At 40.4% G+C, this 54,872-nt stretch overlaps 2 protein-coding genes and 1 long non-coding RNA gene across 3 annotated transcripts; 1 reads left to right on the top strand and 2 right to left on the bottom strand.

Annotated features, from left to right (window-relative positions):
• Positions 1–8,213: 8,213 nt before the first annotated feature.
• LOC141911252 (uncharacterized) lies at positions 8,214–13,157 on the bottom strand. Its single transcript, XM_074802240.1, has 7 exons — positions 13,040–13,157; positions 12,783–12,847; positions 10,256–12,323; positions 9,783–9,974; positions 9,213–9,311; positions 9,023–9,082; positions 8,214–8,719 (listed from the first exon to the last, which is right to left on the bottom strand). Exons 3-7 carry the CDS (start codon positions 11,021–11,023, stop codon positions 8,558–8,560), a joined length of 1,281 nt encoding a protein of 426 aa, XP_074658341.1. The 5' UTR covers positions 11,024–12,323; positions 12,783–12,847; positions 13,040–13,157; the 3' UTR covers positions 8,214–8,557.
• A 1,238-nt stretch (positions 13,158–14,395) lies between these two features.
• On the top strand, positions 14,396–15,335 carry LOC141911126 (uncharacterized). The gene is made up of 3 exons (XR_012619978.1): positions 14,396–14,479; positions 14,826–14,893; positions 15,124–15,335. It is a non-coding gene; the product is annotated as an uncharacterized LOC141911126 (long non-coding RNA).
• Positions 15,336–25,044: 9,709 nt separating this feature from the next.
• On the bottom strand, positions 25,045–43,710 carry LOC141910792 (acetylcholinesterase-like). Its single transcript, XM_074801600.1, has 5 exons — positions 43,615–43,710; positions 28,032–28,943; positions 27,306–27,991; positions 26,742–26,935; positions 25,045–25,320 (listed from the first exon to the last, which is right to left on the bottom strand). The coding sequence occupies exons 2-5, from the start codon at positions 28,914–28,916 to the stop codon at positions 25,124–25,126; spliced, it is 1,962 nt and encodes a 653-aa protein (XP_074657701.1). The 5' UTR covers positions 28,917–28,943; positions 43,615–43,710; the 3' UTR covers positions 25,045–25,123.
• Between the last annotated feature and the right edge of the window lie 11,162 nt (positions 43,711–54,872).

The raw sequence follows: 54,872 nt of genomic DNA, 5'->3' as shown, positions 1-54,872 counted from the left end.
GGCGGTCTAGATTTGACACAACACTGGTGGCACTGAACTTTTGAAAATTTCGCAATTACTGAAAAACAGTACCGACATTATACATGGACAATACAGCCGTAAATAAAAAGTGAATTCGTGATATTTTCTGCTAATAAGAGTTTATTATTTTCTATAAAGATCTACAGACAGCCGGTAGAGGCTTGCTTCCCGCCGCGGGCCTTGCTATAGGTAGAGATCTCAAATAGACACCTGCACTACTTTGTAAACAGGAGTGTTTGGTAGTGGAGCAGCTCGGCATTGCGCTAATCGATTCAAATTTTGCAATGACATCATTTAATCAGTATCGGATGCAAGTTATTACGTACAATTTTACATATTTTAATACATAGAATTGAAATACTAGATCAAAGTATACTAAATATATCGTCGATAAGTTGATACTTAAAAACTTAAACAGACTTAAAAAACCAAACACCGTGAACAATTAGGAGCCTCAACTACAAGCGTGGTATGAATTCTTACTTTAAACCAAGATGCAAGTTATTTTTCTTGCCTGACCTTAAAGACTGAATCATTTGATGATGGACTTTTTTCGTCCCCAAAAACCCGTTAAATGTCTTTATTTTTTGACCCCCGTTGTGCGCCGAGGCCCATTCGCTAGATTTACCGCTCTTGTGCCCTAATTTGTAATTACTCGAATACGTCTTGTGCGCTCGTGAACCAGCGGCACCAGTTCCTTGACTGAAGGTTTCCAGTTTACCTAACTGATTTGACGTTCTGCCCACTGATTGACTACCCATATTCAAATAATTTGCCCAATTGGCATTTCCGAGACCCGATAAAGCCTTTCCAGTGGCCATACCTTGTATTGTGTTCCCTCCGCCACTTGTTGAGCCACTGCTCGACAATCCAAATTTACCACTTTGACCAAGTGCTACCATGTTTCCTAACGCCTTATGCCTCCAGCCGTGACTAGAGCCATGTCCTTTAACAATTTTTGCGGCCACCCGTGACGTTTTTCCGTTTCCACCAGCGCCATTTCCACCACCACCTATCAACTGCGGAGGTGCTACGTGGAATCGTTGAGTTTCAGTTCGATGCGACGCCATTTTCTGAGCAGACACTTTTCTGAGCTGACTCCCCGTACCAAAAGCCTTGCTTCCCGAAACTAACCCAGTCCCGTCTTTACCCGCAGATATACCATGCGCGGTATTACCTCCATTCTTGACCAGACTAGCTATTCCGTGACTACCAATTCCGATTTTACCAAACTTACTTGAGGTTCCGCTCAATGATTGGCTGCCACCAATATTTTGACCGGTGATAAAGCTGTTTCCCAAGCTCGCAATATTAGTTTTTCCACCACTTGTGGTGCCCTCTGGCGCCGTGCTCTCACTAGACTGCCCATCTACCGCACTTGATACCGTCGCTGCAGCTTCCATTTTCCCCAACCCCTCCAGTTTGCCACCCGAATTTGAATCCGCATGCCCGTTTCCTTGTCCTTCTACAATTTTCGCACCCACCCTTCTTGTCGTTTCGCCGCCGCCCGATCCAATCGACTGGACCACTTGGGCGTTGTCACCGCTGCTCGTAGCGCCCCCACGCAGTAATAGTGGAGGTGGTACATTGAATCGCTGAAGACTGGTTTGTTGACCAACTGATGCTTCCTGAGCAGACGTTTTGGGCCCCCCGAAGCCCATACTTAAACCCCCAGTTAACCCATTCCTAGCTATACCCGCAACAAAACCTTGCACAGCTTTACCCCCATGTCTTATACCACTGGCGACTTTTTCCGTTATCGCTTTTAAACTGCCCAAAATATTCATATTTGAAGTTATTCGCGGAACGCAGTAAGCTGAATTACCCTTACCGATATTCAGTGTCACTTGCCAATAGCCGGGCTTACAACCGCCTGAACTATCCACCGATCTCAAATCTTTCTGATTAATCTCCTTGCCGCACTTCAGTTCGTCGACCGGTATATAACCCCTTTCACACTTTCCTTTTATCTTAGTTTTCTTCTCGGAAAGATCGACGATTGTATATTCTATTTTGGCACAGACCGAGCGACGTTTTTTCGTGATTTTTCGATAGTTCACGTCGCACGTGCCGTCAACTTTCAGCGGCTTCGTCTTTGACTTCGTGTCGACCCGCTCTAAAACCTGAGAACAGAATTTATGTCAAAGACTATCGAATCAACCGCCTCAACAGTGAGTGCTTATAACGGTAGAGTCAACCCATCGGCCACGAGAATGGTTTGTTCATAAAATACCCAGTTGCTGGCATAGTGACAGTTGAAGAGTGGTCCAATAAGAACTACGGTACTCTACCCACTCCCATAACAGCAAAGGGTGGAATACAATACCCAAGGCCCTCGATACCTTAATAACTGTCATTCACCCGACCATGCGGTTCCGAATTATCTTAGTGGCAGCTCATCGTCACAAACAAGGGAATTAAAGCTCTTTTTTGCCGAATTGCATCGGAGATGGTCAGGGCTGTGTCCGTTTAAGTTTATGGAGCACTTCTTGTAGCGGACACAGATTCGGATCAAGCTAAAACGAATGACTACTTACTTTTATGTGTGATGGTTGCGGTTTAGTGGACAGTAGCAATAACTTCATCAGTTTGTACAAACTGAGACAGACGAGTTTCTTGTCGTATTGTATCATGGCGTAATCGTCCGCGCAGATACGATCCGCGGGAGCCGGCCTCGCGTACGGTTTGACGATGTCCCAAACCTCTTTACTCACTGACGGTACGTTCAACGTCTTTTTCATCACTGAAATGAGAATTGTATATATGTATACTTTGGCGATGAGTCTTAGGAGCCGTGCTCGACATTAGATCGACATAAAGACACAAACGTTCGGGAGAGTTAAGTTTAATCGACAACAACACCATGGAGTTGTCATTTCCAAATGCCCGGTAATCAGTGTATGCCACGGGTCAGTCAAACAGAACTGACCACTGTCAGTGGCTATAGTGTGAAAACTTGCAGTGCTCAACAGAGATGCGAACTGTTACCCGTGGAAATGCGATCTGGTAACCGCAAACGATGCCAAATATCATACCTGTTTGGTCCTTTTCATTCGCAATCTTTTGAATAGCGACTCCGAAGCCTCCGACTTTCACTGGATCAATTACTTTTTCGGAGCCTAGAGTTGATATCATCAGTTTACGGGCCTGCACGTTACCGCTACCCACGTAGTACGTGTTGCTTAGATCCGCCAATTTTTTCAAACGCCCATAAGCGTTATCTTTCGCTTTTGCGGGCTGAAATCCGCCCATTAGGACGACCTTACCAGCCACTCCCGGTCGGAAACAACCATCATCAACTTGCTGAAATAAACAAATAATCATTATTGGACTAGATATAACTTCGTTTAGGGGCCAGTTTTTCCAGTGGATAGTTGGGTGACAAGGTGATAATTGAAACTACACTGTGACTATTGTATTAAATAAAAATTTGAGAAACCTCCGCTCCCAGTTGCACAGTCTAAAAGTAGTAAAAATTCGTAAGATCGGACTAAAGTTGTTAGATTGTGTATAAACCCATAATAAGGTTTCAGACTGGTCATGACTGCGCAACTAGCCCTGGAGATTTGGACCAATACGCCTGAACCTACTTTGATCGCATCTTCGAGAATGTCTCCGACTCGCGGTTGTTCGGCGCAGTATTTCATAGCTTTGATCTTCTGTACGAATTCCTCTACCAAACTGTTCCCCTCGATAACAACTTCGAATTTTTTACTCCCACACCGGGACACCACCTGAAATCATGATACATACGTACATGATTGAGTCTACAAAAGGCGGATCTAAAGGAAAATTGGAAGGCCGGGGTCCAGGAGAAAAGAAAAGGCGTTTCTCGGATAAAGCAACAATCTCAAAGCCACTAGTGGAGTCTCAACCCCAGTATTAGCTTTGAAGGATACATCCGAAAGGACGAGTGTCAAATGATTTGCAGGCATTAACCACCTCTGTCTTGGCGAAAAGGGTAACTAACCTCAGGGGAAGGCAGGCCGGATCCGGACGACCCCCGAAACCACCTCCTAAATCCACCCCTAAAGAAACGGATGCAATTGAAAATTTTGATACCGTAATTTTATCGTCTTCGGTGAAGTCTGGATTTTTGACGAGGTTCGTAAGAGCTTTTCTCATCGCGGCGACTGGCTTCTTACCGGTGTTTATCGAATTGTCAATAACGAACATCAACGACCGAGGCCTTTTACCTAAAATAATGATTTAAATTCATCAAAATGTGTACCATCGCACTGGGAGATAATGTACAAGGAATTGCTCCGAGAAAGACGACACTCCTAAGCAGAGAAACACGGAAACAAGAGACAGAAACATGCCTCCGAGCGTTTCACTGTATTTTCAAAAAAATAGATGTTTCCGAGATGTTTGATCTCGTGTTTCTGTGTTTGCGTGTTTCGCCGTGTGTCGTGGGCTTTACCTGAAGGATCACTCGATTTTTCGGCAGATTCATCAGGTTCTAATAAATAGATGATATTGTCATTGATTCAAATTCATTCAGATTCAATTAAGGATAAATTCAATTCGAAATAAGATATTTTGCCACGGAAAAATAGCCTGACCTTTAGTGGGGATCGGTTCGTTGCAAACTTGCACCTCGAGAGGCAATTCGGTTGAGACGAGTTGCTTGAAGTCGCTGGCACTTGTCAAGTCAGACGGATCACTGGACACAAATTTAGACAGATCTTCCGCCGTTGCCGAACCTCCCACGTTCACCAGCGAAATGTCATAGTTTTCGTCTAGTTTTCCCTGCAGATGGTGAATTTTAAAACTGTCAATTCGAATAACTAAAGCTTACATTCACTTTAACCTCTACATGTCTTTATGATTACACTAAAGAAATGTTTCATACAATTAGAAAAGAAAATGTGTTTGTTAGGTTTTCGAAATGAATGCTAGAAATGTATATTCGGACATCCTTTCCTGACAGATCTTCGAATCTGATGGTAATGGCAAGATCGACTCATTCGGAAGGAGAGGGTGAACTCTTGGCACGTTTCTAATAGTTACCAGCCTTAGTCGTGGAGTGAATTTCCCGATGAAAACGATTCGTTTCTTTTCGACGCCTCGGCGAAAAATGAGTTCTGCGTGACGCGAAATGTATCTGACTGCATCGGACACTCGAGCGGTACCGCCCAGAAATGGTAAGCGCCAGACTGCTTTTGCGACGTCAGTTTTGCATAGAACCCACCGTGGATAGATGTAAGTAGATGTTTTCCGGGAATCTGAGTAAACTATCGCTCCGATCTGAAATTAGAAGTGATGAATGCATTGGATGGCACATCGATCTGGTACGCGTTAGTCTTCCCTCGTTCCGGAGAGATACTGGACCCATATGCAGAAGGCTCTTCTCCATAGAACAGGGAGAGGCGAATTCAAATAAAAAGGAATTTGTGTCACCGAAATCCAAAGGGTGTCCCCAGAAAATTGAGAAACATCGATGCTTTTGTGGAATTTCCTGCATTTCTTGCATATGCAAGTTTCCTCAGGATTTTGATGTCGACTGCTATGGATGATACAAACTCGATCCTCTTTGTAAACCTTATGCCGCAGGCCTTTAATCAAAACATTTTTCCGTTTCCTAAAATCAGGAAACGTCTATGAAATGCGGCGCTGGATTTGAGCGACTTACTTGGACATTTTTTGGTCTGATCTTCAAGTATTTCAATGAATTGATGACGAACTGTTTTTGCAACTGGAAATTTTCGTAACCGCTTTCGACGGAACCGTCCAAAACGTAAACAACATCCATAAACTGATCGTTCACCGCACAAGAGGTGGGAAGTTCTAAAAATTTCAAATTACAATATTGACTTCCATAAGATGCAATGACGTTATTCTTAAGAAGTGAGTGGGTAGCAATAACATAATGCGTAGTATAAGTGTGAAAGTTTGTTCTTATTTGGATATTCACCCTGGATGTATGGTTGCGCCAATACCGGTCTACAAGCGTAAGGTCGCAGTTGCGCCGTAACGTCATCGGTCAAATCTTTCGCTGTATCGACGGTGACCACCTGCATTCCAAACGTATCCTTCAGCGAACTGAGCGTCGTAACGAATTTGATTTCGACGAACTGTTTTCGAATTTTTCGGAGCAGTTTATCGAAACCGTCGTTCAACACGTGCGCACCGCCGTTCGTTACGAACACGACCACGTGACCGTAACCGGAAGTGCGCCGATAACCCGGGTCGGTAGCGGCGGCGAGCAGTAGTTGTTGGGTAGTGTATTTTATATCACCCATGCTATCAGGCTCTCGTATTTTTGAAATTTCGCCGGAGAAATTCTCGTTGCAGTAGAACTGATTGTCGGTGAACACAGAAGGCGATGGCTCTTCTGAATACGGTAGACTAGGTATGACAGCCACCTGTTGGATGTTAAAATCATAGTTAGAAATTTTATTTCACCATCTGTGGCCCTCGTAGTTTATTTACTGTAAACCTGTTCAAAATAATCTTTAGCCAACTGCGCGAATGAACTGCGTGCTTGCCCACCCGACTAAACTATACTTACCATCACATTTGACCAACCGAGATAAAAGTTGTCCGCGACAAATCCTGCGATGATACCTTTCGCTTTTTCGAAGTCGAAGCTTTGTCGATCGACAATGAAAGTAACGTCCAATTTTCTGGAACATTTTCCGCCGCATTCGACCCGCTGCAGTAAACCGCAACAGACAGTCATAATGATCATAGATGCAACACTCGACCGCAGCATTTTTACCTGTTTGTAAAAACACGATTAGGGCTTCCGTTTACGTAACGTTTGTTGTATGCTGAAGAGGTAGAAATTCGCATTGTGACGAAGACAATAACTAGACAAACCCACAATCAAACTACTGAAAAGTTATTCGAAACATTTAAAACAAGTTCAAATCTATTACGAGATCTTTCTCAAAAACCTGTCGTCGCGGTTTCACTGTTTTCTCAACAATTTGATTTCCCAAAATTCTCCTTTCAAATTTTGTTATTTCCTGAACTCAATTAGATCTCACAAAAACAACTTTCGCAATTCAAGGAGAAATCATTTCCACAATAGGAAAAAAATCTTCCTCAATTCTCGTTCCTAGACTTTATCTCAACTGTGACGTCATCTCCACGAGAGAAATGTCTAAAAAGATGTCGACTTACGTTTTCGTTTTCCTCTGGGCGCGTGCGGGAATCCGTCAACTACATTCGAGTCGTTCCTCGAAACAAGACCGAAAAGTGAATCGAATTAATTAAAAGCATCTATTACCCATATTCGTCAACGAATCACAGTCACGGGCAAAGCACCGATTCAAATTACCCTTTGTTTCTAAACTGGATCGAACATGTGCCTTCGGTTCATTCGATATGGAGTACATTGTTTGGAGAAAAGCACTTGTTCCACTTTTGCAACTGTTAATGAAGCTAACGCTCATTATTAGAGCGAGTGAGAGTGAGGGCGTGGAATTCATGGAAAGGCTGATTTTACTGTTGCAGGTGTTGTCGAGGAGTCTTGAAGTGTATTTGAAAATACTACACGAATGAAAAAAAGGTTGTTTGGAAAGCGATGAACTCTATCTCTCTATCGTCTCAGGTGCGGATCCTGGTTCTTCCAAGGGGCGGCTCCCCTAATATAAGAAGATAGATGGAAATATTCCTTGCATTGCAAATAGCCTTATATTCATTCTCGTAGTTTTTTCAAACACATTTCAAGACATGTGAAACTTGTATAAGTAGTAAGGCGAAACTAGTCATTCCATGAAAATCACAAAAAAACAGGCACCGCATTTCATTTTGGGATCTGTTTTGTCTAAAGCTAATCCCTCGAGTATTCCTGGCGTCTAAAAATGATGTGGAAAAGATACGCGTCAAAAAGCGGCGACATCATGCCAGGCGCGGATACTCAATCGGGAAGGCATTCTCAGAAAATAACTGGCATAAGGAGGGCTGGCGCTAATTGAGGGGGCGTTCTATCAAGGGTTGACTGAAATGCGTACGGGACATAGCAAGTCTGTATACCAGTCGTTGTTACCGGCTAGGTACTAGACTAGGGACATAGCAAGATACGGAATCAATGAATTTGTCTCCGCGAGATGGAACAATCCTCCTCCGCCATGAGATGCAGCCTCAATGTACGTGTATCATCAGCCGCACAAATAACAAGCGTCCACCGATTGAAAAAAAACCAAAACTTTCCGAATTTTATTTAGATATAATTTATTGGGGTCTTTAGGAACGAAACTCCTGGGGTCTAACCGAGCCCCGAATTATCAAAATACAACGTCTTCCTTCCGTCGTCGACTTCCTTACCTGGGCAAACACTATTTCGGAAACTCATTAACCAGACCATTTGGAAACATGAAATTCTTCAAGTTCTATTAGAAATCCATTTTCAGTCCGTAGCCTACACATACGTGCATTTTCAAATAGACAATGTCCTAGCCAGTAACCTGCTGTCAGTGGTTTAGTATTAAGTCCGGTAACAATATCCCCGAGCATTTTGGCTATAAGGTGCCACATATCACATCAAACAATTCTGAATATCAGAATCAATGGCACCAATCAACTTTCATATAAATTTCCCCGTCGTTCCTCCGTGACTGAATCGATTGTTCAAATCTTGCGATTTTTTTATCAAAGCTTTACGTTTCGCGTCGTCGAAGCGGTTGATTTGTAAATCGTCCTCGCGACTGAACGGCCGTCGCGATTTCGGTTCATTACTGTCTGCTTTCTGTTAAAATGAGAAAAAACATGCGTTTTGGTCATGATCGATTTTGAGTGGTTTCGAAAATTAAGTAAAGAATTCACATAAAAACAATAAGATTTAAGGTTACACTGCAAGATATCGAAGCTACATGGGGATTATGATACAATTGAATCATAAGATTAGGCAACACAGAAAATCACAGGGGCTCGTATGATAGTTGCAGGTACATATACTGATGTATTTGATGACCAATGTCAAGGTAACATACGTTTTACTTAGAGCTGAAAGTAAATTCAAGGTCAAACATTAAGTTAGCCTACTACGTACCTTTGCTTTCTTCAACTTTTTCTGATGCATATCGACCAAACTTTCTTTCCTTTTCAGATTCTGAATAATAGAAAGCATGATCATTTTATCTAACTGCTAATCAATAAAAATTCATTCTCAAAATCGGTAATTCTTTCATTCATGGAAAACGAGAAAATTCGATTCGTGATTTTGCGAAATAGCGTCTTACATTATAGTCATCGACTTGCTGTGAAATTTCCGCGTCGCGAGCCTTCGAACGTTGCTTTTGATCATCGTGTTTGTTATCTACGCGACTAACATGACCCTCCTGAAAAATGTGTAAGTTTTCAATGAGGGACGGTTTCGAGGAATCGATGTCCAGTTGCTTGAAAGTTAGTTCAGATGATTACTCGGAGGTAATCACCATTATTATCATAAGTTTAACCCTTTTAGTGCTGACTAATTAATACCCTATAGTGCTGGAGATAATTTGAAAATTCTAAAAAATTCAACCCTAGTGTGTTGAACAACGGGAATACCACTATAGTGTGTCTACACTGCGGCGCGGTGTAACGTCAGTTACTAATATTTCACTATGTTTGACACGTGCTGCCATTTTTCAAGAATTACTATTTACATCAATACACCGCAGTGCGGTGTACTAGCAAAATCTATCACTGATTTATACACTGCACTGCGGTGTAGATGCACTGAAAGGGTTAACCTTAACAAACTTTTGAGCGACCCTAATCATTAGCGTATTGTAATGAAACATAAAAACATTCGATTATTTGCTTACTCGAGCTTTGCGTTCTCGGTCAGCCGGAGTGTCCGTCCATCCGGACCGATCCGAATTTTTGCTGGAACTCGATTTCGTGCTGAACTGGCGAGAAACCAAACCGAGGCCGACGCTCAGGTGATCGGACGGTAGTTCGGTCATCCACGATTCGCGTTTGGAATAATCCGACGACGTCGTCGTGGTCGCATCGTCCTACAAATTAATACATCCTCCATTATTTCATGTATTCAAAATCATGGCTATTTATGTTTTCAGTACTGACACCTGCTGGAGAAAATTCAAACAATTTTCAGAATTCCATACTTTGACGCAAAAATTGCATCTACCCTGTGATACGATGTAAAATGGATGTACTGCTAAAAAAGGATCCCTACAGATCAGGGGTTTTCAAGCAGAAAATTTCAAATTTTTTATCCCATATTAGCCTACCCTAAAACCTCTTCCACACACATATTTCATTGAGACGTATTTACCTTCCCTTCTAGTTTATCTTTCATTTTTTTGGATCTTCTTTCGAAGTCACTGGCAACGGAAACTTCATTATGGCGACCGCCTCCTGTGCTCGGCATTGGTCCGATTTCATCCTCGTCATCATCATCATCATCATCGATATCATTATTGATAATAAATCCTGGAGGTAGAGCAGGTCCAATAGAACTGGATCTCTCATCCTTGGAGCTTTCAACATTGAACCCTGGAGGTAGAGAGGGCCCATTAGAACTGGATCTCTCATCTTCAGAGCCTTTCATATTGAACCCTGGAGGTAGAGCTGGCCCAATAGAACTGGATCTCTCATCTTCAGCACCTTTCATATTGAATCCTGGAGGTAGAGCTGGCCCAATAGAACTGGATCTCTGATCCTTGGAGGCTTCCACAGTAAACCCTGGTGGTAGAGCGGGCCCAATAGAACTGGATTGCTTATCTTCAGAGCCTTCCATATTGAAGCCTGGAGGTAGAGCCGGTCCAATAGAACTGGATCTCTCATTCTTCGAGCCTTCCACAGTAAACCCTGGTGGTAGAGCGGGCCCAATAGAACTGGATCTCTCATCTTCAGAGCCTTTCATATTGAAGCCTGGAGGTAGAGCAGGTCCAATAGAACTGGATCTCTCATCCTTGGAGCCTTCCACATTGAACCCTGGAGGTAGAGCAGGCCCAATAGAACTGGATCTCTCATCCTTGGAGCCTTCCACATTGAACCCTGGAGGGAGAGTCGGCCCAGCAGCACAGACATTTTCTTCCATTTTTTTGCAAAACACAGCAATCAATAATAAGTCTACAAATCTTGTGTATCGTTGACGTTGTTATTCCTGCGGTAACTCGTAGGACAACAATCGTGTTGTTGTCTGACTATATGAATCTCATGAAGATTTATGAATCGAATGGCGATGTTCTTTCGATACTCACACTGACTTTAGACGACTAAAATAGAACAACACACGAACAACGCTTTTACAACAACAACGTCAACGAACGGAGTGACACACCACAAGATCAAGGAAGGCCTTTTTTTCAGTTTATTTAACTTGGTTGCAGCTTATTCATTTCTTATTGGTAAAACTCGGGCGGGTTCCACTCTCTAACACAAGCACTGCAATCAGACACTGACTGATCGTCAATTGGTCTGATTGTCAACTCCTCAGTTTCCGATCTAATTGAATAAAATTTTTTTGAATTTTCATTTCCGGGTTGCTCGACGTGACCTTGACATCGCACCGAGCAAAAAGTGCCTCATGCACCAATTTAAATTCAATTTAAATCATCATTTATTGCTCGTATTGTTTATGTTGCGAGTGGATCGTGTCATATTAGATGTTAGCCCCGGATGTCAGCATCTAAATAATTTCATAGAATCTGAGGTGCATAGCTGGAATGCGTGAATATGTTGTCTGGGATCTTTTGGTGGCATATACGGTGTTCCTGAAGGTGACACCTCATGAGCTACGTGGCCGCGCCGCATGGAATGTCCAGGGATTCTTTCGTCACCAGTTGGCTCTTGCCCCGGCTGGAAGAAAAGGTCTTTAGTTGATCTTTATTGAATTTTATGTCTAAGGCATCAGCTCAAGTCTTCTTGCAGTGTATTCATCGTATGATTTCAACCCTACCGATTAATTCCAAAACTACTTGGTCAACTTTTCTAGTCTTCGGCAACTTATTCCGGGCCGACCGGCTCGATTGGAACTTGATCTTACGTTGAACGTTTTTTTCGCGTCACGTGCGGTGGTCAGCAACAAGTCACTGCCATTGACGCGGAACGTGAACCAAATACCTAATCCGATCCGCTATCCGAAAAAAGCTAAATACCGGTACATAGGATATATTTCGTTAGATCATCTTTTTTATTCCAACTGGTATAAATGCGAATTATACGCAATTCAGCTAAAAAAATGTCGATGACGCGTCGATGTTTATTGGGAGATTAATTTGGACAGCATCTGCCCATCAATCGTGAGCAACATCCGCTGCTAGGTCCACCGATCAACCAGTAGGTTCCGTGTTTACCGTTGCAGAAACATGGAAGTCCTCTCTCTTCAATCTCTACTTCTGTAAATCATAATCTATACATAATGATATGAACCGGTGTATGTGGCTTAAACAAATGCGACGATTTACATTTTCAGTTTGCAGTTGGCTGATGACAACGTCTATCTGTGTTTTCGAGTAGAACCGCCATTTTGGTTAAATTGAACTCAACCTTGAACGGTTTCGGTTTGACTCATAAACTCTAATACGAATCATCGTCTAAAGGCCCCCGCAAACGAGCCTTAAGAGTCTGGGGTTCGCTCAAACCGTGTAGGTTAGATGGCAATACGAATGTGTTTTTCTTTTAGTAAACCTAATCGTTTTGCTCAAATACACGTTTGGATCATGCGGTTCCCCAGAGATGTGAATACAGCACCGGTATCTCATTTCGGTGAAGTTTAAGTCGACATTTAGAATTATCGATACAAAAATTAAACGTTAGGTTTGTGTACTGAACAGATTGAATGTACATGTAGTTACCTTCTGCAGCAATGGCTCCGATGACCATAAACAAGGCCAAGGCAATAAACAGAGTTTTGTACATTCTGAAATGTGAATGAATATCTAATTAGACTGAATTACCATATACAAGTATATATATCCGGCATATTTGCCTCGGAACTATATAAAAAATTTTATGATTGACTCTTAAACAACGACATGAATAAACAAATTTTAATCGACTTTGAATTCAGAATCAACGATTTATACGAACAAGCTCCTGTCACGTCACTTACCTGGTTTTTTCGGCTTGTAGACGATTCCCAACAGTTGACAAAGCTAGAAACTATCGGTTATTTATACAATCAAGCAAGATTTAATACTATGTTAAACCGCTTATGAGAGAAAACAATAAGCGGCTTACAAAATAATAATCTGCGCCGTCATTTCAAGTTTTATTAGCGCATTCTGATTTTTGTTTTAGATAACATTCTATAGTTTGAATTTTATTTTTTCTAAATTCTACAAAATATAGACGTTGCATCATCCATTTCGATGGATGCGAATGTCGCAAAAATCTTGCAATTTTATAGTGAGAATTCGTTCCCGATATACTGCCACTCGCCATACTCGCCATACCACCAAAAACCTTAATCGCCTATAGCGGGCACGCGATAGCATGGCTTGTTTGTCAACCAAGTTGAGTGCTGGAGTGTTGCCATTGATAATCATTGGCGTTTACAAATTTTCAGAGTCTATCATGTTAATAATGCCGTCTATTCTAGATCAGGAAGCGCACAAAGTGTTTCGTAGAAATCAGTCTTCAGTTCATGAAATGCTTGTTTGTTTGTCTGTTTTTTTTTTGCTTCACGTCGTCCAGATCTTGGTTTCCCAAGACTAACCTTATTGCATTTTTCATTTCACCTCACGACGGGACGGCCTTGGAGTTTTTTTTGCCCGCACACCGTAAGCAGACAGCAGGACTCGAGCCCACTTGTCGCTCAGCACTGATAGTTGATGCAACAGCATCATGCCTTATCTCACTGAGCTTCCGCGGCTATTCTTAGCAGCGCCACCGAGGGGTCATAGCGGCTGACACATTAGATATGTGGATCAATATGGGCTGCTTCAGTACTGATTTACCAGTCGAAATAGCTTGAATCGCTTATTGTGCCAACGAAACTGTATTCAATTCGAAAGAGCATACGACTGCAAACCATTCGTGGTGTTGACTGCGAGGTTTTCCTTATATGTAGAAACATGACGACAACAAAGCCGAATTTGACAGTAAACCTCCGATATACCCCGGGCCCACATCGGTTCAGAACGATTTTGGCGGTATATCGGGTGTGTTTTACAATGTATTTGTATAGAGATGTACATTGAGAAAACCTGGCGGCAGGCGGGGCGGGGTGGTGGTAAATGGGAAGGGCAGTTTATCGGGGGTTGACTGTACATATAACCATGGACTCTAAAACCTACGTAGACTCTAACGTTTTAGTGTCCATGATAGAACCCATCGAACTCATACACGTCTCGCAAGCGGCTTATAGTCATATATAACTGTGTCTGTTCGCAGCAATAAAACTGTAGTTAAATATTTGACGTTTATGACATTTTTTTTCTCCCCATAAGCGGTTTTTCAACATACGGCAGGTATGAAATACTGAGTATATATTTTCAATTTTGTTTGTTCACTGTCTACAGCGAATTGTCTACAGCAAGTTGAAAGTCAGGTACGTACGTAGATGTAGCAGTGTCGATCGCCGAAAACAGTTTCTGGTCCGTAACTGATTATTTGATCCCTTCATATCCTTCATTTTTCAGATATTATCCTTATTTTCCACACTAATACATTGGAACCTCTGTAATACGAATCTTGTGGGCAAAAGTGAAATTGTGGGTTACGTTTTATCCAAACCTTGTTTAATATAGATATTTTGGCTGGGACATGCTGGAAATCATCGTGATTGACTGGTTTCGTCTTATTCAGAATCACATTAACGAGGATCAACTGTATAAGCCGGTTTACGTTATCCAAAACAGATTCTGATTTCCGATTGATGTCCATTCACTTTTCAGAATGTTTACCAAAATCCTGTTTGTTGCCTTGACCTTGTTAGTGGTCATCGGAACTATCACTGCTGAAGGTAATTCATCATTCATCTCTTAAAGTTACATTTAGCGCTTATATTTCAAGGCACAAAATCTGGGGCTTATATTCTAAATGGGGAATTCGTAATGACGATAACGAATGCAACGATAAGGACAGCGGGCTACATTTGCCGACAAAGTATATCTTCGCGTTCCTCAGGTACCCCTGGTAACTTAATGCCTTAACTGTGCTATGCGAAAGTCAATCACGAATCTATTCTTGTAGAAGTTGAAATTGAAAAGAGAGGACTTCCATGTTTCTGTAACGGTAATCATGGAACCTACTGGTTGATCGGTGGACCAAGCAGCGGATGTTGCACAAGACTCATGGGCAGATGTTGTCCAAATCCTGTTTCGCAATAAGTTCGATGCGTCATCGACATTTGATGACCCACCACATACATTATGTATGCCTCGAATAAAAATAAATGATCAAAAGGCGTTGTTTGTTTTTAGAATTTTGCTTTTTGAGAATAAAAAGGCCATCTACAATGATCGTCGGTTTGAGTTTTGATTTTGTCGCCACTAGCTTATGCCCTCACTACCGTATAAGTGACAAAGACAATTTAAGGCAAGTTAAAGATAATTTAGCATAGGAAGAGGCAAGAATTATGATATAATTTATTTGTGTTTTATAATTATGATGATTGTCGTTTCATCGCACCGACTAAACCGACTGGGAACGTGCATACTTACCGATAGTTGCCGTGAATACCACGTTGACAACATCCCCGTAGGTTTGCGAGAATACGTACAGGTCAGGTTTCTCACGGTTCCATTACTGTTCTTATGGCGCATTTCTGTTGATGATACAGTCGTTTTTTCGTTAACCATGAACCAACAAAATCAGTAAGCAAAGTTTATTACGAACGTTTTCGGGAATATTTCCCCTCATCCGGCTGAATTACAAGCGATTAAGATGGATAACAAATTGGTATTTATCTATACATCGATTTGGCTAAATGATGTCAGGTTATGTTGTCCAATTTTCTGTATGTTCGTAGTTTCGGTGGGTGGAACATTCAGAACTTGGGAGAAATTCGTATAGTTCTGTGCATCATTGAAAAATATGAAATACCCGATACCCACAATTCCGGAAATCTTTTACATATACAACATTTCTCCTTTTCGCACAAATGTATATAGTTGAGTTAGCTAAATCTGCAGTCGTTTCTCCATAGGATTTAGGTAGACTGGTTGCCGGTCTCTACCTTCAGTTCTATTCTGACTGCGAATGCAGGTGGCGCAGAATTCGACAGGCAACCAGTCTAAGGATTTAGCTATTGACCGCCCGGACATTCATCCATGACGATGACCTTCTAAGCATTTCAAACCAATGCCTCGATATTGACCAAACGAAAGAACCGATCACAAACACGATCAGGGTATAATATGGTGGAGATTTTATTGATAATTTTACACCAACGTATATATAATATATATATGTATATATATATATATATATAGTATATAATTACAGAATTCCATATAATTCAAACTGAACGCATGGGCAGTACGCCGTATATAACGCTTGTTTCTTTATGATAACAATATAATAGGCTAATTTTAACAGACGAAACGATAACGACTTACGACTTACGACATGAGACTATCTATTTAACAACTATATGATGCTCGGGTAGTTCATATATATAGTTATCGGCATGATGGATGATGATAAACAAAGCAAAATAGATATTTTGACTCGTTGTAGGGGTGGATTAAGGTAAATTAGAAGGCCGGGGTCCATGAGAAAAGGAAATTCATTTTCCAGTTAAAAGAGCCATGTCAAAGGCCACTAGCCGGGTCCCATCGTCGGTGTTAGATATTTTTGAAGAAAATAATCCGAAAATATGCATTTCCACAAGCATGAGTGTCATTTGCATGTTTCAACGATTTTTGTCTTGGCGAAAAGGGTAACCTCAATGGGAAGGCGGGGTCCGGATCCCCGAGACCATCCCCTCAACCCGCGCCCGCCGGAACTATTTTTTCTTTTTTAGTTTAATCACCTCGGGGGCCCCACGGGGAAATTCTTCAATTACGCACGTTATAAATCTATGATACTTATTACGAATCACGGTAGCCATGAATCAAAACGACTTCGTGATCAATGTCTCGGTTATTGCCGAAATGTTGCGTCGATACAAGAAATACAAGTAAAAGATATATTTCTAAGTCAAGTATAAAAAAACGATACAATAAAATGACGTCGTTAATTCATCATTACGTACCTACGTGTGGCTTACTGGTGAAAAATAAAAGCTGATCTTTTAAAATATGTAAGCTAAAAGTCGTTATATAAATATGTATGTATCAAGAAATCTCTTTCGGTAATTCTTCAATTGATTCTATGATTAAATTTCAAATTATAAGAATAAAAAGTTAGTGATGCATATTAAACTCAATCTATTTTTTTCTATATATATATAGCAGATTTCATGTGCCCTGGTTTGGAAAAGCTGGCACAGTTTCATTTCACCGTATTGGAGTGCTTCAGGCGTACGGGGGCTCACCCAGCCACTGCGGGAAACCCTATTCGTCGGAGGTGTATAGACCCCCCTCCCTCAGTATGAGCAGCGAGACCTTTGATGTCGGCAGGTTCGAATCCTGCCGAGGTAGGACGAGTAAGCATACTAGCTACTATCTGTGTTTCAATTTAGCCAATCTGAAAATCAGGTTTTCTTGTCGCGGATTATGGTATAGGGTGTAATTAGTTTAATGATCAATCGGCAGTGGTTCGTACCGTACATGGTAGTCTCGAGAGACCGTGTCAAGAAATTGATTATAATTCCTCTCCATTCTCATCGATATACCAGGCAGATCATGAAGTTTTCTGTTATAAACTTGAAGAGAAGATGAAACGAGAAGAAATATAATGGTCAATATCATACGCGTAAATATGCACTACACATCGCGATAAACCGTATTATTACCACTATTGTTATTAGTATCGTTAAGATTATATTGATTTAGATTATTCGATTATCATGTAAAAATGTACAAAATTACAAATATGAGTATATATTAGGGTTTATGTATAATATGTAACATAGATATAGATATAGTATGATATATAGCATAATATATTGAATATGATATAACATTGAATATCGTGAAGTTTAGATTCCGTGCTAACGTTTCGTATTTCGCATTGCCCAATTTTTGCCGAGCTGAGAATCAGAATTTAGTGTAGTGCCTGTATAGTCATTCAGTAAGCGATGATTATATCGCTTAGGTCAAACCAAATTTGACGGTCCAAAAGCATCGCTCGGTAAGCGAGAGTCCACCGCGCATGTGTAGAAGCACTAACACTTAATTCTGCGCTAGTTATCTCAGGAAGTGTGTATCATTTAGATGTATCAAAATATCTAGATACTGACTATCGAATCGGTGACGTGGTCATTACTGCCAAAATCGAGCTAGAAACGTCGAAAGTTACGTCAAAGGACGAGCGTAGAGGTGCCACGTGACTATACGCCATATCAGTTGGCAAGTTAGTTAGGGGTTCCCCATATCTGCGAGCTGATTGGGTTACACGTGTTTCCCGCTTGCGCGGAACAATCACAATCGCTGATGCGCAGGTGTTTCACGATAAAGCTATCAGACCTAGAAGGATTGAGACAAGAGTGCCACATTACCCGATGCAACATGCATATATCGTCTACCATCGAGTGAACCTTTGGAGTAGAAAACGTTTGCTCCTAGGTGAACCTAACCTACGAGCAATTATCTATTAGATAATTGCGCGTAGACCTAACGGATAATCGGTTTTTCGCCGAATGAATATTAGATCTTTGTGCGGTATTCATACTATACGTACTCTATACGTACATTAGGTGCTGATCGACTCAAGTCGAGTTTATACTAGTGTCTATATAATTCTGCTGCCAGATTATGGGAGCGCTTCTTTTTTCGATTTTTTGCCAGTTGATTTTAAAGATTGTCTTCTTCACATTGTGCGTGTTGGTACTTTCCTATATTGGATCGCGCAAATGCTTCGTTACAGCCATTGAATTGAATTCGTGTATATTACCAATATATCTATGAGTTTCGGAGTAGCCGTCGGATCGGTAACATATAGTACTTAAAAGGTTAACTAGAGCTTTATTTGAAGTGCGAGCTTTAGCTACTAGTGCATCGGATAAATTGAAGCACTCATTTACCCGATGAAGCTACTCGATGCACTAGTAGCGAAAGCGAAAAATCTAGTTAACCTTCGAAGTACTATTTATATTCCCGTTTATCAATATAAGTATGTATATATAAAATGCGCCTTGGAGAAACTTTGCAAGTCTTTTTTTTCTGATATTCTATTTAGATGTTCGATACTTTACCGATGCTCAAAAACTTTATTTTAGCGCCTTCTATAATTTCTCCGGCCTTACGTCAAACGTTGCTACGAATTTAAGAAATTCATTCATATGTAGTGATTATAATCATAGGTTGATCGCTATTGAATTCTATACGATAATCTCTAAAACACTATATTTATCGATATAACGGTGAAACATTTAAATTCACGATCAAATACATCGCTATCGCAATCGACCGACAACACGAAAATAGCTTCACTAGTATGACTTCGTAATTACCTCAACATATGCATTATAAACTGTCGCAAGCTGTATATATTTAAGTTACACGTTTATCGTATAAATCAATGCCTTACATGCGCGTAAATGTATATATTCAACCTGAAAATGCAAAACTAAGCGCTTCGGTGTCCTATCGATAACATATACGTAATAATCGCAGAAAAATATGATCGCATTACTCCAACCTATTTCGCGGAAAATTTCTAACAGTTTAGAACGCAACAGGGACTTCATCCGATCACGGATTCATAGCCCCAGATGTAAAATGTCCAACTGTTTTTTTTCCTGCAAATTAGTCCACGGTTTAGAAATTGGCGCCATATAGGCCTGGCTCAAATACTGATCTTAACGATGCCTTTTCGACCCAATGGAATCAATTCAGTATGGGCCGATTCTATCATCACGTCCGGATTAATATCCGGATGATCCGGTGATTTCGGTGAATAAGAGTACAATCGGAGAACGACTGTACTATCACTTAACAGACTGGTTGCTGAATCTAGACTGGTTGCCTGTTAATGCTATGCTGAACGTGTATCTTCTTTACCGCACGGCTCCACTCGGCAAACTAAACCACCACGCCAGAATGGAGAGTCCGGAGACCACCGGATGATCACGTGAACGATGAAACCGTGAAATTGGAGACACCCGGACGTGTCCGGATTGATAATAGAGTCGGTCCTATCCATCCGATCCACTAACTTAATTAGAATTTGAATAGTCTATAAAGCTTTCAACAAGGTACACGTCCTGACAAGGAGAGGTACATATATTATCTTACGCTTATATATATATTTGTATATGAAAATGTTTCTTAGTAGTATTCATATTAATCACTTTGCATATATGGAGTGACCCAACATTAATTATCTACTAGTATCATTATATTATTAATGTTTTTTTTTTACTAAGTTTTACAAGTAATAAGATTTAAATACACGTTTTATATACGATCACGTTTAAATAGTTAAATAGCATAATCCATTATTTACAAGTAGTCCGTAATGTTCCGATCTTATACAAGTGTGTGTGTGTGTTTGTGTTTATAAGAATTACGTTTATAGTTTCTAAACGTTTAAAGCGTTTAGCAGACGATATACATACGTTATACGTTCATTTTCGTCGATGACGTAAAGAAGCGTGAAATCAGACCTTGGCATCTAATACAAGTGTAGTACAGATAAACGATAGGGCATGTACGTCATTATAGATATTTTTATATAATTATGTTAATATTACACGTTAATGCCATGCAACCTTGTTTCACGTTTATGCCATGCAGACGCCTTGCGACAGGGGCGGATCTAAGAAAATTGAAAGGTCCAAAAGAATAGGATAGGCAGTCCTCGAACGAAGCTGAAGTGCCAAAGGTTACGAGCAGCGGAAGAAGGCGCCCCTGAATTTGAGGATATTCTGTAAAATATGAATCCGCAAATATGCTAATTCTGGGAGTCGAATGTTTACATTGCAGGAGTCGTCCAGACTCCCGAGTTCCCGTCTAGTAAGATCCGCCCATGTGCAACGTCAAATAGTCAGTCAAACATCTGGGCTTTTTCATTTTGTAACGCAAAGCGCTTGACCTCAACGACCAATAGAACTATTCACGTTTTAAACAATTATTACAATGATTTCATCACATGGGCTTGACGGACAGGAGGCCCAAATATCAACTCTAGCAATATTGAGGCGTAAGTTATAATTGATACCTAGTTAGCGACGAGCCCCTGTGGTTTCGTAGTTACATATCATTTATTTACAAATAATCCACGTTGACATCGTTGAGAATAACGTGGAGGAAGATGCCCCGTGAAAATGGCCGACGTATGTTAGACAAAGGAAATGCCAAAGATGCCTAACCCAGGTTTGCGACCCGGTCTTATGCGACCTGAGTTAGGCTAAACGTTTCTTTATGTCATTCTGTTTCTTTTCGTGGTAAATTTCATTTCGATTATTGTTATTTTGTTTACTTCAGATCCTATCTTTGTTATTTTCAATTGTTCACAGATCTATCGAAACACATTTTTAGTCAAATAACAAATCATCAACTCTTTTAGCTGATGAAGTTTGCTACCGTTTGGACTCCATTATGGTCTAACGCCATAACCTATCATTTAGTTTTCAGTAAGAAATCACAGTTTTTAAAACATCCTTTTCAATTATTACATTTAACATTTCGATTTTGCTACACATATCGCGCGCGTGCGCAAACATCTGCCTTCGACATCTCAGTTCGAGCATCGAATAGGAACCACCCGAAATATTTCTAGCATTTCTAAATAAACATTTAAAGTCAATCAACAATTTTGGGATTTTTAATTAGTTGTATCATCACTGATATTGCGATCTGCACATTCATTGAATAGATTTGCATCGTGAGTGTCAGATCTCGATCAGATCTTGATCAAATCTTGGCCAGTGCAGTAGCCTAACCTATTATCCGCCATAAATTCGGATAATGCCGTGCATTGTTTTTCTTTCTTCTATTCTATGTCCAAGGAACTCTGCCCAGGAATATCGCAAAGTCGCCTATCATCATATTATACCAACATTCGACGACGAATTATACATATACATTTACAATATAATACACAATATCCAATCATCATCGCGGTGACTGACACGTGACACGTTGTGTTGTTCCCCAAATGAGTGGAGGGAGAGAAATGAGAACAATACATCATTTTAATATATATATATATATATATATATATATATATATATATATATATATATATATATATATATATATATATATATATATATATATATATATATATATATATATATATATATATATATATATATATATATATATATATATATATGCATCGTTATGATATCAGTAAATTCAGTATAAATACTTTAAATAGGCAATAAACTATCTACATTGTGATAATATGTGTACAGTTCTAATCTTACTGTTTAAACCGTTCCATTCGTATTCGTTCCGTTCCATTTATTTCTTTTTATATCTTGTCTTCTTTCCGAACAGTGATCTAACGTTATTATCAATATTATCATTATCATCATTATTATCATTATCATTATTATCATTATTATTATTATCAATATATTGAAAACATCCCTGATGTTTGTACGAGTTTCTACATATCATATTCATACGTATTTTACAAATGTTTTTTTCTATACCCGTTTCTCAATGTCACCACTGGCACTGAACGCAACTCTGGCCAATAATGCGATGTAAGTACTCACTACGTACACCAACGGAAGAAACATTCCATTTTAACCGACGCATTCCTTTTCAAAGCCTACTGCTAATCTAAGTTACAATTTTTACAACGTGTATTCATTTTGTTTTATATTTTTTTCATGTTTTTAGAAGCCACGATCGTAACTTCGACGAACCTTCTGCAGGCAAACTTGCTTCTTCTAAAGGCAAACCTGGTTCCGTTGTCGGTCTGTACCTGGCGTGCGCCTAAACTGGGATTCCTCTTTTTCACCGATGGTCGTCATTCTGTCTCCTAGTGATCGGTGTCCCGTGACGCCGATACGACGACCAGCGAAGTGACGATCAAAACAGCAACCGAAATGGAAAGCACCAGAGCAACGCTCGTCCGCAATGACGTACTGTTACTCCTCGAACAGCCTGGACTACGCGGGTCGTGGTATTTAGCTAGAAGAAAATAACGAAGAACAAATTCAGTTTTCACTGGATAATAAACTGACGCATCTTACATCGCGGATTATCGACTTATGCATTGTTTAGATGGCAATACCGATCCAGCGAGGTGAGGAGGTCGATGGAACTAGAGGGGTATAGTCTATAAGCGTCCCTGTGTCGGGTGCCTCAATGTTTTTGTGTTTGTCTATAGGGCATGTGCATGTGTTTATGAGGTTATAGTTACGTGGGACTTTGTGAGGGGCCCAGACTCGTAGAAGTCAATTTTTGACCTCTCTTGGGTCTCCTGTATTTGATTATTGCACTATCTTGTACGAAAAAGCCTTTCTTCGCCGATCATTCATTCATAATTGAATTGAGGAACTATAGAGAATATTGTCCGGAATTTATCAATTTTTTCCATCGACTGGGATTCGATCCGGAAGTCATGGCGAGACTCGTACACCTCACCTCAGTATGGCTAACGGATCCAAAAATCGTCTTTCAACTTACAGGAAACCGAGTTGAGGGCCGCTGTATATAGAAAAAACTGAATGAAAATTAAGAAAAAAAGATGAATAAAATGAATGTCTAATTGTTGATTCGGTAATAAAACTTTATTCAGCACTTTTAGAAAACATTCTTCAGAAAATTTACAAAAATACGCCAAACTGGGATCGAGCGCTTTACGATGTTTTACATCCGCCGGTGTCAGTGAACCAGGGCACGGCGATCTGACCAGCCCCTACTCGATCAGACCAGCCCCTACTCCACAACGGATCTCACATCAACCAAAAAATGCCAACGCTGCAACGATGACACTTCGGCCGCAAAAGCTATTATCGGAAGAAGTTTGGAGACGGGGTACACCTGCACTGACACTCCCCTTCCGAAGTCAAGATTATATCTGTGATATGTGTACATTATACACTTAATGTTCTTTTGCATTAGTCCGGCCTCCTGTATCACAGTCTAAACCAAAGGGGCTAAAGGAAAAGTGCATGCTCTCTTTCGGGTAAGGCACGACAAAATGTCCGTCCATGGATCGACCCCTTGTTCGTGTATGCCTTTTTATTGCCAACACTACCTACCGGTAATCCGGAAAACGGTTTATTTACATAATATGCACATTAACTGTCAAATTATCGTTTTGAAAATAACCATGAAGAACTAAGTTACTATTTTACACGGGAACACTCATGGTTATATCAATATCAAAGAAAGAAAGAATAGTTCCTTGTCAAATGATTGATCAATTTACATTATGAGCACCATTGAAAAGTATTAACTGTTCATGAGATTATATGCATCATGGTTTACGAAAATTAAAAAAAAAATCATCTCACAAGAGGCATTTGTTTATCGTTATGTATATATATATATATATATATATATATATATATATATATATATATATATATATATATATATATATATATATATATATATATATATATATATATATATATATATATATATATATATATATATATATATATATATATATATATATATATACATACATACATACATACATACATACATACATACATACATACATACATACATACATACATACATACATACATACATACATACATACATACATACATACATACATACATACATACATACATACATACATACATACATACATACATACATACATACATACATACATACATACATACATACATACATACATACATACATACATACATACATACATACATACATACATACATACATACATACATACATACATACATACATACATACATACATACATACATACATACATACATACATACATACATACATACATACATATATATATATATATATATATATATATATATATATATATATATATATATATATACATACATATATATATATATATATATATATATATATATATATATCTCAGAGGAAAGATCTAACCCTGAGGAGGACGAAATTCAGAAATAAATATCTTATTAGAAATGTTCGGGCGGCGAAATGTTGCGTCATGTGCCTTCGGTGGTGTTGTCGATAAAATCGTCCGCCGAACTCCGCTCAATATCGAGAACTGGAAAATTGTGACGACAGAATTTCAATTGATCGTTGATGAAATTGTCGTACTGACGTTTCCATTCGACGATATACCGAGTGCTCCATTCGTTGAACTGAAGCTTCCAACGGCGTTCGGCGAGGCTGATTGGCTCTGAAAAATAAACAGAAGCGAGACTAAACCGTTGAATTCGAATTCAAAAATCTAACCGGAATTCGTCATCTGCGACTGAATCAACGGTCGTCGTTTTCGATACGTTTGTACATAGTTAGTAAACATTGGTTAATATAATGAGAATCAAAAGTGCTCAAATGCATGAGACATTGAGTGAAAGTGTGTCCAGATGCCAAAACAGGAATGCGATGATAACGATATTTTTGCAGATTTTGCATTCCTTTCTGTCTCTTATCATACTTTACTAATAAACTACGATTTGATGAAATCATGTTAGTAGTAGTTACCTGTTAGTGTCGAAAAATATCCGATATCATCCTCAGCCGCTAGGTGGCGTGCATACGTGTTAGGCGAAAGAATAGAGACTCGTATAGGATTTTTAAAGGTGGGTAGAGTAAGAAATAGTTAGCAATTAGCATCGATATCCCTTCACCAGATTAAACAGTAGATACCTAATCACCATATCAAGTGCCGATTGATAAATCATGTTCATGTTTGCTGCACGTACGCTCCATTCATCCATATGGATACCTTACCAGAAAAGATGGCTGCCTCCATGTATATGGTATCAATAATCTTTTTTTATGTAATCCATTCATTTAATATAGAAAATTATGAATAAGATTTTGATTTTGAAAGACGGTTACGAGGGACTGTCGAATCATTCAGGGTAGAAGATTAGTCATAGGTTGGAATGAGGGATGCTGTCATAGGATGCGTTTGAGGCGGCCATTTTTTCATCGATGGGTCTTCGTTTGTCCTCCTGGTGGAATAGAACGATAAAAACTTGCGGAATTGGCTTTAATTTCTAATTTGGCTTCGGAATACCGACTTGTGTCGCCCTTTCGATTGCAGATAAAAAAACACTCCGTGCAGCAAACTGACCCACCACCTATATCGACCCATCTTCGGATAAAACCTCAACCCATTGTGCAATACTCGATGATCCAACTACAAACAGAATTTGTTATTAGAAAATGTCGATGCGATTCGGGATAAATGTAGAGTTTCGAACTTTCTTTGTCCATCTATTCGACACTGCTATGACGTTGATTTCCCGAAGGTGGAAACATATCCAATCAATTTTCCTGGCAGTTTGGGATATCACCATTATTATTATCAGTATTATTATCATCGCGATTAAGCCGTGTGCGCCGAGTATACCTCGTTGTCACTGCTCTGCCACATGTCTCAAAGATCAAACCAAGATTAGTGAGACATTGCACCAAAAAGATGAAAACCATTCTATCTAAATTTGATAAGCCTCAAGATTGCATGCAAATTCATAGCTATGGCTACGATGAAAAGGTTTTAGTATCTAAAGGTCCACATAAGGCAGGTATTGCTCGTCTAATAAATCGGAGCCTCATCGTCTGCCGGACACTGTATGTATCGCTTACCTGTTGCCGCGTGCAGATTTGGTAAATAGTCGTTCCAGAATGCGCACGCGCGAGACCTCGGACCGTGGCCGATATTTTTCGATTTGTCCGGCGAATCGAGGGTATCTGTGTTGAGAGTGAGGTATTCCCTGCCGCGCAGACTGTGAATGGGCCACTCGTTGAGCAGCCCATAGCGGGGCGAATTGTTCGGATCTCTGAAAATCAAAGAAACAAACGTTAAGCGACGCGAAGATTTTGCCAAAATTTTGTCCAAATGTTCAATATTTATTTCTATTATCAACTTATAATCGAAGTGAGTCCAAGAACCAGTGATCAGTGCTAAAATTCAGCTCAGGCTCAGGTTTAGCTCGTCGGGTCCGGTCCGACTTTTCGGATCATGCCAAGTGTTACACCCGTGTGAACGGGTTGGCCCTGGCCAAGAACGCTCGTGTAACCGTGGCTATAGTCCCTGCCAGTAAAGGATAACTGATAACGGTCAATCGGTGGCTCACATAAAGGATAACATCAAAGCAAGGAACTATGAGCTTATAGAACAGTCGCGTATATAGTAATAAATGTACCTACCCAGTCTTACCGAAGTTCACCCAGTACGACATCATCTTGCGACTGAGTTCGCGTTCTTTCGGCGTATACTTCAGATTCATGTTCAAAGGTTCGCCGAACACGTACGGTATCTCATCGGCGTGCATGACTCCCGTCCATCGAGGCCACGGATTCATCGATGAACGATGCGTGAAATAATAGTAATACACCGGCAAATTAAACTTCGCGTAGGCTTCCGCCCATTTGTTTACTTTGCAAACGAAATGATAGTCACCGACGGCGTCGTCGATGTTATCGCGACTTTTTATTCCGTCGTGCACGTTTTTCCAAGGCGTATACTGAAACATGAGTGCGTCGAAGCCGAATCGATTCATCTCCTTCGGATATTGCGGATAGTAGAAAAAGAATCGCTCCATGCTGTTGATGAATTTATCCCTGGTCATATAAGCGTCCTCGTTTTCTCGATTGAAGTAGTCCGGCAGATCGTACAACATGAAGTAGGTCGCTTCGTCGCTATTGCTGCCCAGAAGTATCGGGCACTTTTTGAAGTTTCCGCGCTCTAACGACAACGTCGGCGGTTCGATGAAAAATGTGCCGTCAATGACCGGTACGAAAGGCCACTGCATGATGCCTCGTACGATGCTATACTCATGTTCAGGGAATTCCATGGGCGGTATTTTGTGCAAGCACTCTACTAGGGAATTCCATGGGCGGTATTTTGTGCAAGCACTCTACTAGTGCTTCGTAGCTATTTCTAGTGCAATTTACCAGCTTCGACAGTTGTATAGTCCGACGTTTTGCCTCCTCCATCGTCGTAGTGGCCCAATCGCCGATAGCCACGCCACTTTGCATGATCGCGCGGGCGAATTTATCCCGACTTAACGGCGATAACAAATGCATGCTTACGCTGACGGAGCCGGCACTTTCACCGAATAGCGTAACGTTATTCGAGTCACCGCCGAAATAATTGATATTGTTTTTAACCCATTGCAGCGCCATCAACTGGTCAAACATACCGGCATTACCGGGAGCATCCGGTATACCGAGCGCCATATATCCCAGAAAGCCGAGTCGATACTGCATCGAAACGACGATAACTTCCCTTTCCGCCGCTATAACGCGCCCGTCGTACACATCCAAGGTGGCGCTACCTGTCGTGAACCCGCCGCCGAATATCCACACTAACACGGCAGATCGTTTGAGTCTCGGGGTAGTCCTAGGCACCCATACGTTTAGATACAGGCAATCCTCTTGCGTTACAGTGTTTGGGTTCCACATTGTGGCACCTGAGAAATTTCCGAAGGATAAATCTGGTGCTTGTACGCACGTCGGAGGTAGTTTAGTTGCATCGAGGGTGCCTTCCCAGCGGTCATTTGGCTGCGGATGTTTAAAACGCAAATTTCCAACCGGCGGTTTGGCGAAGGGAATCCCAAGGAATGCGTCGACCGTTTTACCATTGAAATTGAACGATGTCCCGCGCACGCGACCTTTGTGCGTGTACCTGTCCGTCGGGTCGCGCCGCCTGGCGGTCGGGTCCGACTCGTATGTATATCCACCGGTCACGTGTATCGTAACGCATAGCAACAGGAGCCCGAATAGCTCAATCCGGTATGATGGTATCCTGACATCCATGGTCACATCGCTGACAAGCTTACTACCCTACAATCAGATAGAAAAAAAAAGAAACATCAACCGAGGAACTAATTGATGATTTCACAATTCATCTTTTGGATTTTACAATTCATCTTTTGATTCAATTCTAAAAGCATTTTAGATCGACGAAATATGACACATTTTCCCTCGGCAGGAATTCGAGCCTTATAAAGCGGCCACTGAGCCAGTAGGTTCGAATCCCTGCTGAGAGAACTCAAAAAAACAATAAATTGTATCAGTATCAATGGTTCCCCCTCCCCTTACTCGTGAACTTCGCATAGCGAGCGATAATAGACAATCACGTTCGTAGAGAAATGCAATTGGGATGGTTCCATAGACATGGCTTAAATCTAAGACCAGTCTAAGGGGAGATATGCTAATGGGACAACTCGTTTCGATCTTAAGGGCAGTAGTGCCTAGAACGGCCACATGGGTATCCAGAACCAACGAAATGAGGCACCCGAATCGACAGCAATGATCTTATTGATCATGGTTTTTTTTCTACAGCGCAACCGATGCATGATATCAACTGTATACAAGTATATATTGCTGTCCGCGATCTCGTGTCTGTCTCAATGTCCGTCTCATTCTCGTTACATCGCTGCGGTTTTCGCTAATAACGTTATTCCTCGGGATCGGAAAAAAACGAAATAGTTCCGAGTAGTAAGACGGGTGACGAAGACAATTCTCGGTAGCGTAGACGTATTAGCAGAAACGATGAGTCAGATTTAAGGTCGGTGGCATGGTATTCAATTCTCTTCTTCTGATGCCGCCAATATTCGCCTGTTTTATGCATTTCGCTGATAACTACTCGTAAAAGCGTTATCGCGAGTCAAAAATAGACGAGCGAATGCTTCATTAAATCGCACCCGACCAACATAAAACCAGGACATATCGCCGGTTCGTCGACGAACGGAATGGGTTTCCGCTTTAGTGAAACCGTGTCCCGGGAGACGAGTAATGATGAATGAAAGTAAAACTAAGTACCGCAGAGCACCAACTTTAATCACACGCCAATTCGGACGAACTATTTTTTTACGATAAGAAAGATCGCCGAGTCTACAGTGACGATTGTATATCATGCACACTTTACTGAGATGTATATCCAGTTTACACCAAATGGCTTTACACAAGGTAGTCATCTTAAATCGACAGGGTGACATAATCTAGCGAGAAGACAGTAGCCTCAGGGTCACACGTATCCGCTATCATTATTTCGGGTCTAAATTGATTCTTTAGCTTAATACTTATGTCTTGAAGCCAATAAAGACTTGGAAAGTCGAGTTCATTTTTGGTCTAATGCCAAACGCAACCTGAGACTTAAGTACATGTAGTAGAAGGAATTCAAAACTACCAGGATTGTTTTGCTCCACAGTGACCAGTCTTAGACTATCTTATTGGTATAACGAATTGGACAACCAGTATTAAGATTTAAGACAAATTTTGGACTTAAAGCCTAGCGCACATCGACACTGCGATTGGAGACAACTAGTTGCAAGGCAGTTTTCGGCGCATGAGAGCAACTGGCTGGATACGATCAGTTGCTTGAATGTGTCGATGTGAGCGAGCTTACGATTGGTAAGCGTCGATCTATCTCCAGTTCCAGCCAGTTGCCCATGTTCTACTTTTGAGCAACTGGTTGTACTCAATCGCAGTCATATCCGTCGATGTGCGCGCTCTGGATTTCGACGATCGACACGCGCCATGCAGTTGCTGCAACTGACCGGTTGTAACTAGATTTCGATGTGCGCGGGGTAATCGTTCGGTAGCAACTAGTTGTCTCCAATCGCAGTGTCGATGTGCGCTAGGCTTAAAGTTTCGATTATTGGAAGCAGCCCCTGTGCCTTGAGTGATTGAAATGTATTCTTCACACAAGATGAGAAAGTAACAAGGATACGTTGATCGCTATCGTCAGTACCTGGCGGGCTCTTTAACGAGACGAAACGACAAATGATATCATAATTAGACCGTCGTATAGTGAACGTTCTCTCTCTCCCTCTTCTCTACTACGATGGGTATTTTGGTGTGTAGAACAGTTGGCAATGTCTTTCAAATCGGAGCTAACTGCGTCTATCTTTAGCAAGGTGTTTACTAATAGCATATTTATAAACCACGAATAGCATATATATATAACGCGTACTAGTGATATAAATTCGCATTCACATGTATTCATACGTGCAAGTTCATATTCATTTTTTACGTGACGTATCAGCAAAAAGCACGTTTCGCAAGCCAGGTACTATCGGTGTGCTATATAGATATGCGCGGGAATTTTCGGAAACGAAATGCATTTTGAAAGATGCGTTTTTATTGAGTAAAGAAATTGATTTTAGGTAGAATGTCGGTCGGGTCGACTAATCGATAAAATTTGCGAATATACATATCACATTATAATTTGACGTTTTGTGACTTAAGATGTTAGGATATTCGAAAATGAACTTATTTGAAAATTCGTCGGATAGTTGTGGGTTGATACTCAAAGTGATTGAAAATGAACTATATCTCAGTCTATAGCTCCAGTTAAATTCGAGTCCCCTACAGCTCGTAATTCTTCGAGTTTTAACTAAACTTTATTCAGCGTAAAAAATCAAAATTCAAAAGAATCATATGTTGAATTAGATATATCAACTACGGTATAGTTTAAAAGCATAAGAAAGTTTACACAATACATTGGTACTTAAAAGCATAAGGCTCTTCTTTCGAGGCGCAGACATCTAAGTGGTAAAATTGATCGGGTTCCTTTTACATCAATGCGATGTTTTCGATTAACGGCCAACCTTTGACATTTCACTCTAAACGAAGTGAGTAAGATCCTTTAAACTTTACTCGAAAGTAATTATACAGATTCGTTACTGCATCTTAAGCGAACCGGTCGGATCCAACGCGCAAGTTGAAGTCACCGGCATGCATACGCGTACGAGATAATGAATCAACCAGGTGAGGAGGAAATAACCACCAGTCGATCGGGTTAGTATGAACGTTTTGTAATTACCTGAAAACTAAATACGCACCGAGCTTCGAGCTACTTCAGACTAATTATAAATCCCAGCACGCGAAACAAGGCTACCCGCGTATGCAAAGCGAGGAACAAGAACTTCGATTTTTGATTCGAAATAGTTTGAAGTGTAGCGAATGTAAAATGATACACTTCTAGCGATGTGTTGCAAAGGGGCACGTTATTGACTGGAGTCTTTAGACGTATTTCGAAAATGATTTGAAGTTCATGAAGCTATTAAACAAAATCATACATAAAAGATATACAAGTTAACTGTACTTACATATTAGAGAAATATGAATTAAATTTGTTCATACATCTGGACGTTATAAAATCTCATGTAAAATGTTTGCTTTTTCGACATTTTTATACCACGCGATGTCAAAACATACTTCTTTAATTCCATCAGTAACTAATTCAAATGAAATCTATGCGGCATTGTTCAACTCCTAACGAAATAGTCAACACGTGCAGCTACCAAGTCGGACGAAGCCTTGAAGTATTATCGAAGGAGACTCTAGAAGGAAGCACCGACTATATGTGTGTGTGTGTGTGTGCGTTGCAGGTAGTATCTACAGCAACTGATGACGTCACAGATTGAGACTTGATTGACCTCGAGAATCTCAACCTTGAGATGAAGAGACACATTATTTACACAATAGCGTGCCTCTGTTTTAATTGATAATGTAAGCAGTCCTGGCGCAGTAAGGATACACCGATAACTGACGTCTTAAAGACGAAGCGTGAACCCTACAAAATCAATTCGGTTTTGTAGAAAGTATTAGAAATAAATCTCTGAAGATGGCCGTAAAAGCATAAACCGGAACGCATGATTTCGACGTACGACTGCGTCCTTCTTAAAAAAGTAAATATACAATATTCAAGTACGTCGGGGCAACATCTTCTACCATTAATGTCTCAATCGCTTAGCAGGCGTATGACGAATAACTACATTTTCAGAATATCGATCTTATGCGCGTGTTTAAGTGTTTGTGCGGAAAAAAATGATGAAAGTTAATGGGTTTTTATTTCGGGAAAAGCAAACTGTTACCGAAAAACGAAGCCATCATCGGTGTCGAGTTTCAATATACGTATATATTATTTACTTTTATATATCGGCGACTGCCATCGACAGGAGTGTAACGATCCCGCGGCGAGTGTAACCGCGACGAGAGGCAAACACGCGTAGGAAAGCACTCTTCACCGAAACAATAGCTACTTCATTCAAACGCTAGTACAATATATGACTTACTACTTGTAATGAATTTTTTATATCCACACGAATGTAATTGATATGTACACCTATGCGAGGTTTGTTATTAGTGAACGTGCAGATACGGGTAAATAAATCGGTCTAACCGACCGTACTGCTTTCCAGAACGTAACCGGTAAGCAGGCCAGTGAAAATAAAACAAGATATGCGAAGATGATACGTTCGAAAATAAGAACAAGGCCAATGATATCGTATCACACACGAATAATAATGATGACGTAAGTGTCCTACTGACAATACGACGCTTTGGTGATTAGCATAGCTTTTAGCAAAATGTAGCTAAAAACATATATCGTTCAAACATCAAAAGGTCTTAAGGGAAACCACCAAAAATGGAAAAATAGAATAGAAATTAAAATAGAAGAGAATCGGCTGTTTCGAATCAATTCTATCAAACGTCAGATTCCCTTATAGTTTTTTTTTAAATTGTATTATATTGTTGGTTTTCACTAAGTTACTGATGCCAGTCACTCGTTTATGGAAACCTTCGAAAGGTCTATCGTGTTTTATGGCGCAGAGAAAAGATACGTACATATTACGTACGTACTTGATACATGCCGAACCCGATATATTTCAGAGCGACTCCTTGCAGGTCATCAAGCCCCAAAGAAATTAGCAGAACAGTCGTTGAAATTACGGCTGTTGTAGTTAACAGCCAACGAGCACAATGCTAATGATACCGTGGATAAGAAACGAACTGTTCGACGGAGTAATTAGATTTTATTTTGTACGATGCCGCGGCATGTACGAGCCACATGGCACGTGCTCTGAAAAGGTTGCTGCTACTCAATATAGTGAAACTGTTGCATCTAAGATCCACCCATTTTGCTTACAGTTGATATTCGTGGTTGTAATTAATCTTCACCAAAACTAGGGACCGCCGTGAAAGCAGAATTGGTAGAAAAAGGTTAGCGCTGTTTAACTATGGATTTTTTTGGTTGGACAATATTGCCCTTTTTCACACACGTTCAACTACCAGGTCAGTGGAGTGTGCAAACATACAGTCCGACAGGCCATCGATCTGGTGTGATAGCAGATCTAGCATTGTCGACAACATACACCATCAAATCATTACGTAGATCAATAGACCCGATATCAGACCAATAAACATATATATTGTAACGTATGCCTCGACGCATGATGCACTAACCGCACAGCGTATGGCAGATATTGTTGAGATTGTTCTTACGTTTAAAAACGAAGAACCTCTTTATACCGCAGTGAACGAAAAGCTAAAAAACCTACCTCTAATCTTGACACGGTTTGCGTTCGAAATGAGTTCGAGGCATCAGTGCAAAAAATATCTATAAGCGCAAAGGATTGAACGAATCATTAGATACGATGTTTGTGTATGTACTAACGATATATGGGCGGCACAAAAAGCATCCCTTCGTCAATCCAATAATAGTAGTTTGCTCGAGGCAATTGTTTTCATGGCAAACTCGTAATATAACAATTATTGGCATCGTTGTCAAAACATTTCCTCAAACAACACAGATAAAAATAAACCAATACATCGAACACATTGCTTCAACTGTTAGATACGTTCATTTCGGAAATATTCTTCTGTTGCTAAATGAAGTACTGAGTAGGGTACGAATACCTTTCGGTTCCTTACCAAATACTTAGGACATGTAGCACGAAACTCGGTGTACCCGTTCGAAATGTTCACCCACATTGATAGTTGCATCCTTGGTGCAGACCTTCATTTCAGGCTCCCCTGATGTTATTTTTGTGATGGTGATGCTGGAGAGTGTGATGGTGATGCTGGAGAATGTGATGACGGTGATGCTGGAGAATGTGATGGTGATGCTGGAGAATGTGATGACGGAGATGTTGGAAATGGTGGTAAAAGTGATGCTGGAAAAGGCGGTGGTGGATGGCGGTGATGGTGATGCTGAGGGTTATTCAGTGAAAGGTGCAGAAAACCCGTTATCGCAGCTTGGCAGCTATGTTTGCCAAATCTATCGCATCCAAATATTCATGCATTAAATTTTCATTTAGATAAGGCAGTCACGTGCGGTTACGGTATAATTGCACTTATGGACACTTATAAGAAATAAAGCGAGCAGACATCGACGTTTGTGGACATTTCCGCGTAAAAATTCCGGAGTATAAACGCGGTAAGTTATGGGGAACTGTTGAATGTTGGTCATTAGTCATTGCCAAGAAGGCAGGCCAAGGTTCTATTAATGATTACCGTATACTGTTAATTGGTCCGCCGAGACGGGGCACAAGTTGCATAATGAAACTTGTCAGTGCCCAGGAGATGGGATGAAGTGATTACTGAGTGACAATATAACGGCTATATGCCGACATTAAACCGCCCGATAGAATCTTAATCATAGTCTCTCAGTATGCCACGATTACATCGGTAACACCATCTACAGCTTCCAGGCGATAATCTCTCGCGTCCGATCTCGAAGAGGCTTGCCATTCGGGGATGGGCTTGATGGTCATGCTAAAAGCATTTAAACCCCTAATCAGTGGCCGAATGAATGCGCAACCGTCTTTGGATTTACTAAACAGCCTTTATCTTTATTCGGTGGCATGCCGTGTATTTTTGTTGGTATAATTTTTTTTGTACCGTACTCGTCTTTTGTACATAAGACCAGGGATCAGTCACGTAGCCATGACTTAGACTAACACCAAACAACTTAAGACCAATTTCAAGACATAAGACCACTTAGGGGCTTAAGTTCCGTCTATGCAGTTGGCCAATGGGGTTTGTGAGGTGAAGTCAATAATTTTCGTCCAACACTCCACAGGGACCTTCGGAGATTTCTGTCCAGTCGGTTTTCATAATCTAGTTTTGAACCTTTTCGTGTTAGACGCACGTAAATATCTTCATTTCACCATAGACACGTGTTACTTCAAATTAATCGTTTGAATTCGATTTTACCAGCGCGAATTTTCATTACGACAAAAAGTTCAATGCAGTTATACAGTTACAGGAAATGGATCGACGGAATTGCCCTGCAGTTACACGAATATCAAATATACCTCCTTTATCCGGAAATACATTTGGCAAGTTCAGTTAGTTTTATGTTTCTGTTTTTTCTTAACGCTTACAAATGATCAATAAAACTCTTCTAGCTATAATTGATGTACTGTTTAAACAATGCCAAAACAACTGATACGTTCCATTTTCCAAAACATAATACTCTTAGTACACGTCGTACATAATTTCAGCCACATTAATAGTTGCATTCTTACCGACCTTCATTTCAAGCTCTCATCCGACATTACTATTATATATTGTTATTCTCGTGATTATCGTCATATTCATTCCCTAGTGATGGTTATGATGGGGGCGATGTTGGAAATGGCGGTGATGGCGATGCTGAAAGTCGTGATGCTGATGCTGCTGTAGTTTCCCGTGGTGATGCTGATGCTGTAGTTTGTTTTTTTCGGTATGGTTCGTTTAACCGCCGACGCGATTAAGATGCCACGGCGATTCCAAGGCTTTAAGAACGCGCGCGCACAGGTGGATTAGACGATATTAAAAACAGCGAATATCAATCCGCGTGCAGATGTTGTATTCATGCGTCCGCGAATTGAAATCCACTCGACATTGATTTCCACTTAAGACGAAAGACCGAAGACGAATCGACTTTTATGAGCCACACAAGACAGCAAGGCTACGTATACATGCATTTCAAGTAGTTCTCGTGCATAATGTCAGGCGATACATAAACGAATAGCCAACACTAACGCCGTATTTGCCCAGAAAACGAGTTTAATTAAATTTATTGAACCTTAAATGGAGACTGATCGTTTGAAAATAACTTTACTTCCAATGTCGGCACTCGTGCATAGTTAGATTATCACACGTCCTAGATCGACCAGAACAAACGTTGGAAAGGCCTAGAAATGCCAGAAGCTAGAAATCTAATAATAATAATCATCATAAAAAATGATACAGAGCGCACGAATAATATTCAATACAGTTCAAACGCGTTCATTCTTTGTTTTACGGTTTTATTATCCCAGCTATAAGTCAACTTTCCCGGGGGGAGATGTAACACAAGAACTGCTTTCGAGCGCCCAGAAGTCATCTACCAGACTTGGTAATCATATACCACTGAATGGAGAGAGACAAAGTTAAGCGTCTTGCCCGGGGACACTACAGTGTACGGGGTTCGAACACACACGACCAGGCATCCCAGAGCCGAATGCTCTAACCTACTCAGTCACGCCAATCAACGCTAAGTTTACTATGTTACGTCTATAAATGATAAAAGACTATGTAAAACAATACAAAAAACGATAGTTTTACTTTCAATCCTAACCTGGATGATCACGGGACTCGCTCGTCGTCACCGGATACGAGAGCTCAGTAACGCGAGTTACGCGTCTGCCTAGAGGTGCACTGTACCCTGGAAGGAGCTGCCCCACTACGCCTTCTTATGATACGAATTCTTAGAAACATAATCGAAGGTTTTGCATTACGCTTTTTCGGGAAATGCGTCTTCACTGCGAGAATTTCTTAAATACGTGTACAAGCGAACTAGGTTAAGTCATCATTTTACTCTTCAATCTAAGACTAATTCAACATGATTTTCGCCCACGACTTAAGCAAGTACACACATATTTACCGTGCATGCATATTTCCAAGGAAGCCACTCTTGGTCAAACCATCGAGAAAAATAGTCGAAGTCCTTTCCAATGTCAAATCTCGCTTTGAAGCCGACGTTTTTCTGCATTACAAATCTGCCCAAGCTATCAAGAATAGTAAAAGTTCCTTTATATGCCACTGTTCGCTTATCGTCAGCATTTCTGCGCTATCTAGTTATCTTTATAACTAAAAGACAATAATCTACGTCTTCCTCGGTCCTTTTAATGGCGTAATGTATGCCGATATGCATGTCGAACTTTAATCAAAACGCATTACGCAACTCTGGTAACCATTCGACTTTTGCAGACAAAAAATTCAAAAGACACTGGCACTTCCTCAAAAGTAAAATCCTACTGGGGAATGTGTCTTATGACGATTGGGTCTCTTAGTTTACATGGCTAGACCGGCGTTTGCAGGCGTTCAGACGATTATTCAAATGAAATTTCTTCCCGAGACAAATTAGGCTCTACTTGTTTTAAAGTCTGGCTGTTTATCAACTCCTCAAAGCGCTAAACCCCGAGGGGAATGGCAGTCAAACCAATGGTATAGCGTCATGTAACGTCGATGTATCTCTGCTATAATGGGCGATGGGACATACGTTACGATACATCCGGCCATTTCTAACAAACAAATCATAGCAGTATAGCTGTCACTGTCATTCTCCTGCAATGTTGAACAGATATTTTTGACGATATTTTCTTAAACCATTACAATAATGTTCTTATATTCATTGACACTATGCTTTATATAAGGGGTACTATGTGAGTCGATGTGCACTACGTCATCAAAATTGGCGTATCAGGATAACAATTACGATTGTGAATTTTGGCGATTATTCTATTATTGAATATATTTAATGATTCTTATTTACTATTTAATAAATATAAATAATAAATAATTTTGCTAATGAATTTTGAGTTGATGTTTCCATACCCCTTCAATATTGGAGTCAGCCTGGTTAGACTGGTTGCCGGTAAATTCAATTCAATTGTTGATCAAATTTAAAATAACTATATTGATCCTTAATTGTCGATAGTTAGTTTTCTAGTTACGTTAATAACGTATAAGGACAGGCGTTCTTCTTTTACTAAGCGAAACAATGATACGAATTGCTTTCGAAACCGGAGCTTCTGCAAAATTCGCGTTTGCCTCAGCGAATTCCCCGTTATCCGGCGGCAGTTTAGGAGCCACTGATAAATCACATTACAACTAGAAATGAAGCGAGAATTTCGCGCACGATAAATCCGAATCTATTATCATTCCCAGAGAGGATTAGAAGCGTTAAAATAATCGACGGAACATTATAACCGCCATTGTGCGGTTACTTAACGCCCGCGTTATTAATGACTGCTACACCAAATCAGTGCCGTACATACCTCGTGATTTACTGTGTATCGCGCGGCGCGGTAACGTGCAACGACGCTCTGAAATAATTCTAGGCATCGTGAATATATCTCAATCGCGTGAGTAAAACCTTACCGTAACTCGCCTACTTTAGCGCCCACCTATCGGGTATCCTTGTTCTCACGCAGCAATCAATCTGCTGTCACCCACCTCCTCACACGATGACCTTTTGAGTGGCAAAATCTGGACGAACACACATTATTCGCGAATGGTGAATGTCCGTCCAAACATGATGGTTCAGACATCACAACCTAATTCGTGTTAATCGAAAATAATGTTCGGGTACTGTCGTCACGACCTTATACTCTACGGATTATGCGGAGAATTGGAAGACGAACTCGAAGACATCGACACAAGCTAGAAAATGTTAAACAAACGCTAACTCAAACCAGAAGTAAATACATATTTAAATATTATCAATGATCTAATAAATAATTGACAATCTTTCTAGTGAATAGTATGTTTACTCTGCACGAGTTCCGTCGTCTCGGTCAACTCGAAACGCCCTGACTTGAAATACCAATCAGACCGTAAAGAATATGCCTGGTAGGAAGTACAGGTTCTGAGAGAGAGACAGAGATATTTATAAATGATATGTCCATACATTTTGCTCAATACGTACTGCATATAGAGAGTTTCTATACACGGAGGCAGTTATCGACTTATCTTGGCAGGAAAAAGACGCGGCACTGAGCCTGCAAATTAGATTTCTTCGCCGACATCGACAAATATAATGCGTTTCCATAAATTTACTATAATCTTGCATGTGGAACTCTGTAGCCATATGTGCTTTCGCGTAGGGATACACAATATTACCGTCAACCGATCCCTACTTTTCAATCAATAAACATGAATAATATACATATATAGCATATATAATATATATTCATATCTGCAAGGATAGAGGTTTTTTAGAATTCGCTGAACGTGTATTTCAGGATTACCTATTCGCCATACATTACGCAGCTCGCACTACGGTACATGCACGACGTCTTCGTCCAGACCCCCTGATTAATATTAATGAAGGACATGACCGTGGCCGTCTGCGAAGTGGTCTTTTTATCGTATATATTCAACAGCACGATGCCGAGTATAAACGAGCAATCCTCAACTGGATTCAGATCGATTGTATTCCAGGCGCGAGCCGGGAAGTTGTTCGTTTTCTGTGTGTGAATTAGTTCCCCTGATCATTTCATCGGTCTCGCGTGGCACATTTCGTTAGCTACGTGCGGTGTGTCGCCATCGCTACTGCTACTCATTAGTCATTAGCTACCATCTCCCATGCCGGATGTGGTCGACAAACAGTCTTAAGACGGCGGCTACGATTAGACAAACGCCGAAATTTCCAAAAAGTTAGTTCAGTGGCCTTTCAGGATCCCTGCCAAAACAGTTTGGCGCGGTGGTTGTTGCCGCATTAAGACCCCTGTCGAAATCCACATAAGCTCGATGTCTTCAGGTTGCATACAAAATAAACCCCAACCAGTCGCTTACCGGTCCAGGCTGGTTGGAAGATTGTCTGAACGAACCGTAATGGGAATTTCCAATAATGAACTTCGATTTAAACAAAAAAATGCTGTAAATTCGTCTGCCGATCACACTTCTATATCTGTACTCTGATATCCGATTGTTCCCGGCAGATGTGGTAGGTTTTGAAAAAGGTACAGAACTCAAAATGAATTCAAAATTAACCAACCAATCAATCAACCAAATGAATAAGAGTAACCACTGTTAAAAGAATCCTAAGCTGTCTACTAACCCAGAGCAGATTAAGATAAATTCCAACGGATTTAAGATTAAGTACATTGTGTACATCTTTTCGATTGAGCGTATGAATAAAGGAATTTCCTTTTTTTGAAATCTTGCTATTGGAAATATTATAAACGGTCTATGATCTCATCTCGATACTGAAATAGATCTAAAACGCAATCGCGTTCGATGACGACATTTTGAAGTCAATCAATATTTCAAAGGACGCCTGAATATATTAGCAATTACCGAGTCAAACGTTACAGAAAATATCAATATGGAGGTGATATATATATATATATATATATATATATATATATATATATATATATTTTTATATATATATATATATATATATATATATATATATATATATTTTTATATATATATATATATATATATATATATATATATATATATATATATATATATATATATATATATATATATATATATATATATATATATATATATATACATTGTTCCATACGAATGGGGAACCTACGACACCTCCTGTGGCAATCGAGGATTCTACTAATGGCAGGCGAGGATCCATCGAGTTCATTTGTAGTAACTTGGTCTTCCACATTCGATTTCTTCTACATTTCAATGAAGGCTGAATGAACTTTTCTCTTAAAAAGATCATCGTTATTGGCAATTATACCAATATCTGAGTAGAAAAAAATTAATTTAATGTACATTTGGTGGGTGCTGTGAGAGCTATGGATTCGGAAGCCTAAGAATTCACTTCAAAGTTCATTGAAAAAGAACTAATTTTGGCAGCGTAACAAAACTCGTTGGAGCTACATCTAAAACTACATGTACTATGATTAATGACCGAGTGCTCGTCACGCCGTTTTGTGGGATAGTGGGATAACGAATAAATGAATTGTTGTTTCGATCGGAAAGTTATTACGACGCTAATTTATCGCTTTGAAGTCTTCGAGGCCGACTCGCAACCGGCCGAACATCATGTTGATTTACTCGTTCGGATAATGCAAATCGGATTTAAGCAACAAATCGAGCCTCGATACCGGAGAATAAACACCGGAAATCCCCGACAATGTTCGGCATAATCCGAGAATTTTCGGAAACGCTTTCCGGAAATCCGAGCGCGGCCGACAATGACGCCACATCCGGGTTCGACTTGTTAAATGATTTACACGACGGGCGTCGAATAAACGGTTGCCTTTGTAAGTCGGTGTACCCGGATTTATTTTGCCTCTCCGCTATTATTCAATGCCAATACTGTCAATATGGAGAGGGTACTTTGTAGACTAGAGCTTATGCTTTTTGTTGAAACGCTACCGATGCTTATTTCCACAATACTAACGGCCCTCAATGCATGTGAAAAAATCCATAGCCGTTGGCAATTTTAATGACGAGAGATTAATGCTAACAGCAGTTCCGCCTGTTTGTGTCGGAATTCTTGAAGCTTTCAAGCAAAACGCTCTTATATAGAAGACGCACTAAAATGCCGACCGACTATCCGTCGCGTCGCAGCGTTAGAAGGGTCAATTTCTCTTTAGGGAGAAAAATCATTTACTGGGAAAAAGAAAGAAGTCAAGACTTTGTCTAATTGATGATATCAGTGACCAGCCACGCCAGCTGGAGTGGTTACCACGGAATTCGATAAGTAGTCTTTATTTTTCAAGTGATCTCGCGATGAATATGTCGCCATTTTCCGAGGCTGGTGACGTATATGTGCATGCAGTCACGAAAATCATACACCACGGATCTGAGCTAACATACCAACTTCACGGACGGTCCGGAATTACGTCGTCAATTTGGACCGGTAGAATTCCCACACTCTCGACGATGTAATCACACAAACAACGTTGACCCGAATCTTACCTTGAACTGACGTGAAAGAAAGGTTTCCTATCGTTGTGTTACCTATAATCTGATTGTTACTGACCGATGTTTGACTTGACGTGTGTGTTGTTGCATTTGTGATATAGGTAATCATCTTATACGCATATATCGACTACAAAGCCTGCTAATAACAGAGCCCGGAACGGCACTTTCTCGATAAACATATACATACATGTATAAATGCACGGAAATTGAAACAAACACATCCATAACGATATATACATCGTTCACAAGTAACTGAGAATATTTCTAACACAGTTTCCGTTATAACGCTGCGATACCTGATAGCGAATTACCCGACGTTTCAATCGCCTTAAGCGGTGGAAACCGTAAACTGCAATCTCTAGGGCTCGAACGACACAATGACATACTTCTTCTGTATTATTTGTCGCTTGATTTTTTCAAAAATCAAAATTAAGCCCGCAGGTACATAGCGTGACTAAGATAATGATGCATACAATGTACATATATATTGCCTTATAATGTTTGTAACGAAATATGTATATATCATATCGTATATAGGCAACCTATCTATATCGAGTACCAGTACATTAATGCATTACATTCAGCATTTAAACCATAACTTACAGTAATAAGACTAAGTAATAGGACTGCCCACTTCGAATACTCATTCAATTCAAATTGATAAGTAGAGGCTGCTCGATTTCGTTTCGCCGCTTACTTGAGAATGCGGGAGACAACAGGTAGACCAACTGTAGGGTACTTGGTAACATTACGGTAATTGCTATAACTAAAACGTTCGTACCTTCCATGCAACGGGTAATAGATATTCCGCTTAAAGGCTCGTATTCTTGTGTTTGTTGCGCTGTTATACATATATACGCGTGCATAATAACATTCATACATATACAGTACTGTTTTAATAGTGACAGCTTGACGTCGTCCCGTGACCGTCCCAGATTAGCGGGAATTACAAAACTATATATAGGCCTACCTATTATTTATCATTAATTTGAAATGAGCGCTTTTTACAATATCATTAAACAGTCGTTTGCCTAGTATGACTACCAGTCGTTGTTTGTGGAACGACGGCTAGGTACTAGACTATCGTTTGCCCAACACGCGTCGGTCATTTCCATTGCTAGGATTCGAACCCAAGTGAACGTATGCAAATTTTATGCAAACTAGCTAGCGCAGAAAATTCCAGTTGGTATATTCAGAAAGATAACCTAGATCGCATCGCAGAATATAACGATATATCTGCATATCGCTATATTCAGGAATAAATGGATAAGTACGAACAATTCCCTGCAAACTGGAGACATATAAAGAAGACATTACATGGAAAATGGCGTATTTGAATATCTTACCAAGTTGACGATCTACTATCTGTATTGCGTAACGGATATGTTGAAATATATATCTCATATTATAGCCAGTAATATCCGGAAATTAACGGCTTGTTTCCGGAGATAGGTATTTTCACGGCACTATATAGCAGCCAGTACGTAACAACACTTCAGCGTCAGTGGAAGGTGCTGTGTAGATACTACTGTGTGTGTGTGTGTGTAGTGCGGTGGATATATGAGCGGAGAGCGCGAACGAAGCGACGACTGAAGCCGCTAATGAACGAACTAACAGTCAATTACCTTCGGGCAACAATCGTAGAAAAAAAAAACAGTACGAGTGATAAGCAAACCGATATCGGACATGAATATCGAAATACGAAGTCGACTATACAGAATGTAGACTGGTTGCCGGTCTCTACCTTCAGTTAGACTATTCTGACTGGGAATGCAGGTGGCGCAGAATTGGACAGGCGACCAGTCTATACAGAAGGCGCACTATATCAATGCTTCTATAGTCTCCAACCGAGTTCTGCAGACGAACTGGTGATGGGGGGTGTTTCGATCACGTGTTCACAACAGAATAGACGTTTTGGAGTTCCAAAAACGATCACGTTGCTAATAAAGGAGCGCGATCAGATGCCTGTAGATATACGCAATTGATAATAGAGTTCACCCAAAGCACCGAATTCAATTGATAAGTTTTTTCCTTACTCACTTATCATAACAGTCTGTCTGAAGAAGTGATTAAATGGTTAAGATGGTCGCAAGATATGTTTGCATAACGACTTCGAACGTAAGGAAATGGCGACGAGTCGACGCGTCATTCTAAACGTTTTTCTCGACCAGCTTAGGCGTTGCTCATACGACGTGTGTTTTACAGTTAATACTTGGAAGTCGTCAAATCCCAACGGACATCAATTGCTCGATCAATACGCGTTATATAGTTTTTTTTTTGTCCTATCCAATCAATATGCAGTAAAGATACAAGTCGATACAGTTGATGCCATGATTACCACGGGGAGTAATATCGGTTTTTCATCTCTTGTCAACTCTATATGGTCTGACGGGTTTTAATGAAATCAAAAACATACGGCGCTCGCCAATTGGTAATTGCCAACTTCGTACGTTCAGTATAACAGTTTTGACAAGCGTTTCTAGAAGCAAACGTTTCAAGTGAAAACACGAATCAACGAAAGGCGTTGGTATAACCAGGGAGGTGAGACTAGAAAAACAACGGTCGATTTTGTCCCTTATTTTGGATACTTTTGTCGTTGGATACCCGTGATTTGATAGATCGATATGAAATAAGCAGGCCCGTATAGCCAGCCATATATGGATGAGGGTCGATTTAATTTAAACGTGGCAAAGGTGGGTAGCTTTAGTCGGAGATCCTGTGGACGAAATGCTCCTGCAGAGAATCTTTGGAAATACGACGCAAATAGGAGCATATTCCGGTATATCGGGGTGAAAGCGGAAAGGAATCTTGCTTAGTTGATGTTAATATGAAAGAAAAATTAACAAGGTAACATGAGAAAATTGTATCTGAAATATAACCCGAGGAATGAACATTTCATAGATCAATAAGTGATATATTATTACAGCGACAGAGGCCAGCGATCCGCGTCGATAAGGAACAACTGCGGGGACAAACAAATATAGATTTACAAAGATGTAATCTGATCTAACGTTTTCCTGGATCAGCTACCCTGGGCTCGTGTGTGTCATCGTTATACGTCTTATTCAATCCGGCAAATCAGACCAACTATAACATTTAAAATCAAAATGAGAAAATTAGATAACAGAAATATTCTTAGGTTATATTTTATACAAGTTCCTGCAGTAAACGGTGCTCTCAAGACGGATGAAACCTCTCTACTTACAATGCCATTCCGCTATTGGATAAACCACTCGCGTGTTCCGTGACGTCAAACAGATTATCTATAGTGTTACAGAATACCTGCAGTCTCCTTACGTAGTTTACGTGACAATTCAATCAACTCTATTGCTTCCAGTGGAAAGCGTCTCCTAAAAATGTCTTTCGCACCGAGTCGAGCGACATCGCGTCTCCGCTTTACGCCATTGTCCGTTCGTACGGGGCGTGAAATTAACAATCGCCAGACTCTGACGGATGTACAATACTGTAGCTAACGTCTCATACAGGAAACGGTTTACTGGTGTAACGTTAATTGATTAAATTCTGAGTATCGTGAACGGACACAACGGTGTCCATACAGAAACCCTCAATTATCGACAATCTTGTGTCTGATAGTTAGCATGCACTGCTAAATGACACCAATTGCTTCATGCATATGTACATACGTCTCTCTCTCGCCGTTTGCCATCTATGATGGATATTTATTTCGAAGCCGGCGTGTGTGCACAGATATTTACCAATCATCGGACTGTTCTGGATTGTTCGGTTGAATTGACGCCCGTCTGCTGCGAGCGGTTTCAAATATTGCCACGGACTGTCTGTCTGACGTCTGGTTGAATTTGATTAACATGAATTTTCGACCTTTCTCGCGTCGTCATAATATGCGTGTCCAAGATATCCCGATTGCTGGTTTCAGGATTCAATTCCTCATTCATCAGATGCAAATGTTGAAGTTTGGAAGAAGCGACGACTCTGGAGCCCAGCAAATAATTATATATTCTCCATCGTTTCTTCGCAGCAAAGCTATTGTTGTCGTACTCGACCTTTCAGGTGTTGATACCGAACTAGCAGTCACCTTTTACCATGCGCGTAGGTGCGACATTTAACTTTCGAATTAAAACCTTATGGCTGCCGAGAGACTCTTCAACGGTCGGAAGTCAAGCAAGTAAACCAGTGTACAGTTAGTTATCCCAGCAGCATCGCCGCATAAGAAATATATCCGGTTATAAATCTTTTTTTTTTTATTTCAATCATTTTTTCGTATATGCGATTTCTTGGTAGGCTGATAATCATGACATATCCCTATGCGCCTTCTAGGGAACCGTGTCAAAAATTCGATATTATCAGGTTAGGATCCGTGTCGAGGTTTAGGTATACTATAGGTAGATATTTGCTGTCAGGTAAGCGGATTAATCTGCCATACAGGGGTCCAGTTCCACAGTTCCGAATTAAGATTTATCTCTGAGTTAACTCATTGAAAATGAACTAACGTTAACTCAGAGTTAATTCTAACTCACGACTGTGGAACTGGGTTCAGGTCTATTACTTTAAAAGGCACATTCAAAGCCTGGCCAGATCGTGCCAGTGGTAGGTTTGGCAAACGTCGCTTTCGCATAGTCCAGAATGGTTACCGTTCAGATTGGATCGCTAGCGATACATTTATTCGTAAATTAACAGTTTCATTGCATAGCACACGTAGGCACCTGTCAGCATGCGGGCGACGGAAGGTTGGTAGCAATTGGCAGCGCGGTAAAGGTCGAATGGTAACGCCCACGATCGCAAGCGCAAAGGTCGTTTGTCATCTTATGCATATAGATAATATTTCGCCATATTACGTGAACCATACCGAAGAGCCATCGCAGATATTGTTCACAGATAAGTCTTTCAATTTGACGTTTTGATCAATTGCCAGCCGGATATTGCTATTTTCTGCGTGAAACGGTTTTCTACGTGCCCGTTCGAATCAGATGATAACCGGCTGTCAGTTGTCTTCTGTCGATACAGCTGAGACAACCACCCACCACAAGCTACTAGCCCCAGCTGAGAAAACCACCCACCACAAGCTACTGGCCCCAGCTGAGACAACCACCCACCACAAGCTACTGGCCCCAGCTGAGACAACCACCCACCAAAAGCTACTGGCCCCAGCTGAGACAACCACCCACCACAAGCTACTGGCCCCAACTGAGACAACCACCCACCACAAGATACTAGCCCCATCTGAGACACCCACCCACCACAAGCTACTGGCCCCAGCTGAGACAACCACCCACCACAAGCTACTGGCCCCAGCTGAGACAACCACCCACCACAAGCTACTGGCTCCAGCTGAGACAACCACCCACCACAAGCTACTGGCCCCAGCTGAGACAACCAACTACCACAAGCTACTGGCCCCAGCTGAGACAACCAACTACCACAAGCTACTGGCCCCAGCTGAGAGATAACCACCCACCACAAGCTACTGGCCCTAGCTGAAACATCCACCCACCGCAAGCTACTGGCCCCAGTAATGTTAACTAAACATACGGACGTTAAATTGCCTTTGCATGAAAATTAGACTTTTTAACAAAATAGATTTCATATCCTACTTAAATCAAACACGTCACTACCTGTCGATTTGTGAATTATAAGTGCAATATTTCAAAGATATTGCAACTAAAAAATGTACGAATACCTTTCAAAATCCGAATTGACCATACGATCGTTAGTTTCATCTCCAAGCGAACTGGATTCCCCTACATGAACAATTCATCGTTTGTGTTAAAATATTTCTCATCACGAATACACATCGTGTGCCCTTGTGGATAAAGGCTATAATGAATTATTGGTCACGTTTCGGACGGGTATCAGTCACTCCTGCAAATATTTCAGAACTGCTCGCTACATTTGGAAGCAACGGAGGTCTCAAATTTTCAGCTCCACATCGGCATCCAAGTGCACATTATATGTGCTTGAAAGATTATCATGTATTCTATACAAATGGATATAGTTGTATTCCATTGCTTTACATAGCATCATATTTGGAAAGACATATTCCCATTGTATATTTCTAGCAAATTTAGAAAAATATTTCCCTATTTCGGTTTTCTTTTATCTCATATAGTAGACTATAGTTTATGACATAAAATTTGTTTAGTTTCTGTTTGTTTCTACTTTCGAAAAATATAATTGCTAGTGCACGGTACGTATGTGATGTGTCTTGTATATGATGAATTAAGTCTACGCCGAACACACATCGCGCATGACGTTGTCGTGATTGGCATAGAATCGATGAAAGATCTCGAACCGCTGTATTTTCTCTGTCTTCGTCTCCGAGGAATTACGTTTTAATTGTGTTTAATCGAGTACACACGATTCACTACGTTGTGAGGGTTGTTTTGAATTGCTTCGATTTGTTTTAGAAATCGATGTTAAACACAGTTAAGTGCGCCCGTAACACGTGAAGAATTCGTGTACACGATCTGTTGTACCCACGGCCTACCAGATCTTCGATAAAACAAACTACGGTGAAACCTCGTTATGCAACAAACTTCATGGGACCAGAAAATCTGTTTGTTATAACCGATAGTTCGTTATATCAAAGTATGAAATCGAAATTTTCCTATTTTCGGCGATATTCATTGTTTTTACGGTGGACCTCGTTAAAACCTCGTTACAACCGCATTCACGGGGTCAGAAAATATGTTCGTTATAACCGATACTTCGTTAAATCTATGAAATCAATCAAATTGTCTTATTCGGGACAGAATTCTATATTTGTAATATCCGATGAATCGTTGCATCCGAGTTCGTTGTAACGAGGTTCCACTGTTAAAACCGATGAATCGATATCAGAGGTCGTTGAAACGAGGTTCCGCAGTAACTGGGTTACCTTCTATTTCATGGAAACAATGATGCGGTTCCGTATGCTTGTCAGTACGCACGTTATTCCGTGATGGTTTACCGAAGTGAACTTGCCGATTGTCGACAACGCCCATTGATACGCGATATGTTTCTACAAGACTGCATCATTCAATTCTTTTCTCCATAATTTCAATAATCTCGTTTCTTTGCTTCTATTCGTGGATTTTAATCAGCCATCAATTTAGGTTTTTTCGTCCGTCTTATTTTTTCCGCCAGGTCGGTTATAGACGCCTTGCTTAATGTGTCAGTATTTTGCAGTATTGATAGTCGAATCTCGCGTTGTTGAGTCGATGCCTGCCGACGATATACCGTTTTAATTAAGCCGATGCTCTGGTAACAGATTAATTATTGATAATTAACAATAGTGCAAATTGGAGCTATAAATTTGAACAAGTTATACTTCGATCGGTTAGTCATTACTGAGCGTTTATCCAACATCTATTTTAGTGCCTGCACTATACTACACGCCATGGATTCTACTCACACCTTGAATCCAATTTTCCAATTGTTTCATAGAATTATTAATACCTCGAAATGTAGCTATTCGACTTATTGAAAAACGTAGTTTTTCAAAATATATGCTGCTAAAATTGTAATGCTTGGTAAAGTCACTCTGCCTAGATGAGTCAGTCAGTCCCTCCACACCTCGCATGGAACAGTCTTGACATTGAGTCTCTTAATAATAACAGCGAAGTGATTTAGATTTTCACGAATTTCCGTCTAAACCGACGTGACGACGTTTTATAGTAGTCCGCTGCGCGATACAACTGTGTTTGCGTGTGACTCTCAAACGTGTTTAATGTTTGCTAGTCCCATTTATTTGAACCGCATCAAGTCTCCATCCACTTGATACGATATAGCCCCTTCAGTCACGATGGTTCTGGTGGCCTTGGTGTTAAGCGGTTATCGATGCCGAGATTTCAAGACGGGATACAACATGCTGAATAGTTACGTGCATCAGCACGCTGAATTATAAGGTACTTTCGTTTCCCTACTTGTCGACGTAAATGGAATTAATTGTTTCGATCCACAGAACTCAACGCGTGACTCATATTCCGACTACACCATTTAAAACAACTACGATGAAAATTTACAAAAATCATTTTTGGTATCACTAGTAATTCCCCTCTTTGTTCATCTTGAAATAGGGACTGACCTTGTTATCTATTTTATTAAGACTTCTATCATAGCATAGCCTGAATAAATCGGATGCCTTAGTCACAACATCTTCACCAGCCAACACTACGCCATATCATTGGAAAATCTTCTTCATCATCATCGACACTGGAGCAACGATTAAAACGCAGCAGCAACGACGGCTACACACCGCTAGCAAGTACACCATCTTAAACAAATACCATTCAGGCTAGGGTAGATGACATCCACAATTCAACTGATCCCTCACCTTCCTCCAACCACGTTCGCTCTTTTTATTTCTAGTGGTATGTTGGCAGTCTCATAATACGTGTTTCCATAGCATTTATTGGTTGCGATTGCCTTTTATATGCCGTGTAATTGAAGGCCATGCAAATAGAGAATATTTTGAATAATAAATATTCTGAATGTGGCATCGAGTGAAACAATTTTCCAGCGTAACGCGTTGTTGTGTTTTTGTCTTCGTGGAGTTTATGTGTTGTAGTAATTCATATAAAAATGATCGTTATAGTTTTCACACGTTCGATTGTGCCATACGCCCAGAGGCGTATGTGCGGTGAATGATGTCGAAAATAGAAAGCTTTAAAATTGCTGATCGATTTCGCTATGGGTCTATCTCCTTTCGCTCTCTCTCTCTCTCCACTTCTGGCGCTGTGGTTCTCTGATTTCTAGAGAAAATGACACTGATGGTGATGTGGTTGCTGGAATTGTTGTCGGTATAGGTTTTTTATGGAACTTGCATAGCTCTCTATATGCCAATCATTAATAGAAATAAGCTACGCAAACGACGCATATGCTGAATTGCGAGGGACTTCCTCTATCTCAGTGGAAGGCACGATGAATGCTTCCTATCCGTACATGGTCCTGGGCGATTCTGGAGTATGGCAGCTTCTCGGAAATCTTAGTGCAGTAAATACGTACAAATGTTTTCGGTTCTGAGTTTCCCATGTGTTTTTATCATTGCATATCTCGAAATTGGTAGAAAACTAATCGATATCTTCACCTGGTTTGACGTCAACTCCCGATTAAATGACGTATACTCGTTACACAGTTATACGTTCTATAGATCTTCATCTTCCTATACTCTCCTTCAATCGACCGTCGTCGTTTTCTGACCGGAAGGTCTCCTCATTTATCGAATGTCGTTTATTGAATGTCGTACATAGATTGAATGTGTTGTTGTCCGTCGCGGTGTTGATTGACCTTGTAAAAATCTCATCGTCTGACTGAAGAACATTAGGTTGGCGACTATTCGGCGAAGTAACCGCGTTATCCCAACTCAGCTTATTGGACGTGATTGAGTTACTTATCCCTGCGACACACTAAAATCATTAAGAACACCAACCGGGGACTTCGAAAGTGTACGTGTAAATTGCGTCGGCTTATACGATACTGTTGGTATAGCTACGGGTGGAGATTTGTGCCCACGATTTTGAACCTTTTCGTTAGCAGAAGTTTGAGATTTTTCCAACAAGAATATTGCGAAATAGAATCAGATATAGTAATTGGTGGACGATTCTCGGTTACGTATATGCCATTGGTGGACGGTCACGTATGCCACCTACACATAACGAATTAAGAGTTCATTACGTTTGATTACGTTTCCGTGATACGAGATGTAAAAATGGCAAGTGTCAGTGTCAGATATACCAGTTGGCGATCTTTCAACCGAGTTGCAGCATTGTAGTTACAGGGTTTGGAATTCGTCTGTCGTAACAAAAATATTTCGATTTTAGTATCATGTTCGAAGCAAATGAACAACAAACAAATGTGGTATTTGCAAGCCGAACAAAGCGACTAGGTATACAGGGAACGATGTTGTAACGGTGTAGTACTACAGGTTATTAAAAACTATTTATGGAAATGACAACTTTTTTAAGTTGCAACTTGCTCTTATGTCGCATGTAATGCCTTTGATCTACTGAAATCTACTTGAAGAGAGGATATTATCGAATTTTTGGGTGAACGCTCGAGCGAGAGGTATAGTATGATGTACGTTTGATGCCCAGAAGGCAACATCATGCACACCAATGCAAAAGACGATATCGCTTGTTTACACAACGCCATGTTTGACTCCGTGTTTCCGTGTTTCCACGCGTGTGGAGCATCGGTCTAATCGGAGTGACACGTAGCGCTGTAGCACGGGATGTTACATCACGATAAATCGAATAAACTGGACTTCATAGAAAAAACGTCTTTCTGGAAGATTCTAGACGGAGAAACGCGTAAAATTATCGACATTCAATCTTCCTATTAAGTATCGGATTTTCGAAATCACCATCATCAAAGACGATTAGAATCGATTAGGAAGCCTGGTAATCACACGAGTGCCTCGGGTACAATATAAATGTAAAAATCAAATATAAACGTCCTGACTTTTCTTTCGATTCTCCAGCGGTTCATCGTGAGGGTGAATATAGCCACGGGGTGTGAAGATGTATGTAAACCAGATCGATGAAGTACGAACAGTAACAGGTAGAATATCGTATCCCCGTTTATATCATCGCTAACTCAATCACTGATAATTTCGACTGATCCCGTTTGATCAGCCAATCGCTGCTGCATCGCTAGCTAATCGAAATGCAGATTATCCGAAATGGTATGTGTACGCACGTAATCGAGGATTTAAGTTAATCCGTCAGTATACTGCTGGGAGATTAACGGTTGTACGGAAAGTACAGATTTAATTGTCATTTGCTGTAACGGCCGTGTACGAAGCTGCGGTATATAGTTGTATATCGTATATACGTAAATCGAATGTGCTAGAAACGCTAATCATAACGACTAGAAACGGTTCCGGAATAACGGCAATAAACCTACAAACATCAATGAATTCATTCTTGTCATTTTATAGAACTTTTCTGGCAAAGTTAAAACCGTTACGATAACGTTATACATTGATAACTACTTTGCATTATTTAAAGGGGTACCGTGAGAGTCGATGTGCACTACGTCATCAATATCGGAGCTAGCCTTGTTAGACTGGTTGCCGATCAATTCAATTCAATTTCGTCGATTTATTCAAATTCAGAATAATATCATTGATCCCATACATTATGTTATATTATTCAGTGTCGATAACGAAATAGATATGTGTTATTTTTCTTCAAGGCGTCAATAAACTTTTGAGTTAGCTTCTTGTTTCGCCTTACTTCATATCGCCGATGTCATTAATCGTATCAAAATTTGCTGTTAAGCTTCATAATCGAATCCTACCAACTTCGGATAAGCCCGCCACCCTATTCACATTAAAAAGCAACGAACAGTCTATGGAATGACGCAAACCAAGTGTACCACTATGTGATAATTGCGAGTTAGAAAAAAAAATCGATTCCAAACTCGATGAATTTCTATGAACATTGAGTGACCCTTCATTTCTCAAAATGTGCGTATAATATATATATATTTATATACGTCAGATAAACCAATCTCCTTTAGAGCTTCGTATACTGGTGTGTGTATAATCATTAAAATCGATCGATATCGAGAAAACGGGCCTGCCGTTTCAAATGCCAGAAATACGAGCACCAATTAGGTATAATCACTTCACTAACAGCGACTAGCATTCATAACGACTTCCATTATGTTGGTCGTCTATGCTGTCTTCTGAAGGATGAAATAATTGATAACTTCAAAAGCGATAAATAGCGTGCAAACACTTTAGTACGCCGGACGGATTATTATGTATATAGTCTGTCCTGAAACATGTGACTATTTATCAATTTGAGTAAAACATGACGAGGTAGAACTTATGCGGTAACAGGAGGTTCCCTGCAGCCCAAGGCCGGTGGAGCATTGGCCGGGCTAATAATTTTGCCGATTATGATATTTTCCTGAAGGTTCATATTCAAAAACGTTAGCTACGCCTGCTGATCCGTAACATTCTTAAACAAAGTGTTTCAATCGTGAATCCTGAATCGCGATACCGAAAAACTATTGTCTCAAATAGCCCCGAAGCCTTCGCAATGCAACCACCAGATATTCTCCGGGGATGACCCC

Source organism: Tubulanus polymorphus, chromosome 9 (assembly GCF_964204645.1).
Source record: "Tubulanus polymorphus chromosome 9, tnTubPoly1.2, whole genome shotgun sequence".
In the NCBI taxonomy this organism is placed as follows: Eukaryota; Metazoa; Nemertea; class Palaeonemertea; order Tubulaniformes; family Tubulanidae; genus Tubulanus; species Tubulanus polymorphus.
This window is presented reverse-complemented; position numbering and strand designations above follow the sequence as displayed.

Coding starts and splice junctions, on each gene's coding strand:
- LOC141911252 (XM_074802240.1), bottom strand. CDS start 11,023: ATGGAAGAAAATGTCTGTGCTGCTGGGCCGACTCTCCCTCCAGGGTTC. Junction 9,975..10,255: donor AAGATAAACTAGAAGGGAAG/GTAAATACGTCT, acceptor ATTAATTTGTAG/GACGATGCGACCACGACGAC. Junction 9,312..9,782: donor ACCGAGAACGCAAAGCTCGA/GTAAGCAAATAA, acceptor CACATTTTTCAG/GAGGGTCATGTTAGTCGCGT.
- LOC141910792 (XM_074801600.1), bottom strand. CDS start 28,916: ATGGATGTCAGGATACCATCATACCGGATTGAGCTATTCGGGCTCCTG. Junction 26,936..27,305: donor GTGAACTTCGGTAAGACTGG/GTAGGTACATTT, acceptor TTTGATTTTCAG/AGATCCGAACAATTCGCCCC. Junction 25,321..26,741: donor AAATCTGCACGCGGCAACAG/GTAAGCGATACA, acceptor TTTATTTTTCAG/AGCCAATCAGCCTCGCCGAA.